The 69,219-nt window shown below is 41.9% G+C and overlaps 2 protein-coding genes across 2 annotated transcripts; both read right to left on the minus strand.

Moving 5' to 3' along the window:
* Positions 1–2,560: 2,560 nt before the first annotated feature.
* On the minus strand, positions 2,561–25,117 carry LOC8031260 (cytochrome P450 4V2). Its single transcript, XM_029994691.4, has 11 exons — positions 24,988–25,117; positions 22,891–23,003; positions 22,652–22,737; positions 18,706–18,893; positions 16,678–16,747; positions 16,463–16,589; positions 11,943–12,095; positions 7,586–7,759; positions 3,497–3,563; positions 3,151–3,327; positions 2,561–2,739 (listed from the first exon to the last, which is right to left on the minus strand). Exons 1-11 carry the CDS (start codon positions 25,100–25,102, stop codon positions 2,561–2,563), a joined length of 1,449 nt encoding a protein of 482 aa, XP_029850551.4. The 5' UTR covers positions 25,103–25,117.
* A 776-nt stretch (positions 25,118–25,893) lies between these two features.
* LOC8031261 (cytochrome P450 4V2) lies at positions 25,894–37,220 on the minus strand. The gene is made up of 12 exons (XM_002404828.5): positions 36,870–37,220; positions 35,712–35,824; positions 35,057–35,142; positions 34,745–34,932; positions 34,123–34,192; positions 33,904–34,030; positions 33,417–33,569; positions 32,175–32,348; positions 28,526–28,592; positions 27,946–28,119; positions 26,504–26,681; positions 25,894–26,056 (listed from the first exon to the last, which is right to left on the minus strand). Exons 1-11 carry the CDS (start codon positions 37,111–37,113, stop codon positions 26,512–26,514), a joined length of 1,566 nt encoding a protein of 521 aa, XP_002404872.4. The 5' UTR covers positions 37,114–37,220; the 3' UTR covers positions 25,894–26,056; positions 26,504–26,511.
* Positions 37,221–69,219: the final 31,999 nt, after the last annotated feature.

Consider the following 69,219-nt stretch of genomic DNA (forward strand, 5'->3'; position numbering starts at 1 on the left):
TTTTGATAATTCAACTAACCTTTTTGATGGACCATCAGAGTTCATTGGTGGTGTCTGATCTTCAAGCATTTTCTGCTGGTGTCTCATGGACCATTAAAAGCTTCTGTTTGTAGCTCACGACCGTCGAAACGCTTTTCGTGGTGTTTAACGGACCATTGAAACGTTTTGATGTTGACCGTGTGAGACCAGCAGGATGTCTCGATAGACCATCAGAACGTCAAAAAAGGCTGATGGTGCTTCTCATGTCATCTTTCGATGGTGGAGAGATCCTGAATATCTTCGGGAGGTTCCAGCAGTGGCCGAGAGGAGGCGCAAAGGATTTCACGTCGTCGCGCTTGCGTGAATTACAATCGGTGTAGAAAGCTGACAATCCGCAATAATCCGCCTTCACAATTGTTCTAGGATACTCCAAAGTTCACAGACACCTCCTTATAGACTCAGGTATGTTTTCGCCAGCCTAGTTTTTTTCTTTTAAATCGTGTTATAGTCCATTGGTGAAACAATTTGTTGATCCGCTGTGTATGTTAAGTTGATCATGCTTACGATCTAAGCGGAAGATAATGTGTCGAGAAACGCAGTTTGCTTGCTAGGCGGACGTGCACTGTGAACTAATTTTTTTGCAAGAAAATGTTCACAAATCGGCCAATTTGGTATTACTAAGCTTACTGAATTCGAGCCGATCAGGTTTGCATATTACACGCTGTCGCACAACGACGTCATGCCCAGCATGGACGATGTGGAAAGTGGTTAGAAAGCCACGCAGCGGACACCGATGAAGTTGCACGTTTTGGAGTCTCAAAAGCAGCGAGGATATTTAGAACTTTTTCCGTTTTGGTTTTGGACTTTAGTAATTTAACGTTCAATCATTTCTAAATAAAAATAATTCATGCGTTATCCAAAATACAAACTTTTGCTTTCAGGTTTTCAAGGAAGTTTGTGAAATACCCTAACGCTACTGGTGTTCCTTATTTAAAATAGTAATAAGCGCAAAATAAAGTTTACATTTGTCTGTAATGCAATCCTTGTCTCCTCCCAGTGCATATCTCTGATTAGAAATTTATACCAACCATTAGACCAGCAGACCGTCAAACCATTACGCCGCCAGATGTTCCAAATTACGACAGATCATCAGACCATCAAACCATCAAACCATTACTGTCCCGAAATACGACAGGCCATCAGGCCATCGAACTATCACACCATCAAGCCAGCATTTCATTTAATTTCATTTATTTTTGCTCAAAGACATTCTTTCGGACGTATTACACGAGCGAGGATTTGAAGCAAAAAATCATACAAAAGCACAATGCATACAAAACTTTGGGTTAAAAAACGATCATACAAGAAATAACAAGATCAGAGGGGCCCTTGATTGACTCAAGTCATTTATACAATGCCAAGCACATTCAAACCGATAACAAATTATCATCTTGAAAACTAATTCATCAATAAATCGTCACATTTCTTTGTAAACAACAACTCGCCACGTTCAGTTGCCAAAGAGTCTGGGAGCCCGTTCCAATCTGAAATACACAAAACTAACGGAGATGAGAAGAATAGATTGGGGAACAATCACACCATCAAACCATCACGCCATCGAAACATCAGACCATCACTGTCCCAAAATACGACTCCGTCAGACCATCATTCCCTCATCCTAATGGCAGTCGTGGCGAGGCCGAAACAATAGCAGGTTGCCTCTAAACAAAATGGAAAAAAGCGAATTGGAAAGAAGTGGAAAAAAAAGTTTTAAGTTTTTAGTTGCTGTGCAATAGTCACGTACCAGTCCAATCTCCTTAATACACTACAAAATATATCTTAAAAATGTTGAATTTTCTTAAAAAAAATTAAATCCTATAATGTGAATGGATAAATCGATTTAAAATCGAAAGGTAGCGAGCTGAAAATGTTTGCCCCCTTCTCGGACAAACTTGATTCACATTACCCGATGGTCCTACCCATAAAACTGTATGTACTAAAAAAAAAAGAAAAACAATAGCGGAATACAATAAATGTAAGTATATTTTTTGAAGTAAACATTTGACAGAGATCTGTCCGGTTGGGAGTAATTAATATTAAAAAATTCGAACACCAACCAAGCCCTTCTGTAGGGACCCAACCAAGCCCTTCTGTAGGGATATTTTTTATTTTCTTTTATTTTTAATATTAAGTATATTTTTGTTTTATGTGTCCGTCAAAAGTTGCCTCTTAGGAGTGCAGTATTTAGAAATTTTAATTTTCAACGACCTTATACCGCTTGTTGAAAAACCCTGGTGGGATAACAACTTTAAAAATTCTCAGAGTAGGAAGAAAGCATTTGAACAGACTAAAAAGGAACTCCACATTATTCCTAATGAGTACGAGTTCCATGATTCACTAATATTTTACATAGAAGCCAAACACTACACAAGATCATAACGCGATGCGATATTGTTAGAGTACATTTTAATATTCCCTTTTTTTATTTAGTAAAAATATTCCCTCTTTTCTAAGCGATATTGTACGTTCTGTTAGAGTTCCGGTGAAGCGCCGAAGTATGTAGCGCTTATCGACAACTCGTTTAACGGGACGCAGAAGGCCGTCTTCTGGGCGTGAGGGCGATTTCCAAGCCCTGCGTCGCTCGGAGAACCACCTCGATGGAGAGCTGAAGTTCTGTCATGGGGACCTTGGACTTGATCTCAAAACGCCGCATTATGTGGATTAAGAGAATCTTGTCCTCAAGGTTGGCGAACCTTTGCCCTGAATGTAAGAACATGTGATGAACAGTTTTCCTTCAAAATTACTATTAGTTGTCTGGCTCTTGGGAGGGATCGTGAAATCTTTTATTGTATTTACCCGGATTCTATTTAGGTGCTAGATCAATTATTTTTACGTGATTTAGGTATTTTGGGGCAGTGCCTTGCCATTTAAATACATATAGAGTGCGTTTACGGTCTCACTTTGATTAAGAACTTGATATTATCCCTAGGAAGGTTTGGTTTTGTATAGACTTAAATTTAAAAAAAAGAAAGCATGTACTGTTCGTTACAATTTGGGCATGCGGATAAAAAGGTACTCCTAAAACACTCCAATCAAAGCAACTACAAAAAAAACTAAAAACCTTACACACTCAGGTTATATTAGAATATACGGAGATTAGCAAGTATTTACCTAAACAGTTTCTCGCTCCTCCCGAGAACGGAACGTAAGCAAAAGGGTTCGTTCTTTCTTTAGAAGCCGAGAATCGCTCTGGAATAAAGCTGTGCGGGTCAGGGAAGAATCTCGGATGACGCTGCATGAAGTAGATGGCTGCGATTGCCACCGTTCCTTTGGGTATGGTGTATTCACCTTGAAATAGACAGAACAGTGCACATGATTGATCCACAGTCTTGTAAATAAATTTGCGTAGTAAGAAGTAACCCATCTCGTCTTTTTGAAAACGTTCGCTGGTCCCAATTCGTTTGTTGCATCTGATAACTTTCTAAGGTATATATTAAAGTGGTGCTTGGGTTCTTACCAACTTTGACATCTTCGTCAATGTTCCGAGCGATTAGAGGAACCGGAGGATAGAGTCGCATCGACTCCTGGAACAACAAAACAATAAAGACATGCATTGGCAGGTCAAAGTATATTGCATAAACTCTCATGCAAAAGTCGAAGGAGATTGAAGGTCTTGGTTTTTGTGTAACTTGGAAGCCCAGTCAACGAGGGACAAACTTCGCAAACAAATGAACTAGATAAGGTGTTTGTATTGTTCACACTTCATTTCCCTAAGGTCGAATCCCGCATGAGAACTGACAGAATGGAACTATAAAAAATATGCTTTCAAGAATAAAATAGGTCACGCAGTTATAGTGCTCCAATGACTTCGAGTGGTTTTTCATTTACTGTTTGTTTCTGTAATGAATATGAATTATTGCATGATTATTCTTCAGTGCATGATATATCTTATTGACAACGTCAAATATCACAATAAAAATGTACTGTCGGGAGTAAAATTGAGGAGAACACTGGAGCGACGACCGAATTGCATCAGCGCGCTCTCTGACGGCTCGCCGCCTGCTGCCTAGACCCGCGCAGTGCGCCCGCGTGTCCGTTCTTATCTGCTGCTTTATAGTCCTTTGCTCACTTCAACTCGACGCCCTGTGGTCTGATTGAAACGGTGATAGTCGCTGCTTCAGCAGCCATGATTCATTCCACAATTTTCGCCCATCGCTCTGGATAGTGGCTCGCGGCGCGGGCAGTTAACGCGACTCTCGCGCACGACTATCTGTAACAGAACTATCTGACTTCCACAACCAGTTTAGTTATGCCACCACTGTCTATGGATCGTGGGACCTGTTGTCTTCTTGCACGTGGGCCGCCCGTCCCGTGCTCTCCTCTAGCAGACTTGCAGCGGGGCGCTCGCGTGTACCGAATGCACGCCGGCGGTGGCCGGATAACGAAAACTGGCTGCTGAGATCGTCTATTACGGATGGGAAGCTTTGAAAATAACGCGACAAAGGAAACAATTGTTTTTAATGCGTTGCCTTGTCGCGCGAGAGTGTCGCTTCAACTGACTGTCCCGTACGGCACGCGAGTTCGGTCACTCAGGCCACTGTCCAGAACGATGAGTGAACATTGTGGAATCACGGCTGCCAGAGCGGCGTCTATCGCCGTTGCAATACGACCTAAGCGAGTCGCGTTGATGGGAGCAAACGTTTGCACTGCGTTGGTCTCAACAGCAGGCTGCGCGCCGTCAGGGAGCCCCGCGATGCAGTTCGGTCCGCACTCCGGTGTTGCCCAAACGTTTTGCTCCCTTCAGTACAGTATTCACTATCCTGTGAAAATTCCGTCTTCTTTGTGCACGATCAGCTGCATAAATAAATACAAAAATTGTAATTATAGCGTAAAAAAAGATGAAAGCCGTTTACAATTCCCTGTAACTCCGAATTAGAGCGCAGCTCTTGATGAGGAGGAGGAGGGAAGGGTACTGAGGGGGGTCATGTGACCTCGGGGCGTCACGTGACCTAGGGGGTCACGTGACCTCGTGGGCGTCGCCGGGTTGCATGCAACCCGGCGACTCCGGCGGGATGCATGCAATGCGGGCTGCATGCAACGTGGACTAAATGCAGTTTTGGTTGCATGCAACGCGTGGTTACACCGGCGCTTGCGGGTTGCATGCAACTTGTGTTGCATGCAACGCACGGTTACGCCGACGGCGACGGCAACGTTGCTCAAGCGGCAAATGGGCGCCTAAGAGCTGCGCTCTAAAAACAAAACAAGAAAACTTTGCCTCGTTTCAGGGATAAAAAAAATAAAGAGAAGTATCTAGCTTTTGTTATTCACTGATGCCAAAAAATCAACGTCTTGTGATTTTCGGGGATGTCAGGTTTTTGTTTTTAAAAAGCTGAGAGGGTGCCTATCAATATACTGTGTTATATGATGAGAATACACTTTATACTTCGTTTCAGCTTGGTCCGAGGGCGGCCAATGTTATGAGACGAAGGGCCAATCAAACAGCGAGAGGCACAACGTCACGGCGTGCTTTCTGCAGTTGATAGGACCAGCTGGTATTCGCCGTCTCTCTGTGTGTGCTCCTCCGCCGGCTAGTCCAATCAAGCGCAGAGAGCACGCGATGACGCTGCGCTTTTGTGCGGTTTGATTGGCCCTTTGGCTCATAACATCGGTCGCGCTCGGACCGGAGCTGAAACAAAGTATAGCAGCTGAAACGTAATTTAAGGAACTGGAGACGTATGGTGCAAAATATTGGGAACAAGTACGAAACTGTGAAACCAAGAAAATATGCACTGCGGCACTTAATAGGCAAAGCCGAAGGAAATAAATATGCCTGATTAGCGACTAATTATGTTTTCCTGTAATGATATTCATGAGCCACGTCCTTTGCCGGTAGAGTGCCACAATAATATAAAAATAAAAAAGCACCGCAAAAAAAAAATAGAGACGGTCGCGTAGAAAAACATAAATATCAGGAAGTCTCAAACTTCTGAGCGTCTTATTTAAACCTTTCCAGGAAAAGCGAAATATCTAGTCGTGTTAACGCTGGACTTCATGGACTTCATAAAGTGAATTGTGCAGCGAAGACCGACGAACTTTGCCCGTTGCCACGTGCAACTAGAGCGCGGCGCAACAGCCGCAGTCCTCACTCCGTGCACAGAGCGAACGCGGTCAAGCGAAAGCCAACACTTCTTCGCAGCATATTCCCTTTATGGAGTCCAGAATTTATTCATCCAAGCGCCCATGTAAGTGATAACGTAAAATAAGCGACAGAATCGTCATCCTGCTTTCAGCATCTGTTATACAAGGTGAGGCCGTAGGCAACAACACATTTGGCACGTCGTGCAAAATTTAAAAAAAAGCTAATCGTACATCTCTCAAACTAGGCACGCGAAGGCCGTTTCGCAAAATGTTTTATGTCAATTTTTATTTCTCAACTCAAGGTTGCGAACCAATAAAGATAGTGCAAAAACGGCGGCAGTGAATTTTCTTCGTCCTGTACCGCATGTTTGTCGTCTGCACACCTTTTTGGACGCTTGCTCCCAGGTGGTCATCGTTTATATATTTCGGAAACAATATTACTTATCGCGATCATCGTGCTCGTCACCAGCCTCTAATATGGCGTGCTCGGCGCTTTTGCACTGCTCAAGCCACCCTGGAGCGGGCTCGCAAACCAGTGAGCAGACGAGAAACAAGATGGCCTAGCAAATACAAACTGTACGGCCACCGTTCTCTCTTTTTGTGGAGCTCCGGACTTAAAGCGAAGATAAAGGTTTTCTCTCTCTCTCTCTTTGTTTTTTAATATTTCGCTACCTCTGAGTAGGGTACGTTGTAAGACATTTGACATGAAACATATTGCAAAACGACGGTCGCGTTCCGAGTTTCAAGTACACACGTTTAGCATACGAATTTGGCAACGCGTGCCAAATGTGCTGAGAATTACGGCTGTACCCTGAGCTACACCACGCCTTAGAACCAAGTTCGCAAGCATGCATACATCTCTAAGAATTGTGTAATAAAAATATGATTTTAAAGATATCAAACAAACTGTGTAAAGGTAAACTTTTTTTTTTTTTTTTACGATTGCATACGTTTGGGATGTTTTGTCGGTGGATGGGAGTGACCTTGACCATTGTGTAGAGGGCGTGGTCCTTCGTTTACGGTGGACCCTTTCACCATATTTTGTAGTCGTGTGTAAATTGCAGCCAACCATTGGGCCGTGACCAAGTGGAGGGCGGAGTGGAGAGGACGGGTATAAAAGGAGTGTCCTGAAGAAAAATTTAGTAGCTGTGTTTGAGATGCCGTGTTTGTCCCCTTCTTGTCGTCTCGGCCTTGGGTTTTAGAAATGTTCCAGAAAAAAAAAGAGTTCAAGAATTGCAGCGAGTGGAATGTTTCTAGCATCTCATTACCGCTCCGCGGCCAATGAGATTGCTGGATTGGTTGATTGGAACTCCACGACAAACCACGAATTGAACACGGGAACAAAACGAGCCATTCACGACATCTCGTAGGCTGTCAGTGCATATCAAAATGTTATTGTCATGATCACATTATATTAAAGTTAAAAATCCTCTGCAAGTGAACGTAGGTTTAATTCAGAACACCATACCTTAGCGACACAGTCCAGATACTTGAGGTGCTTCAAATCATCAACCGTAACCGGCCTTTCCCAGTCGTCACCGAAGATAAAATCAAGTTCTTCATGAAGCTTTGCTTGCACTTCGGGATGATGCCCCAGGAGATAAAGAGTGTAGGAAATAGATGTTGCGGTTGTATCGAATCCCTGTTTGGTTAGAAGAAACACCATTAGATAGAGGTTCATATAGATTGTTAAAGAAAAGACAAAAGGGTCAGCTACTGTAAAGGCCTGTTCACACATACAGCGGAGCGCTAAGTTAGCGCTACGTGAGCGCTCCAAGGAGCGCTCATGTGCCGCTTCCTGGCGCGCGACTTAGTTCTAACACAGCGCGCGATTAGCGCTTCTGTAGCACTTTGTTAGCGCTCCAGTAGCGCCTTGTTAGCGCTCCAGTAGCGCCTTGTTAGCGCTTCAGTAGCGCCCTGTTAGCGCGTCACTGGCGCTTCTTGTACCGCGGTGCTGCGGATTAGCGCGTGCACTGCGGTTCCGGTTCCTGTGCTTGGGTGTGAATCAGCAGCACCATGGCGGACATGTGAAATGCTGAAATAGAAATGCGACCAATGCTCTTACAAACGCGATTAGTGCATGTGTGTGTGGACGGCTTAACGCCCAGAAGAGCCTTCTGGGTGCGCGACATCTTTCGCCACCGAGATACCGACAGGTATACCTAGTGAACCTTGTTCCTAGGCTGAGGGACCGAGACACAGAGCTTTTTCGAAGGCGATTATTTTTACCTGCATGTCTTTGAAACCAGGGTCACGCATATCGAATAGAAAGCGATGAGGTCGTACCCAATCAATTAGTCGCTCAAAGTCCATGACTCTGGGTCGCCTGCCCGACCCTTTGCTTGGAGAGCGGCTGTTTTACTTCCTCTTCTTTCAATGCCAAAGGAAAAACAACAACAAAGGAATCGCCGTGCACGCGCTGTTCCGCAGCAGCAAGCACGGCACAAGGAGCGTGCAGAGCGCTTACAGAGCGCCTCTGTAGCGCTAACAGAGCGCTAACAAAGCCCTTCTGTAGCGCTAACAGAGCGCTAACAAAGCGCTTCTGAAGCGCTAACCGAGCGCTACATCACGCCCTAGGAAGCGCCACATGAGCGCTCCTTGGAGCGCTCACGTAGCGCTAACTAAGCGCTCCGCTGCATGTGTGAACCGGCCTTAATTGTTTTGTAGTTTTCAGATGGTGGTGTAACTCAAATCATTGGAAATGTCGGCTGCTTTAAAAGTACGCAATTTATATGTACACAACGAGTCGTTTTATCTTGGAGCTGTCCTTACGTAAGCAAAGTCGCCCATGTTTTCACCATCGTGGTAAAGACAGGGGTAAAACAGAGTTTGATGCAGTGGCGAGCGGGATTCGATCGCAGCGCCGCCGTTTCTGCCACAGGAACGGAGATGATGGATGAGTCGCGCCTTGCTGCGGCTTCATGGTGAAGGTACCGCATCAGAGAAGTACCAGTGAAGAGCATCAATGAAGTACCAATAAAGAATGGAAGCACCAATAAAGTAAAAAAGAAAAGAGCGCGCGCGCTTGGTAGGGCAGTTGAAAACGCGGAGCTCGTTCGGTGTAGCATCGGCTAGGAGCCGAACGACTCTTTATGTCTGGTTACTTAGGACCCGCGAGATTAACTCGGGTAAACTCCAGCAAGATTTAGACAGTAGCCAATGTAACGTAAAAAAATGGCGGTGGGTGGAAATGCATTTTAAGTGGTAGTGCAAAGATTTTAACGTTTAATGAACTTCCCGGTTGTATTTTTATACTCTTTTATTTTGAATCAAGTGAGAAAAAAATGTACCACATTCTCTTTAAATATTGCGATTCCGCTGCGAAATCGCAAAATAAAAAATAAATTATTTGCCAATATCAAGTCACATGAGGCGGCTATAAATGCATCGTCTACGCTGGTTAAAAAAAATTACAATCCATCCCAGAAATTATAATTTCTTCTGGAGGTGTTCAGTCTACGTATCATCGCTCACCTATCACGTACGTAAGGTCAGAATTCCACAGTGTCGCAAAAATACCTACTTTAAATTATTTATACCTTGAACGTCTACTAACTAAAATCATCTTCGTATACCCATGGGTATATTTCTTATTTATCTTTTTTTTTAGAAATACTGTAACACGATTACAAGGACTGCTTGCATGAATTCCTTGTTTTGCTTTCCATTTTGTTTGTAATTCCACCCACCTCTATAATGACTGTGGGTCCAAGGGAGGGCTCAAAATGAACAAAACATTTTATGAAAATCAACACCATGTTTTTTTTTCTTAAACAAGAAACGGGAAAAAATGCAAAAACAAATAAAACCGAGGCTAAATTTATACTAATTATTATCAATCTTATCCAGAACATTTCTACGAAATACGGAAACATTCGCATACATGTCACTACGTTATAACGAAAAAATAATCATATCGCACGGCATTTTACCGACATTGCAGATGGATGATTAAACATACTATACCGCATTAGATTCGTTAGTCAATAAAAAGAAGAAAAAAAAACGGTGCGGTGACGGAGCAAGAGAGAAAATGGAAGAAACACTGGCGCTTGTTGTTGTCTGCTGCCTCTATTTGTCGTCAGACTATTTACACTGCCCTAAAAGTATACACCAAATGAGCATCGTTCTGCATTTCCGTATGAATTGTGTAGCAGTATGGATATAAATGTTAAAATATATCAAATTAAGTTTTGAAACTTTAAAACAGAGAACAGATAACTTTGTGCTCTCTCAGAATTTGTCTACTGTGCGCTTGCAAGTGAAGAAGTCAATTTGTTGTTATCTGTCACATATTTCCTGGGTAATACATTGTCACGTCCTTAGTCACCGAAAACCATGAGACTTGTTTAACACTCAAATGAGCCCCCGCCAATGCCCCACCATATGTAACTATTTTTGTGAAATATAACATCATAATTGATTAACGGCGGCTGCAAGTTCACCGTTACTGTAATTCCAAGTCAGTAGTATAATGGAGAGTGTACTGCAATTCCCGGATGCGCAGTCGAAAATCTGCTGAATTGAGAAACCTCTCGTGAACATTGACGAATAATGCAAGGGAACAGTACCCGCAACAACTGGCGAAAAACTCTTGGGGTTGTTGATCTATGTCTGTATATATTTCAAAATATCGCGAGCTTACTCTTGCTAAAACAAATTTTCAAATTATACCAATCTTTTGGGTAAAAAACTTTATTATTTTCATGGTTTTCTTTCTGTCCTTCAAAATTTTCGAACATTTTGCTACCTAGTCCTGAAGGCAAACAATAATAAATAAAATAAGTATGAACTGTAGTGCTGAGTCATTGGGAGTTCACGGAAGTCAAGATAACTATTTCTCCTCCACTGTTACGATCGTCGACAGTCGCGTGACGAGCCGCCTTTTATCTTCATCGTTCGCCACGACCTTGGGCAATGCTAATCCTTAGAAAGTCGACCATCACTTGGGACCCTCAAAGACGGAAATCACAAAGAAACCAGGTGGTACGCCCAATGACGCAACTCGAAAGGCGGTGTAAAAGTCGAGTGGTACTCCGACGTTCCATCTGTGTAATTTTTTTATCTTCAATTTAAAACTAACCCGCGCAAGAAAAAATGTTTTATGTGGTAACTTCTATAGGTGACACAAATTAATTTTCGCATTTAATTGGTCAAAGTCGAAAACTTGTTTCACCACCCACTCAACAAAAATCAGTGTCTTTTGTATAGGGCTCCTCCCGGATGCTGCGCAGGACTCGGATATGGTAACAGTTGTACGGTAGCGTTGGATGAGACTCGCGTATAATCAATGAGCCCGCGAACGCTACACCAACATTCGGCTGGACACTAGTTTTCGTCCAGTAAAGGCAGGAATTCTCGCCGGACGCTGAAGAAGACTTTTTATGGCGGTCTTGCGTTAAAGGAGTATGAAACCGAAAGCGGTTAGGTGCCAGCCATAGAACGCATTCTGAGCTAAAACGTATATGTACAGTACATATCTAGCAAATTCCTTTTAACAGTAGATGATAAACCGGCATACTCTGTCCCAGAGTTTCAGGGGTGGAGATGTTGCAGCCGATCGTAAAAGAATGTGGCAGCGCGCGGCGCACTTCTTCGTCTTAAAGGCCGACGTAAACTTTGAGCTTTCCACTTTTTTTGCCCCCTCCTTTTCTACATCCTCTCCCCTTTTTACTTCTCCCCAACTTTGCTCCCGTCGCAGCTAACGAGGGGAGTTCACTAAAAGAATTATTTTCCCTGCAGAAAACCAAGGATCTAGTACGTCGGCCTTTATGGAAGATATAGCGATCAGTGTCCCTAATGAACGGACTTGAATGTATACTCACCCCAATGAAAATGGAGGTGACTTCGTCTCGCACTTGGTCCTCAGTCAGGCTGCCTTCTTCCATATGCATCCGGAGAAGAATGTCCAGGAAAGATTTCTTGGATTCCGATTCTGCCAACCCCATCTTGTACTCGGACTTTCGGGTCTTGACAATCTGCAGAATTCCGAGGAACGCAAGCCCAGAATAGAACAAACAAACAAACGAACTGATAGCTTTAGTGCCTTGTTCTTTCCTTTTTGTCTGTATGGATAAAAACACGAAAAAACGGAACTTTCCCATTCGTTAGGTTGGGTTCTTGCCAGTGCTAGCGCTAATGCGTTACAAGTAACGCCGTTGCCGGTAACGCGTTTTTTGTTCGTAACAAAGTAACGTTCGTTTTACGTTTTTTTTCAGTTACTTACTTACGTTATTTACTTACGTTACTTATTTCTAGTTACGCGTAATTTAGTTACGTTGCTCGTTACTTCTTTCCAAAACCTCAAACAAGTATACTTACATCTTTTTCGTAGCCGACGCCATACAGCTGATAGGAGCAAATCAGACAGCGTCAAAAGGGCACCATCATGGTGTTCCTGATGTTTCTGTACGTGTTCTATCATCGCTAAACCAATCATAAACAAAACAATTCCAGTGACTTGTCCTTCTGAAGCTGCTTCATTGGTCCCATAAGTTCGACTACGTCTGGACTTCAGTTAAAACGATGTAGAGGGGCTTAGTCATTAATTAAAGCACCCATTCCACACACTTTAAAATATTCGGCTGTCGTTTCCCCAAGCAAAATGTCACCCCTCTGAAAAAACCCAAAGCGCTCGCACTATATGCAAATGTGAAAAAAACGATGTCGTAGAAAAAGAACACAGAAAACAGTGTTAGTGCTATTTTATAAATAAAATACAGCGCAGATGTAACGTGCGTTACTTTTTATTGGTACCGATAAGCGTAAAATGTTGAATTTATTTTGAGGTAACGAAAGTCGGTAACGTGTTCCTTTATTTTGCAGGTAACGACTAACGTATTTCTTTACTTTTTTTTCGGTAACGGCGATAACCCTGGTGCATGCCAACACTTAAAAAATGTAGTCACTGACAGCCTCAAAATAGCAGGACGTGGCATTCTATGTTCACAGCTCTCGTTTCGGGATTCGTCCTTCGGCGCTCCTATATGTTAAAGCTGCAATCTGGTTGGCTGCGCTGACATGACATACTCGGGAGTCGCCATGTATGGATGGATGGATGGATGTTACTGGCTATATATACCCTTTGTAACGGGCGGTAGCTTGCGCCACCTAGCATAAGCCTGAAACGACAAACATATGATGCCTCCCGCCCTTCCAGGCCAATTTTCTCCCCCTAACTATCACCAGACAGTGTGGGATATCACCAGGATGACCTTGGTTGATCGGGCAAAAAAACTAAAACGCATCACCCCGCCTCTTCCTCCCAGCGAGGGAGTCGCCAATTTACCTCTGGTCAAACCTTGTCGGTGTCGCCCCAGCACCGGACCCACTGGTGGACAGGGTTGAGACTTGCCTTTCTTGCCTTTCTTAAAGCGTCAGTGGCTATAGCAACTGTATCCATAACTTTGTTCAGCCTTGCCGGAAAAAATAGAGTTAATGCAACTTAAAAAAAAAAAAAAATGTACGCGGGCCCAGAGCATTTTTTATTTTTTATTTTTTTTCTAGGTAGAAAAAGACATACTTTCGCTCCGGCACCTTTCGGATATATTAGCGGCTAAGAGCAGTGCGAACATACCGACAAATCAAATTTAAAATTATTAATTTTTTTTCTTTCCGATTCGGGTGGTATCGCAGGCTGCATAAACAGGCCCGGGACAGGATGGATAATTCGACGAGTTGGTAGGTATGTATCTTGAAACAACGCGCCAAAACACGGACGTAGAGAGATAGTGAGAGAGAGAGACTGAACGACACGAACATGCTTGCGTCGGCCAATCTTTCTATCTTCGTCCGTGTATATACTTCGTTTGATCCTAAGTCCAGACTCAGCCAACGCTACGAGCTGCTGGTGCTCGTCGTTTTCCTCTACGTGTTCTAAACAAGACAACAAAAATAAACAAGGAAGTCCTAATCACTTGCGCTTTTGATGCTGCTTCATTGGTATTATTACATCGTAGAGTCGGCTGCCTCTGGAGGTAAGATGAAACGTAGTACAGTCGCGCTGTTCAAAATCAATACAAAATACAGGCTAATAACAGTCAACAATAATGTATTTGAGGTAAAAAATTCAATACCAAAGCCTCGTTGTATTGTGAGAAAAATTGCAAGTCACTACACTCTAAAAAATGCCCGTGCGTCTGCTTTCCCGCACAACACTCGGAGAGCCAATCAGCGCAACTTATGGAGGCAGCTCAGCGAATGACGATGCCGAAGCATATGTTTAGACCAAAAAATGCAGTCGGAGTTGTGACGTTAATCAATGCAAAACGTCACGCTTGCATTGCTTAATGTCGCAACTCAGACTGCGTTTTTTCGTCTAAACATATTTCGGCATCGTCATTCACTGAGCTGCCTCCGTAAGTTGCGCTGATCGGCTCTCCGAGTGTTGTGCGGGAAAGCAGACGCACGGGCATTTTTTAGAGTGTAGTTGTGTTGTTTTCGGAGAATCTATAGTAGTTCCTCAAAGTTAATGTTCTTTAAAAAATAAACGACGCTTGGCTTTCGCAAGGTTCGTCGGGGGGATCGTACCAACGATTGAGTTGTCGACTTGCTTCATGCAAAATGTGCCGGAAAACAAAGCATATAGATAAAGCTTTCACCGCTTTCGAAATCAAAGCGAGTACCCAAAGTGCTATAAAAATACTCACTGTGAAAAGCCAATTCTCCGTATGCAAACTGTATGAAAAAAATAAACTGTAACTCAAAGTAATTCTTACACGAGTCCATGTTTTCAATCGTCCTTGCTGACAGGCGTAGGTAAGGGAAGGAAAACGTTGAAGGACGTTTACAACTCCCTGTAACGCCGAATTAGAGCGCAGCTCCTGATGAGGAGGAGGGGAAGGTACGAAGAGGAGGCTATGCCCCTCCTCCTGCCCCCCCCATTAAGGGAAAAAATTCCGCGGTAAATGTAGCGGGAAATTTTTCCCGCTAAAAGTGGGGAATTGTTTCCGCTAAATTTTGTGGGAAATTTTTTTCGCTAAATTTGGCGGGGAAATATGTCCCCTTTATGAAGCGGAAAATTTTTTGAGCTAAATTTAGCGGAGAACATTTTTTGCAAAACTTAGCGGGGAATTGTTTCTGCTAAATTTAAAAAGGGAAAATTTTCCGCTAAATTTAGCGGGGAAATTTACCCATAATGCACCGCGCGGTTACGCCGACGTCGACGGCGACGGGGATGGCGACGCCGCTCAAGCCGGAAACGGGCGCCTAAGAGCTGCGCTCTAAAAACTTCGGGTATTGGATTTACCGCAGTAGTTTTTACTCATGTGGCCTACATCAGCATGACAATGTATTTACCCCTACATACCTTCCCCCCTAACCGCCTCATATCGGGTGGTAATAAGAAGAAAACTTTGTGCAATTAATTGTAGCTTGCGCCGCACCTTGTATATCACTCATAGAAACATATGCTCGTTAGGTACCAGTTTTAATGAAAAGGTGTCCCTGCGTATTTACGCCAAATGACTTTGGTGTAAGGGCTCATATAGGGGATAGTCAGGTGTCTCTTTCTGTCAGTATAATGAAATCGACTGCCGATATAAGAAAAATTAATTAAAGGGTCATTAGACGTGATGTCCACCTAATTTCTGAACGCGCAATTAGAAGCACAAGGTAATTACACTTATGGTATATTAATTCGCTTTTACCTTTTGCGTGAAAGAAGTGCGTTAGATCAAGGGTTTCTAGGAATGTCCAGCTATTGTTATGCAATAAGTTGTTCCAATGCATAGAAATATTTAATATATTTAGACACCATCGTCTGCCCAAGTCATGAATGCAATAGTATTCTCGAGCAAGCACACGTTGCAAATAATCCTTAAAGGACAAGCGACTGGTAGCTGTGAAAAAACGTAAAACTGAAAATGGCGAAAGGTTAACGATCATGGCCTGCGCCATTCTGCGCAACATGTTTATTATTAACTGAGCTACAGTGTTATTTTCGATGCAGGACTACATTGTAAATTGTCGGGTAAAAGGACACGAATCGTACTATAGCCCCCCCCCCCCCCCCCCCCCCCTGAGAGCTTGTCGCTGATTTGCTAAACGTTGAACTCACGTTTACGTGATGAATCCAACCTTCTGTGAACTAAGGAATATGTGGCTTCACGCAGCGAATGGGGATTTCGCAAGTCGGTAGACCAACCAACGAAACGATACTCGGACGAAAGACATCTACTTTGCAGCAACGTTTGCGCTTTAGATAACGAAGAACAACACTAGGTAATTAAGTAGCAGCAGAAAACATTCCTTGATACAGCTTTAGGGGAAAAGAGGCAAGGGAATGAGTCAATGGCGTTCAAGTGTGGCCTCGCATAATGTAATACAAAATTTTCTCTGAACATACCCTATCGTTGTACGCCTGGATGAACTCTACATTCCTCTTGAACTCTTGTGCATTTTTTGTCCTGTAATATATGACATCCGGCCAGTGGAAGATGTTCACCATCCGGGCAATCACGCTGGCGGCAATTCTTTGGAAGGAAAACATAGCCCGGTCACGTTCTGTTTGTTTATCTGCTGTTCATACCAAGGAAGAAAATGCGCGACGTCTGTACTTACTCGTCATTGACTTTGAGAAGCCCTTTGCGGTTCACTTCCTCCTCGTCGATTTTTACACCTAAAGCTGTTTCTGAAAAACAAATTGCGCGACGGTTACTGACGGCATCAAAAGATATTCACTGTGCGGTTTGCCCAACCAGAATTACCGTGGTAATAAAAAGGAAGCCTTAAAACGACGTTGTGGGGCTAAAAGAAGAAATACGCACGAGATAGCTTTCCAATTAAATGCATGTGGGAGTTTTGTAACCTTTCATGTGTCAAAGCTTGTTGCCTCCCTGCACATTTCTTGTTTTTCCAACTCCTCTGAATTCCTGGTGCGGTTATTCGCCGATTCGTGCGACGATAACTTCGTGGACAAACGTCTTTGATTACAGCTTTAAGGTACTTGTACGTTTTCGGGTTCTGTAGTCTAACTGGCAGTGTCCAGCTGCACGGCATTCTTCAGGTTGCAAGACTGATATTTCCAGCTGCACGGCATTCTTCAGATTGCAAGACTGATATTTCATAGCTTGTTGTCCATGGATTTAAAAATGAAAGCCGTTTACAACTCCCTGTATACCGAATTAAAGCGCAGCTCTTGAGAAGGAGGAGGGAAGGGTACTGAGGGTCAAGTGTCCTCGGGGCGGTCACGTGACCGGGGGGGGGGGGGGGGCACGTAACCCCCCGAGGTCACGTCACCCCCCAAGGTCACGTCACCCCCTCCCCGAGGTCACGTCACCTTGGGGGGAGGGGGGGGGGGGTCACGTGACCTGGGGGTATCACGTGACCCCCCGGAGAAATTTTCCCGCTAGATTAAGCGGGGAAACTTCTCCGCTAGATTTAGCGGGGAAGGTTTTCCGCTAAATATAGCGGGGAAATTTTTGTGCTAGATTCAGCGGGGAAATTTTTCCGCTAAATCTAGTGGCGAAATTTTTCCGCTAGATTTAGCGGAGAAATTTTTCCGCTAGAGATAGCGGGGAAATTTTCCGCCAGATTTAGTGACGAAATTCTTACGCTAGATTAAGCGGGGAAGTTTTTCAGCTAGATTCCGCGGGGAAATGTTTCCGCTAGATATAGCGGGAAAATTTTTGCGCTAGATTCAGCGGGGAAATTTTTCTGCTAAATGTAGTGGCGAAAATTTTCCGCCAGATTTAGCGGAGAAATTTTTCCGCTAGATATAGCGGGGAAATTTTCCGCTAGATTTAGTGACGAAATTCTTACGCTAGATTAAGCGGGCAAGTTTTTCAGCTAGATGCAGCGGGGGAATGTTTCCGCTACACTTAGCGGGGAAATTTTTCTGCTAGATTTAGCGGGGTAAACTTTTGCGCTAGATTTAGCGGGAAAATTTTTCCGCAAGATTTAGCGGGGAAACCTTTCCGCTAGATTTAGTGGGGAATTTTTCCGCTGGATTTAGCGGGAGAATTTTATGCTAGATTTAGCGGGGAAATTTAGCCAGAATGCACCGCGCGGTTACGCCGACGGCGACGGCGACCCGCTCAAGCCGGAAAGGGGGTTTAAGAGCTGCGCTCTAAGAGAAATATTGTGAGCTATGTTAGATTTAAAAATATCGATAACTGCCATTCATTATTGTGATCATAATATTAGAAGCTTAAAAGACCGGTATCATAAAGTGTATAAAATGTGACAACTTTCGACTAGGAAACTTTAAGGAGTTCTATGAAAATTATGTACGACATTATATGATTACCTTTGTTATGCTCTGGTTTTGTTAAAAAAGTATAAACATTTGTTCGCCATATAACATGTTCATTTCAAATGTTTGTTTAGTTTACAGGTGTGTATCTTTGGACGATGCAAACGTGTTTTTAAAAACCAAAACTCATACACAAAACATATTTTAAGGTGAAAGTTTATTTTATATACTTCTTTTACGCAAAATTGTAAATGTTTTACTTGTTTAGGCTGATGGTTACTAAAAAAAGCATCACGTAAGCAAATATAACCCGTTATTACTTTATAATCTTGCCCGTTCTCACAATAAATAAAAAATTGCAGTTTCAAACATGGGGACGCACCCTAGTTACTCACCAAAAAGAATTCCGAACGCTGCAAGTCTCACGATTGGGAGCACGTCGAAATATCCCTCCTTGACAAGGCAAAGCTTGTGGACCATCTGTTCAGCTCTTCGGTTCATAATGGGTGCATAATCATCCAGAATTCGGAAGTGGAAAGCCGGTGTCAAAATTTTTCTTCGCATTCGCCAACCGGTCTTCTCTCTAGTATTCGGAAAATCTCAAGTTAACACATCCAGGAATATCTGCAAGCAGTATTGACGTATACCATTTGTTTTTAGTGACTCAGAAATTTTATCAAAGGAAGTGGTAGAGTGACCTGTCACCGATTATGATCTTTGTTAGGACTAATAAAAAAAAATATTGCTACCTTCGGGAAAAAAATAATATGGTTTGATATAGAGTAAGTAACCTCAGAAAGGGTAGTCTGTCTAAAAAAAAAAACAAAAAACAACTGGAAGCGATGAAATAATTAATATATTGTATATTTTTCTTCCCAAAATTATAATTAATAGTTTAACTACGTTTGTGAAATTTGCTATAATCCAGATTAATCGTAAAATGAAATAAAAATATTAAGGTCTTCCATAATAAGAAACATGCTGAATATATATAACATGGATATTTTGCAATAACATTGTATGATGCTAAGATTTTGTGTTTTGTTAATTATTACTTTATCTAAATTCGTGCGCTTTTGACGATCATTATTTCCGATATCTAGTTTCACAGCCACAAAAAATAACGGGAATTTCTCTTGTGTCTTCACGTCATGTCGCTCTATGAGTCCTGAATTTTTTCTTAGAATAATGAATCTACAAATTAAATATTTTAGGGTATCATTACCAAGTTTCATTGATGTCGGAAAGTACGTGTTATATGTCAGTATATTACCGTTGGCAATTGCACCGCACCAAATTGCTGTAATTATAAGATGAACGTTGAAAATTCGTAGTGCAATGCATTTAAAACGAACTATTACCTGAAAAAAGGAAACTGCATCGTTCTTATTAATCATTAACTTAAATTACGTTATGCAAAAACCCAGAGTCGTTATATGTTGAGTTATAAAGGTATTCACGAGACTTTGAATCGTTTGTGACTGTTCGCCGCGCATGCTCAGAGCTAGAGCCCTTTATCTTCTGCAAAAAAGCGAATACCTCCATTGGGAGCAATCCCCGAGAATGCACATTCAACGGGCATTCCTCCCAGAACGGATGGTGGTTTTTGGCCGACTTGAAATAGGAGCTAGCTCTCGGCGTTCGCGGGAAACTACGACAAACATTATGACGTTCTGTGAATACTCCCTATTAAATCGCATTCACCAGACGCCTTAATTCAAGTTCAATGTAACACGTGTGTAATCTAAACCAATGAACTAGCTATTCCTGTCAACATTTCGTGAACGGTGGATATATTAACACAAAGAGGCATGACTTCAGCAATTCGCATTGGGAAGCATATCTTGTTTTATACCCAGGTAGCACAGAGCTATGAGCCTAATGATGGCTTTTGTCCAAAAATTCGGGGCCTTGAGAAGCCTGAAGAAACCAATGTAGTGCCAAACCTGACCTTCTTTGGCAAGAGTCTGGGTATCTATACCCTAATTCGTCTAACAAGTTCCAGAATTAGCCGAATTTCGTGGTAGTTCGGCTGTCATCTGGCATCTTAGGGCTCAAATCGCCACAAGTGACAGAGGTAGGCCCACCCAGGTAACACAACGGAGAAACGCCTAACTTGGCATAATTTTCGCAATCCTAGGGTTTTAACTTGGCCCTAATACGGGTTTCAATAAGGTGTTAGTGCCAGAGTATTTTTCTATGGCATTTTTATGGCTCTTCTCTCGCTCGCCAAATAATTGCCAAAGTGCCAGATTTGAGCCAAAGATTCCAAATAACAGCCAAACTGCCAGCAGTGAAGCCAAGATATCACACTTCTACGACAATTTAGGCGCAAAGTTGTTCCAGGAAAACCAAACAACCGAAAGTGAAGCCTAAATTTGGCAGTTGTTTGGCGGTTTAAGCCCAGACATGCTCAATTACAGCCAAACTATGCGCAGCGAAGGCAATCTTTTGCACTTGTTTGGTGAATTAGAGCAAAACTACTCAGACTGGTCAAGGAAGGTCAAGCTTGGGCTTACTTTGACTTCATCAGGCTTTTTAAGGCCCCCAATTTCCAGGGAAAAAGCAGATTGTGGCACAAAGAACTGTGCTACCTACCAGGATACTGCCTGGTAGTTCTGCTGTTATCTGGCAACTTTGACCTCAAATTGCTAAATATGTGCCAATGTTAGGCTTCACGTCCTAAGTGTTTGGCTGTCATTGGAACCTTGTGATCCAAATCTACACACAAGCGGCAGAATTAGGCTTGCATGCCTGGTAGAGCTTGACTGTCATTTGGTACCTTTGAGACCAACTCGCCTTAACAAGTGCCAAAGTTAGGCTTCGCTTTCGTTAGTTAGGCTGTCATCTGGCACCTCTGAGCCTAAATCGCCTAACATAGGCCAGAGTTAGTCTTCCTGTCCGGAACTTCGGTGGTCATCTGGCGTCTTTGGTCCCAAATCGCCAAACAATTAAGTCTCAGAGTTAGGCTTTATTGTCTGGTAGTCTGGTTAGCACCAAGCATCCTTGAGTCTCAATTCGCGAGCAAATGTCAGAGTTAGGCAATGAAGGCGTGACCCGTTGGCCCCTGTTCATTTATGTTTGCGGATAGAAAATTGACAAGAGTATTTGTATAGGGCGCGGGTGGTTTGCGGCATAATTAAATAGAAATATCATTTATTTCTTTCAGTAACTTCTTTATTTTATTTCATGTGTCTCGGGATTTCACCCTCCCTTTGGGGGGCGAAACATTTTGTCGCGGCTCGACTAGACAACGATGATTTTGCAAATGTATAGAGCGCCGGAGTGTCCTCCTGACGCGTAGGTTCACACATCAATGACCGGTTGGATCATTCAAAGGGGCGGTGCAGCAATATATAGTAAAAATATTGTTCTCTTTACGCCAGGTTACTGACACTGGTGGGGCCCAAGTATAATCGCACACAACGCCGATGTGCAAGCAATCTTTTTGTTGCGGCGTAATAGATCCAATTCAGAAGTTAATCGAGCAACATTGGCGGCCGCTATTGCTTGGACACGAAGCGCGTGATTTGACCCGAGTCCTCGCCGAACGCTGAAAAAGCACTTGCTTTCAATACAAGCTTGGCCGAGTTCACCCCGAAAGCTGACGCACCCCTCGCGTCCACTACATGCTCAGGATATGTGAACAAGCAATGGCGAAAGGCGTAGGAGCGGCCTTTTAAAAATAAACTGTTAAAAAAACGATATTTCTTTTAAATGTTCTTTGAAGATTTTGATGACATAGTGTGGAGGTTACGGTGTTTTGGCTTTTGGGCTTGGCGATTGAATTAGCGTGTGACAATAAAGAAAACAAAATTGAATAGTGTGATTGTGTGTGTTTTATGCGTGTGTCATCTTTGTTGTAATTCCTTGTCTATGCTAAAATGTATAATACGTGTGCAAATGTGATATAACCGTTTTGCATATGGGAGTGTGATGAGTGTGAAAAAGATCTCAACCAGCGATAACATATTTTTTTACCAAATTTGAATTTTCCGTTGACTACCACCACCTAGGTGTGTAAAGGCGCAATTTAGTAATGAGGTAAGGGCGCAACATTTAGTCCCAATGGTCTAAATGCAAGGGTGCAAAGTTAGTCCTGGGGGTTCAACTTTGAGGGACTAGCAGTAGGGGAGCAAAGGTTTCCCCCCTTACGGTTTCTCCTTTAGGGAAGCAATGGTTGTGTCAGTGTATTTTGTCTCTTGAGGGAGCAAGTCACGCTCCCTTTTTTCTTAGAGTGTAGAAATGTCCTCGTGCCGCTAAGCAATGGCACGCACACTATATCTATTCGTGAAATCCTGCAGAATTACGACAGAGAGTAAAAAGCGGAGAAATACTCACATCATCAAAATACCATTTCCAATCCATGGTTTCATCATGTTGTAAAGAAACGCCTTGTTTAAATTCTGTGTGTTGTTGAGAATTGGCTGAAGCAAAAAAGCAACAAAGTTAGAACAATACTAATGAAAATTTAGTTTACGTATTGCGCTTAGGGCCTAAAAAATTAAACAGAATTAGACCAGCTTCTACCATGGCCTGTTTAATTGTATTGTCTTTGATTGTTAGAAGCTTAGACTCACCTCAATTGCTGTTGGCGTCGTGGCGATGAAAAAAGGTTGGGGACCATAGTAGGCCACTGTCACTTCGTTGTCTTCGATTGTCTTAAACATCCCTTCGAAGTAGTTGAATATTTCTAAAACAATTGGAATTCAAGTTAGGTTTTCGTGTTAACGGTCATAAACCTGATTTTCCTCAACATTTGTTAATGTATAAACTCTCCCTTTTTAAATGAGATATGATTGACAAGGCCACCAAACCGTGAGATTGCATGCGTCCATCCTCATTTGGTGTAAAAATAGAAACCAATTAAATCTCACCGTTGAATTTAGTGGGAAGCATTGTCCCACTAAAGAGAGCAGAAACCCCCAATCTAGTGTTCAAATATACACACATTCAGCTTAGCAACAAGCAACACATTGTATTGGTTCCAAATATGCATAATAAAGGGCATATATTATTACAGTCATGTCTCGTTAATATGGACACCGTTATTATGCATACCCCGCTATATGGACAGCATTTTCAAGGACAAACTGGAAAAATACATGCATTTTTGCCTCGTTATCATGGATGATTTCTTGGGGGATTGGAGGCGTCGATATTAACGAGACGTCACTCTATCTCGGTTGCAATTTATACTTTTATGGCCCCGGGTACCGCTCTAGAATGGTATGCCAAACAAGTTTGTGTTTTATACGTTTGATTAGTTAAACCCCTTCCGGATGTCATCTGCACAAACTAGCACTAATTTAAGGTTTCTAGACTTGTAACCTGTCGGACTAACTGACTAATGTTAGGGAGCAAGTATGAGCACAATGTGCAATTAAAATAACCCATGGCTTAATTTGGTTGCAATTGTGTGCGCTTAAAAATACTTCGCTAATAGCATTTGATTGTTTCTGGTAGGATGTAGCAAATGGAACATTGTAATTAGCCGGAAAACCGATCATTTGTATTTTGCATTTTTAATGTGTTGTTAAAAAAAAGACGGTTAAAGATTTAAATTGGAGGGCATGTATATACGAGATCATCGTTGATAATAAACGGCGTTCAACTTATCTGGGTACGTAAGATATAAAGAAATGCTGATTAAAAGACTTATTTGGCTCTAGCTGTGCCGCCTTGACCTTATATCTCCCTCCTCGCTATTTATTGAATAGGAGAGTCGGAACTCTTCGAGAAATAATTATAGTTAATATTAATATTTGCCTCTCTTGTCGATCACCATCAAACAATGTATGGGCAACATGATTGTAAACGTGAGACTGGGGCTGAAAGAGAACGCAACAGAAGGTAGTAAAAGAGGAGGCAACATCTCAAACCCAGCTGCAAAGTTTATTTCGAGCATGCTTTATATACCCCATCTCCAACGCCGTCCCTACAAAAAAAAAAAAAAACACACACACACACATCACAAGAGGACAATGACACTTCGGTAAACCTTCTCTTTCTGCCCCAGTCTCAGGTTTACAATCATGTTCAACTTACACCAGCTCGCCTGCACTCTGACTATTTTTTCGTTAATGTATGGGCATAAGTCATTTTAAGAATAAGCCAGCGTGATTAGCCTTGTTCTAAAATAGACAAGCTTAGTGTTATGTTCTTGACATGGTTCGAAGTTTGTAATGGCCTTAAAACGACGACTGCTTTTCCCGTAGCTCGTTTTCTACTGTGCGTGTAATTTTAAACTTGTGATAATGTGATTACGCATTTAAAAGTTGTAAGGGACAGCACCACTTGCAGACACTCGTAGTAGATTAAACAAGAAGTATAGCTGTTATTATGTTAGCTATAGCCTTAATCGAGTGGTAACACAAAATGCATGACCAAAAAGAAATGAATGTCTGCATGATGACATACATGGGTTCCCACGTTCTTATGCCTTCCCCTTTATGTCATTGTAAGGTGTAGTACAGATGTAGTAACCAAAATAAAAGTTAACACAGATCGTTATAATTTATTTCTTTATTAGAAAGCGCGCATAAACGAAGCTGGATGCTTTCGGCGCAAGAACGTTCTTAGAGCTTGGGAAAGTTATGATGAGCCATATCGCAAATAATGCCAACATTCTTTCATGAATACAAACTTCTAAAACAATAAGTATGACGTGTACTTACTTGCCGTTACCTCGAGTTCGGGATCCATTTCAGAGAGCGCTTTCCACATATCCAGCGCGAGGGAAAATGGCCACCTCTCTTTCGGATGGGGTATTTTGCGAAGGTGCCAGTGCATGCGTAGCCACTGTGCCAAAATCCGCACAACGCTCACCACGATCGCGATAGTGAAAGTAAATGTGGCGACGAGAACCCCCATATAAAATCTCGAAGAGTTCTCAAGCAACTCGGTTATCCAAAGCCGCTGAGTCATTTTTTTGTGTTGCTAAGTGTATGCCGCGGAATTCGAAGTACTGGCTATCGTGAATAACACGTGAATACGTTTGGTGTTTAACTGCGCAGGTTTCTTTTGTATTGCGGGGACCTCGGCCCACATCTTTGCGTAGTACCCCCTTCCCTCTTCAAACAATAAGTGGGGTAGAGGAAAAGACAATAGCCAAGCAGTTATGGCCGACACTGAGAGTAAAGAATAAAAAAAAAGAAGTCAAACAAGATCGAATGGTAGAGGACGCAATTTGGTCGGTTTTTTCTTCTTCTTTGTTGACTACGACGTTTACTTTTTGAAAACGAAGGTCGTGGAGATATTGATGGCATATCTATTTCTCTTGGGATTGTAGCCACTGAAACGTAAAGTGGACGTTTCCTTTCTTCATAGGTGGTCACGCACCGGCAAGTTCTTTGGCCTCCGACAAGAAAGGACGGTAATTTTTCTTTTTCACACAGTCATATGGGTATAGGTACTGCATTTCAGACAGATTCTTCTTTTAATTCACACACTGAAATAACTCAGGAATGCAAGAAAATATGTGGGGTCAAAGAAACGAATAATGCGACTCGCAAGGCACCGAGTATTTTTTTTTTCTTCTAAAAGAACCGGACTTCAAGAAAAGAGACAATTTGAAGCTCAGGTGATAACACAAGATAACAACATTTATTTTCCAACCTACTTAAGTTATTTTATGAGGGCCATCTTCATCTTCGTTTGAAGCACGGAAGCTCCATTCGAAGAGGGTTTTTGATGTAGTGCAGTCATGATTGATGTATGTAATGAAGTTGGTGACGGGGATGCCATCTGTGAACGAATATAAATCAGTGGTCGGACACGTTGAAATGCCGTTACAACAATATGTGAAGCCCTCATTCTGACAGCTTATGTATCTTTTTAAAACTGTGAGATAAGATTAACAGCAAACCTCCAAGGAAGTTGTTTTTATGGTTCGATGGGTCTGAAAGTGGGGTAATTGTTTTATTTTTTATTAAGTTTTTCTGAAGTGAGTTTGCTCTATAGGATTATAGACATTTTTATAATATTTATAGAGGGTTCCTAATCATTACTTTTTTTATATGTTTAGTTTGCTTTCGTTAAGATCCTCTCTAAACTTGAGGCGATTAATATATATGCTTACACTCAAAGATTAATTAAATTGAATCCAGTTTCTACGCCAACAACAGCCGTATAAATTGAAAGCTGAAGAGCATTCTAAAATTCGGTACGATTACATTGACGTTAACGACTTACCTTTGGTGTTATGCAGACCTTTCTCTCTTTGTTAACTTCAGTTCGATTCCTTCAACAGGCCTTAAGACGATTTCGATCTGCAGCTGGAGTTCCTCAATAGGAACTTTAGATTCCACTTTGAACCGCCTTAGAATCTGCGCTAGCATGATCTTGTCCTCTATTTGTGCAAATCTCTGACCTAGAATAAAAACATAAAATATCAGCATATGCTAACACAAACAGGGGTGATTAAGGTGAATGTAGAAAACAGCTAAAGTTAAAATTTCCTACCAGCTGGCATGCATTAACGATACATATACGCGAAGTATAGCCGTTAGTGAAAATTAGGACTTACAGGTTGCACCAGAAGAAAAAAAAATAATGCTTATAACTCTATCATGTACTTTTCAAGACATGATTGTATTAACTGCTAAGTATTAGGTAATAGTAACTGATCTTCAATGAATATTTTTTATGCAACCGGCGCAAAGTATTATGTGACACCGGACCAAGTCAGGCTTCTTACTGGAAGCTTTTTGTGCGTTGTTCTCGGCACAATTTTGTTCTAAAAGTGGTCAAATTTCAATGTTCAAATAAAACACCACGCACCAGACGGTGTATATGTGTTAGAAATTAAGTGTGGGTAATAATCACAGTAAAAATTAAATGTAGGGTGTAAAAAAGTTAAAATGAAATGAGGCATTATTTGTGAGATGTGTACACCGTTGTAAATAGAAAACTGCACACAACATCAAGAGCGTGTCGTAGTATTTGGGCTCATTATTTGTTCAGCTATAGGTGTGGAACTGGAGCGACCCTAGTGTGTAAAGTGCCGGAGATAGGGCTAGGCATCGATTAACTATTTTAAGCCGATTAATTGCCACCCTTTAATCGATTAAATTATTGATTAGTCGGTTTTGTTTATTCCCTTGCATAATAAATTTTTAAGGGTAAATAATTTTTGTTTGCTAAATATTTGATGAATGACAAAATGTACAATTTCGGATTTCAAATAAACCTTAATGTGTAGTCAGGACAGTGAAAGCACACCCACACTGACACCTTATAACTTCAGCCGCAAAAGCAGAGATAATGATTGATATTCTCCCACAATATCGAACTCCTTTGATTGTTCACAATAGTCTGCTGCTCTATACAGACACTCGCACGGCATTGAAGAGGCTCGGACACGCATAACGTTTCCCACTGGTTTAGAGTTATAAATCTCGCCTCCACAATTTATTTTAGGTACAAATTTTAGCTCAAGTTTGCCTTCGTACAGCTGTACTCGTTCACGTCTGTGTGGTGAATGCGCTGAATTTTTACTTTTTTTTTGTTTATCAAGACTTAACCAATTAAGCGGTTAAAATTTAATCGCGATTAGAGCATTAACCCATTCATCGGTAAGTTAATCGATCAAGTGCCCACCGCTAGCCAAGACTGAAGTAGATTAAAAGTCTCACCAATGCAATTTCGAGAACCTCCTGAGAATGGAACGTAGGCGTACGGGTGCCGTTCTTTTTTCTCGAGGAACCTTTCGGGTATGAAGTCATTGGGGTTTTCATACACTCTGGGATGCCGATGCAAGGCGAAGATCACTGCAAACGCTACGGTGCCTCTCGGTATGGTGAACTCGCCTGGAGAAAAGTGAACATATTTATTTGGGCCGACGCGATTCTACTTTTTTTGGCTAATTAATCCCACTTGATATATACGAATGGCCACAAAATTGATAGAAATTTAGGTGTCAATTTAAACGTACAGAGTGTACACGCATGCTAATCTATTCGAAGTGTGAAAGTATCGATTCCAGCAACCGTAATATTTTACACTTGATTGTATTCACATTAGATTCTTAGAGCTTACAAAATATACCACCACAATAGACTCTGCCTCCGAAGAAGGTACAATTTATTTAAGTGGTGCTAACCGGAAATTATAAAACAAAATTAAAAAGCAAAGAAGTGTTAGTCCTTTGGATATTTACAACACCTCATGCTTCGCTATCAGAAAGAACATAAGATATCAGGTGCAGGAACTCACCAACTTTCATGTCCTCGTCAATGTTCCGAGCAACCACTGGAACTGGAGGGTACAAACGCATAGATTCCTACAAGCAAAAATATTTCACATTGAACAAGGATCCGAGCGGTCAATAGATACACCCATCTTCGTCTTATTAAAATCTAATATTCTCGCTGCACACATGCGACGGTAGTAAGTGATAACTTAAGCAACGCAGTGCTTGGCCTATCAGGATCATGCTTCTTGCATTGTGATTCCATTCCCGGCATTTTTATTTGCTGATGCCGTAATATTATCGGCTGCGTAGCGATAATAAGATTTTCAGGATTCGGGCCATGCCCTCAGTTTCTTAAGCTGTCACTGACCATAAATGCTAAGCGCTACTCTTTTATTGTTAAAAGTACATAGGTTCTTTAACGCGTTTTACATGAAGAAAATTTGAAGCAATAATTAAGCGATATGTTACTATTCGCAAAAAGAAAACGCCTTAAAGATTGCAGTTTTTTGCTTAAACAATTCATTTATATAATGTTAATAAAAACAGAGAATCATGCAATCACGCGTATCAGAAGTGTCCGATAGGTAGAATTCGATAACTATTTAATTAATTGGCCTTAACTGATGGCGCGTAAAAATAACAAAAAAGGTCAATGTTGATTACGTAGTTCGTCATAGTAATCACGCCTTTGTATGTTTAATGCTTCACCGTCACTTTAATAGGCACTGGCAAACCATGATGACTTAAGCTGTGTTATGGCCTAAATGGAGTTAGGGAGGACATGCAAAGGGTCGGAAGAACTCATTATTTCCAGTCATATACTTTGTGGGTTGAATACGTTGTTACAATATCTTGTCAATTGTACAACACGTAAACTAACGCTTTTAAAACGTTTTTAACGGCCCGCAAAAGGCAGCGCTGGTCACTTCGGCTTATGATTGCGGACGATCCTCCAAAAGAACCCGAATCGGCCTGCGTTTCCTCGACGCCATCTGTCGGCAACACTTCTCACTATGCATGCATCGTCTGCAAAGTGGCGGTGTAGATTTCCCAGAATATGATTCTGTTTTCGATTTCTTTTGAAGGATTTGAAGGAGATAAGATAATTCGTGGATTTTTTCTCTGTAAACGTCCTCTACCTGTTTGCACCTCTGTAGTATATTGCATCCGGATGCGTCGAGAGACCGATGGCCTTAAAAGCGTTAGTTTACACGCTGTAGATTGGACTCTAAAAAAGCGGATATAACCAGCGCATTTGGCGCATAAAATATGGTTGGAATATCTAGACATCTGTACTAGATTTTCAGTGTGAACCACTGAGGGTGATTGCCAAGACAGTGATTCAGGTACCTTGCTCTGTAGCTAATATAATGTCTCAAAGTCTCCATCTAACGAGTATTATACTGCGGCATCACTCGTCCAGTAGGGTAGCAATGCTATCCCAAAATAAACAAAATTATAATCAGTTCCAAACAAGCAGTCTGGCACTAGTAAAGTTGAGAATAGTCAGGCTCGTGCCGGCACAAGCATATCTAGAATAATGATATTGCGGTCAGTGGTCTTGGCTCAGCTAAATTGAATCCCAATACTACCAAAATGAAGAAAAGCTCTTTTTTTAAATCACACAGAGCTGACTCAAGCGCCGGAGGAAGCAGAGGAAATATAGTCATGACGAAGGTCAAACATTCTCTTCGCCCGAGAGCATTGCAGTAATCATACAAAAATATAGTGTGGAGAGTCCGTCATACATCAGTTACTTCAACCTTCACAATTTCCGCCGATACACTCGCTTTTTCTCGACCTTGGTTTGTACGCATATTGCTACAATAGTTGGCTATTCTTAACAGATGTCGGCATGTTCCATTGTTCGCCATCCTATTTTTCTATGCATGGTGTTCCGAAGACATAGGATGAAGCGAAGTACCTTCTATGTTATGACGTTTGAAAAACACCGTAGGACCGAGGTTTTTGTCACTTATATGAGTAGTTTTCCTTTTAAATGTATTCTCACTTTAGTCTTAAATAAAGATTATTATCAGGCTCGCTTCAATATCTGAATTTTCCTGCAAACGTAGTACTCCATCTGAACGTTTTGCATGAAGATATTTTTTTTGTTTTCTTGATCACTTTTTTACTTATTTTATGATGTTGCGTTTTTATAGGAATTATCCGGGTTTGCACGCTTCGTTTTACCCTGCGGTGGACAGCTGCGGATTTTACGCGCCCTCCAACCCAATCTAACACTCTTAGCGTAACACGGGATTACAATCCCCGCTTCGCTATGTGCTTCCCCAAGGTCAAGTGAAACTCACCCGACATTGGATTTGCATTCATAGCTCGTTGCGTCAACTAAGATTCATTATAACGTAACACGGGGTATAGTGTGGCATAAACTGACCTTGCTTTCTAATGGATATAATATATACTTTTTGGAATATTTATTTATTTTGTTCATGATGCTATGACTTGATCAATAAGCAATTGATCACGAAGGCGATCTTTCAGGTGACTTTCAGCGTTTCGATTTTAATTTTCATGTCCATGAATTATTGAATATTTTTGGTTAGCGTTTCTCCTAATAGACCTACCGCATGACAGTTTGCTGGGAGAATCACACAGTGAGTTGTCGTTTTATAGACTTGAAGGTTTCTGCCAAATTGTTTTTTCTCGTGATTCATAAAGTGAACCCACTTTATGTCCTTAAGCGTGATCTATTAAATGCGTGACTACACAAAAAAGACGTAAACTGAAGAGAAATTTTAATTTATATTGTTAACTAATTGAAGATCAATGAGCATGGCTCTTGTTCTGCTATTTATGTTTAATAAAACAAAGTAATTGTAAGTCACAAGATTCATATTCTTATATTGCAATACCAATTAAGTGAAACGCTTTAAAATCTGGTTCACGTTCTGTTTTTTACTTTGTGTCACACATCAAGACTAAAAATTGTCACTTTCCTCATCTACAGGCTACTAACAATTGTTGCAAACGCACAAATCTTCTACGCATTTAAAATGAAAAATCTAAGAACAATTGAATAAAACTTCTGAGGCAAAACTTCTACCACAAACATTGGTGATTAGTGTACATAAATTAAAACATATGCGTTATATAAGCGGAGTGGGTAGACCTATTTTTTGTGGTAATTGTGTTACCTTCATGAATAAGCTACACTACTTTGAAATGTGAATGTTAAACCAAGCGCGCAGAGGGATGGCTGCCTAATGTTTTAAAGTTACGCGATATTTTTTTTTTACCTATCAAACTAAATTGACGAAACCTAAAATTCATTGGAATTTGTTGATCACGAGCCCTACACTGGCATACTTTCTTTAAGAACGTTTGCAGAAATGATCTATGTACCTCGCCTCGCTAAATGTAAAAAAAAATCTAAAACTTTACAGTGATAGAAAATGTGTAAATTTAAGCGCAGTTCAAGAGGAAATGGCTAAAACCAAAGTCTAAGGTATTGCTTCTTCTACTGGCAGTTTCTTCATGTCAATCTTAGATAACACAATATGGGCTGAATTTGAATAAAAAATAAAGCGACCTAGTTGCGTATTTTGTCCCATTTCATTATGACAACTTTTGCATTTGTCATTTGTGTACCAATTAGCTTTTCCATTAAAGTATTTAATAAAGGTAATGCATTTGATCGATAGTTACCTTGATGACACATTCAAGATATTTTAGTTTCTTCATGTCTTCCAGCGTCACGGGTCTATCCCAGTCATCGCCGAACACCTCGTCAAGCTCCCGGTGCACTTTGGCTTGAATCTCAGGATAATGCCCCAGCAAGTAGAGCGTGTAGGATGCTGCTGTAGCCGTCGTGTCGAAGCCCTGATAAACAAACAAAACCAGCCCGGATCAATGCAAAAAGTATGTCAATACTTATGCTTATCACGCCTCCGAACCCAAAGCGCCCTATTCTTGTTTAGCTTCGTTAACCTGGTCCGATTTGATAGAAACATAGTCATAGCTAAGATTGTCTGAAAGAAAGAGCTCCGAAAGCTATCGCGCGAGAGGCGTGCCACGCTAATGGGAGTTTCAAAAGTTCCCGCGCCCCACGCTTAGCAGGTTTTGTGCTGCATAGTACTAGCTAAGATACTGTTTCTACCGAGACCGACTTTATTTGTTTAAGACATTCTATGCTTTAAATGCTTTTTTCAAAGTCATAAAGCCAGCTGTATCAATACTAATTTTAGACATTTGAACAAGGGAGAATATAGCCGGGATCAACAGGATTGACATGTCTAGCATTGGTGCACTTTAAATCATCAGAACTACTTGGAACGGGAACTCAGCATAGTAGTATATGACTGAAAACTGTTTTACAAGCACTAGACAGATTTATATTTTTTTGTTTCCTTAAACTTAGGTCCAGGAAATTCGATATTGTTGAAGCACAGTTTTATTACACTTGTTCGTATAGCGCATTTATTTGGTCTAATAACCACATTGATATCTTGAAATAAAAAGTGGATCTCTATTCGTCACATTTATGCTTATACCTATGAGAAAAGCAAAAGGATGAGGATATAAGTCCTAATAAAATTCTGTAAAATACAAAAAACCATAGCCCTTGAGTACCTTTCTTACATTTCAGAATATACCCGTAGCCTTCAAAGGCGTTTGCACACCTAAAGATTCATAATCCACCATGACGTACTGCCCCCAACCTGTTGGTGCTTGCACGTTCAAGAAACACTACAGCGAACGGTGTGAGACAAGAATCGTACATCTAAAAAAGCTGCTGTGTTAATTGGGCTTGCCTAGAATTTTAACCCACTTTTCCTGATAACAAGTACAGAAAGTGTTTATCTTCTGATAACCTTTTAGGCTTATTACTACCTATAGTTTGATCAACACGGTTTTATAGAGAAAAGTAAGTGGAAAAACAATCATTACACCAATGAAAACTGTCGCGACTTCATCTCGGACTTGATCCTCCGTCAGAGTGCCGTCTTCAAGATGCATTCGAAGCAGAATATCCAGGAACGATTTTCTCTTGTTGCTATCTTCGAGTCCAACCTTGTATTCTGCTTTTCTTTTTTTCACAATCTGTCACAAAAGAATAACTTGTGTATTACATATATATATATCTTTAAAATAAAACTGCAATGCAACACTAGCCATATTAATTTTGGCTTAAATATAATATCAAGAGCAATGGGTTTGCAAATTTTTGCACTACCAGTGTAACAATATGACAGTTTTCACAAGTGTTCACGCTCTAAATGAATTATTCATATATATATATATACACTCGGGACTGGCATTATCGGACGCACCTTTTGCTTTGAAGTGCAGAGACAGTGTGCACAACATGAATGCGAGTACGTTGTCAAACTTCTCTGTCTTAATCGTCTATTAGTTTCCAACAACTACCACCTACCTGTTCATTGTAGCTTCTGATGTATTCCACATTGTTGTAGAACCTCTGTCCTTTCTTTGTTAGGTTGAACACGAAGTCTGGCCAATGAAATATGTTAATAATGCGACCAATGACGCTTGCAGCAAGCCTAGGGAGAAACAGAAGTACAAAAAATGTTAAAACTGTTTCAAGAAAAAAGTAGAAAGTTAACCTAAATAGTTAACAATATTTAGTACTCACTCGTCGGTCACTCGAAGTAGACCTCTCCTCTCAACTTCAGCTTCGTCGATTTGGACACCCATTGCTGTTTCTACAAAAAAAAACAACACATTCAGTGTTTAAAAACATTGGATGGCAAATTGTTGAGCAATCATGTTGCATACGTGAAGCGTTCTAGCATCACGTGAAATCAGGTTATGTGACGTCAATTTTCCTGCTAAATATAGCGGGGAAACCTACTTGGTGTGTATTCATGTGGCGTTAATTTTCTCGTTAAATTAAGAGAAGAAACTAAATTGCGGGGAAATTGAGGTCACGTGACATCAGGTCACATGACTTCAATTTTCCCGCTGAAGTTTTCGGGGAAGCTGAAGTGGTGTGTAGGTCACGTCACATTAATTTTCCCGCTAAATTTAGCAGGAAAATTGACGTCACGTGTTTGTACACTAATTCAACTTCCCTTCTAAATCTAGCGGAGAAATGGAATTGGTGTGTGAATCTGTAACGTACCCTATGTCAACACTGCGCGCGACGCCTCTTGGGACATCACAGGCAACGGCTTCACGAAATGCGGCTTAACAAAATCCTAAGTCACTAGCCGATAACGTAAAAAAAACACGTTTGAAAATTGCGTAGTGCTTACCAAATAGCATTCCGAAGGCTGCCATTCTCAAGACGGGCAGCATGTCGAAGAACTCCCCCTCCATTTTCCGAAGCTTCTGAAGCAACTCAGTTGTTCTACGGTTTATGATCGGTGTGTAATCTTCAAGAATTCGAAAGTGGAATGCCGGTGTCAAAATTTTCCGCCTCGTCCTCCAAACGTCCTTGTCGCTGTAAGGTAAACAAGAGCGTTATTTTTTTTTTAGTTCGGTGTGTGTTTCGTCCTTTCAAATTCTCCATTATCTGAGAACTGAGCAACACACAGCACCGGCCTAAAGATTTTGGGGGGAGTTACCTTGTAAGAATTCCATTTCCCATCCAAGGAGTCATCATTCGGTAGATGAAGGACTTGTTTAAATTCGACGTGCTGGACAGAACTGCCTGTAAGATATAATGTACTGTAAACCAAAACTCGCGACATTCGTTGTTTCCTGCATAGTTACTGTCCCGTAGCTAAAAAAGTAAAGTGCATTTTTGGCAACATCACATTCAAGCTTAATCAATTTGAACCTGACCTTAAAACTGTAAACCAAAACTCGCGACATTCGTTGTTTCCTGCATAGTTACTGTCCCGTAGCTAAAAAAGTAAAGTGCATTTTTGGCAACATCACATTCAAGCTTAATCAATTTGAACCTGACCTTAAAACATTCACTAGCGTTTGGTCATTCATACCTAACTTCGTAGCACAGTTTAAATGAAAATTGAAATTCTTTTTACTACAGTGCTTAGTAGACGTTTCACTTCTTCACCTACAAAGAATGTAATGAAACATAACATTAAGTATTTAATTGACGTATTAAATACGACACCCGTTAAAACTGCTGCAGTAAGCACGAATATCTATTGTGAATCACTAATTAACACTTTATATGTCAAAATGGGGGTAGGTGCAATATTTGCTGGTTGTATTCAGCATCATACTTATGGAAAGTACGTAATAAAAGGTTACCTCCATTGCTGTCGGGGTTACTGCAAGCAGAAACGGCTGTGGTCCGTAGAATGCAACAGTCACGTCCTGGTCATGAATACTCGGGATAAGAGTATCGAAGTATTTATGTAACCCTGAAAAGGGGGGGGGGGGGTGAAATATTGCAAGACCTTTTACAACGCAGACATCAAAGTATTCAACAATCCAAGCTCATGTTTATATTGATTTTAAATTGTAATAATTGGTTTTGTTGAAAGATAAGCTCGAAATAATTTAAAATTAAATAAGAAAAGATAGTCCTCGATTACACTGCAAAATATCACAGTTTATACCCTGGAAATGAGTTCTCTATATACTCTATATTTAAATGTAACTACGTCATTATTTGCTAATGTTTTGCTCACTGATGGGAGAGTTTTTTTAAATTATAAAGTGAGCCAAATGGGATATATGTATTTTTTATTATTGTGCACTTGTGTACGTTCGCGAAGTTCGACATGCTAAAATGTTTACTAATTCCCTATGCAAGAAAAAAAATTAATTTAGGTGTTAATGTTAAAACAACGTACGGTCGGTTTGTCCTAGTATGCGACGCAGATGTACACTATTGATGAGAAATGCGTTTAAGGCGCTTTGCCAGCTATAAGTGACGGAAATGACTTGTATTGTTAAACTTCTCTCGTTCTGTGATTCGTTCTTCAGGGTTTTTATCGGCCGAACCCACAAGTTCATTGATTCTGGAACAATATTAATGTGCTAGGAGTTCACCATGCTCGGCGTTTCTTGAGGTCTCCAGGGACTAACAACTAGGAACTTCAACGTGAATCACGGAATAGATGTGAGTGCACGTTGGCACGATCCTCATTAAGATAGCAACGGGCAGGTAAGGGAGCTTAGACCAGGATCCGTTGGGTTTGCAGCGCGTGCTTCCGCACCACCTGATCCGAGCTGCGGTGCCGCTTACAAAATCGATCACTGAACTCCCAATCACACTGCGGAAAATTCCGTTTAACCCCAAATCAGTTTAGAATGTACTAATAATATCTACTTCTTTTTTAGTCCTAGATGCTTTGTGCAATTTAGCTATGAATTTTCTCATTATATTGCGAAAGGTTTTGTTTTCGGTTTCAGTTGTACTAGTAAATAAACATGACACGGTACGCTCAGAAGTGAACTTACTTGCGGTTAGATGCAGCTTGCGATCCATCTTGGAGACTGAATTCCAGAGATCGAAAACCATCGAAAACGGCCAGCGCTCTTGAGGATGGGGAACCTTGCGGAGGTAGTAATACATTCGAATCCATTGAGCGACGCATCGCACGCAAACGTAGGCCGCCGCGATAACAACGGCACACGCAAGGAGCAGCGCACCAGAGGAAGACAACGACTGCCTGAAGAGTTTGTCCAGCACTATGGCCGACATTGTCCTTGCAGTGTCCGATTATGCTTGAACTGTTCGCTGCGAAATCACTGCTAGTAGAAGAAAAATAGAGTTCCGCCACCAGAAACGCAGTGAAGCCAAGCCTTACTGATTTTTAGTGTAAAACTCACATTTACGGGCACGAGCGAAGGAAATGAATGCTTCACCGCTCTGACGGCCACGCCGATTGTATATCGGCAGTTTTGTAAAAAACAAGCCGGAAGCCGGCTGAAGCCTTGGGGGATCCGGGGGAAGCGACGGAAGCGCTAGCGAGAACTATACCTACGCGACCAAGGCCCAGCTTAATACCTTGAGGGGAAAGGGCAGATTCACCTCTCACTCTATGATCGAATGTGCGTGTTTAATTTGGTTTGGTTGACTGGACGGCTGGTTTTCCTGGTTAGTTTCATGCGTCATTTTATCCTTTTCCCCCGATCTACAAAGGGCGTGGGATTGTATTCTTTCTCTTTTTCAGGTTTCGACAGCTGTCTGCGTCTGCGATTCCACTCTCACTTTGTCTGTCGAAGTTTATAAAAGAGAAAGGTTTAGCATGCGCGTGTGTGTCTGTAAGAATGTGTGCGCTCGTGTCTACCTTGGCCGCACGTGCCTGTGTTAGCCTGACCTCTGGGCTAACGTATCCGCGCGCGCCAGCGTACATCACTCTGCGACCTTAAGTACGCTTCGCACGTTCAGCCCGCTCATCTACATACTCACATGCCTGATGGATATCGGTTACCAAACGGTCTACGCTCTTAAAGTTAAACTGTTTTTTCCATCCATGTCGGAACTTTTCTGATCAAAATAAAGAAACTATTACACTCCCGGATTATTGTAAATTGCGAACAGTTGCAGATCAGCGTTACGTTAAAACATCACGATTATATAAATCGCTTACGAAAATTCAATCCTCGCTTCTAATTACAGCCAATGTTCGAACACTACGTCCAGTCCATTTATGATTTTAAACTCGCGCTTATCATTCTAATCATCACAATCTAAACGATTGCGCAAGCATTGTCATTTGAGTGAAACTGAACCACGTAAGGGTTCTTATGCATGCTGAGATATTCTAAATTTGTTGAAGGGTTAGTCATTCGAAGTGGAAGATTTCACCAAAGTTTCGCGCACCCTTGGGCCGTCATGCAGAAGAAAAAAGAATTGAAATTGACGCTATAAAAAGGCCATACATCCAATGTCTCGTCTCTCTCAGAGCAGACGCTCACTCGCATATGCAGAAACTCGCTGCTGGTTGAAAATGTAGTCACTGACGACTTAATGAACGAAGGGTGTGGCTTACTGCTTTCACGTTTCTCGCATAGTGTCAGTATTGGCTGATACCGCAATCTCTTCGGTTGTGGAGCGTTAATGACATGATTGGGACTCGCCATCATCCTGCGTTTTCTATCCTGTCGTTTACAATAGTGACAGTGATGATATGTGCACGTGTGAGTGTTGGGACTGATGTTTTCTGGTACAAGTAAACTGAGGTGAAGCGCCAGTTAGATGTGCGTGTTAACCATGTTGGGTATGTAAATTGCTTTTGAGGCATATAACCTACGAAATTTTCTTTTTTTTTGTTTTGTTATTAAGGTGCACAATCTAACTGGCATTTAATTTAAACAAATTTTACCTTGAAGCCCTACTTAAAACGTGGGTCATGACGTTGCTTGCTTTCAAAACAAACGATTAAGACGGGCATAAAAATGTGGTGAATTACTAATTTGTTCCATTACGCGAGCGATTATTTCTGATATCCACAGTTACTTAGCCATTCATTGGCCGTAGGTTTATCTTTGTGAACTATATTGTAAAGGTTTGGTCTGCTGGGCAAGTTGGTACTGGACTTTCACATTAAATTAGCGCACAAAAGACGGAACAAAACGACGAAGCACACAGGACAAGCGCTAACTGGCAACTAAAATTTATTGAATGCTTCCAACTTTGCTATCGCCGCATAAGCGCCGCATAGGCGCTTATGTGGCGATTGCATAAGCGTCGCACCGGTGTATTTGCAGCCGAAAGAGTACAGCTTCATTCACACTATTTAACATGTAAATATTAACGCGGCGCTTTTCCTTTCCTCGTTCGGATTGTGCGGTGGGGTGATGTAGCTGCTTTGCTGGCTTTTTGAACAGGAGGTGGGCGGGCTGTATCTGCTGATTTGGCGGTACGCCGTGTTTTTGTTGAGACGAGGCTAAGCGCGTGCACGGCGATAGCAAAGTTGGAAGTATTCAATACATTTTAGGTGCCAGTTAGCGCTTGTCCTGTGTGCCTCTTCGTCTTTTTATCCCGTCTCTTTTGTGTTATTTTTAATATGAACTTTGTGAAATAGTTTTTTGGCTAATGATATACTTAAATTTCTTAGTGACGCCCTCCATTTCTTAAGCTCTCAGTGAAAAAAGGGGGTATACGAGAAAAACAAAATTGCGGACAACATTTTATGCTTTAAATCAAAAAAGGTGTCCGAGTTCGACTCATCCCCTAAAAAAATCATCAAGGCGAAAAATACAACTATCCCAGCTAATGACAAAACTCGAATGATTAGAAAAAAGAAATTAAAAAGAAAAACGCAATGTTCGCAGGGAAATCCAGCATCATATTTTGCTCGATCACTATACCTGTGCACATCGCATTGTTTCAGATCTAATCGTATTATGAGCGTCGGCATTTGCTGGGATCCTTCTCTTGTTCGCTGTATAATGCTTCATTTTTTTCTGTTTTGGCGGAAGGCGAATTTACAGACCTTATTATTATTTTATTTTCGGTCTGGACAAAAAAAAACTGTAACCAGGCCGAAACACAGAGCATTGATTGGACATCGAGGGTTGCATCAGCATTCAGTTCGGCGAAGTTCCGTAATCACCATGTCGGCCGAAATTACGCAATCATTGTAAGCAAATCATTCTTCTTTTTTGCTGAGGAAGGAAGCGCATTCTCTATAGACTATAGTCGTTGGAAGCTTATGAGAAACGCAGATCGTGACTTATCATATGAGGCTTCTTGCTCATCGGTTGTTTTTCAGGGTCTTATCGACAGATGAGGCAATCCCATTGGTTACGGAGCGGGTATTAGATACTTGAAACCCCCTACGCCGTACGCGTTTCTTAAATTGTGAGTGATTCTAGCCAATAATCATTCATTCGGGAATCTGAGTTGATTATATCAAAAGCATCTTTATTTGTTTTCCTTTCCTCGCAGACACCTCTGGTAGGGTTTCGAATGCTATTTTATTTCTTCGTGGCTGACCTACGTGGGCCTATGATGATCTATCTAAATGATTGTGGGTTATTTTTGGGGTTTTAGCTGGTGCAGAGGTGACAAACGATCATTATTGATATACCCTGTTGCAGGTTAAGAAAAGCTGGACAAGCTCCTCCCGTGAATCCCTCCGCCCTTTCCTCTTAGCAGATCGAACGTCGGAGAAGAGACGAGACGAGGCGAGGAGGGACTCGCGTCCTCTTCGGTGTTCCTTCTGCTAAGTGGAGAGGGGGAAGGGCTTTGCAGAGGGATCCTGTCCTGCCTTTCTTAGCCTGCAACACGCTATAGTAGCAGATATGTCGGCGGTCGAAGGCGCTTACCAGTTGGTGCTAATATAAACGCCATAAAGAGTTCTACCACGGCGTTCGTAAGTGCTCGAGAATTTAACAGAAAAAACTATGCTTGTCTTTTGTTTTCTGTTTGTAGACTCTTCTAGATAAATCTTTCTCTATAATGAGAATTGGTACGAACCGTTAATTGTTGCCGTGAGATTATTACATTTATCGTGCTAAACCTCAACAGGTGATGCCTTTTACCATTCCGTATTCTCCCTCGCAATTATGCGGAATTTATTGGTAACCCTCTTGTTAAAGTAAAGCTCGGGAGCGCTCAAAGCACATCCGCTTGCCATTTAGAGCATGTGAATTCGCAGCCGAGCATCATAGCCCGAGAAAAAGTGTTTTCGCTGCTTAGAAAGAAGGGCTCTAGCTTTATCTTTCTGTTTCCTCTCAAATTAGAAGGGTCCCTTTCGGTATCGCTTTTATAGCCATTTTAAGTCTTCATTCGTGCTGAATAGATTTCACAAAACAGGTTCTTGAGAGCATTTTATCTACTAAATTACGATGAGGCAATCTTTGTGCTCCACGAGAAAAACTATTAAGGTTCCGCCTGTAAGCTTTAATTGACGGAATAATGTATGCTTATTGCGAGAACTCATATTTCACAAAATGGAATAGACAGACCCCGGTATCACGTCAGGGAAACGCATATTTTATTTATATATTTATTTTATAATACTATCAGTCCCACTGCTGGGACTACGATAGGAGTGAGTACGAAAAAAACAATGGACAATGTAATAGACATGCAGAATATGATGACACAAATGAACGACTATACGACACCTAATACTCGTACTAAATAGCACAAAAGTAAACCAAGAATAAAAATATGTGATATATTGCTTACATGGGTGTCACTTTACCAAAACCTTATCCATTTAAAGTTTAACAACGCTTTCAGGCAGTCTATTCCACTCCCTTATCGTCCGAAAGAAATACGAATTTTCGAATCATTCTTCGTTGAATCTGTAGTCTTCGATTGTCCTAGTATGTTTATTACGTGTGATTCTAGATAGATGGGGTTTGATGCAAATACTAGGGGACTTCCTTGGGCCTAATAAGGATTTTGCACCAAGGCGTCAGTTAGTGCCAGAGTAATTTGTTTTGTGTGTATGGCTTCGCTATGGCTCTCTCACTCTCTATCTCCCTTTCTCTGCACCGAATTCAACTTGTTCGGCAGTATAACGTCAATGTTTCCATATTAAAACCGAAGAACAAGAAGTAAAGCCCAACTCTCTCACTTGATTGGCGACTTAGGCCCAAAGGTGCTAGATGACAGCCAGGCGATCAGCTGTTTAAGCTTAACTTTAGCACTTGTTTGGCGGATGAGGGCCAATTGGTACTCAAACGCTTGCCATGAAAGGTCAAGTTTGGCTAAAACTTGGTTTCTTCTGTCTTTTGGAGTCCCTAAATTTTGAGACAAAGACCAAATTTCGGCCCAAAGAACTGAGCATCCTGATGAATGCTTAACATTCAGTTTCAACAGTTAATCGTAAATTTTATTTAGATTTTTTGTTCAATTTGTTTTGCAGAATGATGAATGCAGAATTTTGCAGAATGACGGATCTCGTCCGAGCCGGACGAGATTCGTCATTGCTGACGCTCTCTTGACTTACCGATATGTCGATTTACAGAAATGGTATTTGAAGGTCCCACACAGATGCCTGCTAATAACTCAAGAACACCCTGACGTCTAGAGAGGCAAATATCTTTCCTGTTATTGTAGGTATGGAGTAAAGCAATTTGAATAGAAGGAAACAGACAGCGAAATTCGCCGAAGGTAGCGCCCATGCACAGCTGTTAAAGACGAGTCCTTAATCTGTTACGTGTATGTGCGACGCCAGCTTAGGTGGTCAGAGAAGGTGTTTAAGGACATTTGCAGCAAGACTTGAAAAACACGTAGAAGTATTGCCTCTACTGTCTGTGCCACGCAGGTGTTGATTATTACAGACAAGCCAGACAGACGTAGCCCTCTGAATGTATTTTTGTTTCTATTAATGGTTCATAGCATATCATCAGCTCTGTTTTTCTAGACGGCCATATCAAAGTGGTTCATAGCATGTAAACGTATATCTCATCCACAATAGACATAAGTTCCGTGCACTGCTACTATTAAATTTAGCTGCGAAGAAAACACTTGAGTTTACTAAAACCGAAGATAAGACATGTGCTGAAAAGTACATGCAAGTAATGCAATAGAAAGCGACTTGTTTTGCTGGATTTACCTGTTAGAACATACCTATACCCGTTTGACCGTTTAATCCATTGTCCTACTTTTAACTGGAATTTATTTGTTAGCTTAGAGTTAAACAAACGTTACACCGGAATGTTGACACTGTACAGAACAAACCTCACATTGCTATCTCCATTTGTTTTGTTTTGTTCTTATAATTATGACAGCTGAAAAATGGTCCAGAGACATTTTGTCGGTATTTTCGAAAAAAAGAAAAGGAGCACAACGTTAATACATACCTTTTTTTTTTTTGCTTATTACCTCGACGATAAATGTCGGGTGTGGCTATTGCGTGTGCTCAAACGCCTTCCACGTCCCAGTAGACAAGGAAGGCAGCAGGCAAAAGGCGATTAATGGAGGGTTCTATCGCTGCAAACGTATTATGTGCCACAATCTAGACGTTATTTACGAATACTTTATTGTGTGTGTCTGTCAGTAGTAGACATATATACGCGTTTTAAGATCCTGAATTTCTTAGATCTAATCATTTGATGATTGCGCTGCCCTAACAAATCTCGTGTCTAGACGCTCTAAAAACACGGGAACAAATTGTGTCGACGATCTTTGCTTAAAGTTTGACGTTCCACCTTAGTCTTCTCCAGAAACGTTAAGCCTTTATCGCATTCCCCTCTCCTAAACTGCGAGGAGAACCAAGCTGGGGAAAGGTAAAAAGGTTGAGAGGATATATTAAAGAAGGAGGCGGCCAAAAGTACAGAGCGCGAAGTTTACGTCGGCCTTTCAACTCGGGTGTTTGCAAAAGTTTCCTTTCCAATTACATTCGTGCAATCGTCATTAACTACAGCTGTATACTTAGCAGCCATATTTGGTGATGATGAGGTAAATATTGCGCCTGGTTCACGATTGTTAGAGTCCTTTAGCATAAATACATTTGAATAGTAGACAAATTTAAAGGATTATTTAGTACACACTTCTCGTATAAAATGGTAACAGCGATTGTTTTGCTTATGCTCAGACAAACGAAACCTCTAAAAATGAAGAACTATTAAGGCCTGTTTGTGTCATCAATTTGTGTCATTAATGTTTGTGTGACAGACAATTTTTATACAACTGCCGCTGTACACGGTGTGATTTATATCATGTTTGGCGTCCTCTCATAATTAGCATCTGTTTTCTCAGCATTTCAGAAATCTCAATTCCGTTCGTGCTACGAGTTTTGGAATAGAACATTCGTGAGCATTGCCGCTGATGCAACAGAATTGAGAATCACGATACAAGCTGGAATATTGATATTTCAGTTTTCAAGAAATCACATCTGAGATCTTAGAACCGGAAAAATGTTCATAAAGCCGCAGCTTTCTTTATTTTCAGCCATTACAAGAAAAATACTGTATTTAAAGCACGAACAGTCTTGGAGGTGGCAGGTTACTGTGCACCCATCGGTACGTCTATCCCGGATGGGTACGCGTGATGTCTACGTTGCCCTTCGTTTTCTACTTTCTTTATCTGTTTTGGTTTATTTCTAGTGGCCGTCTATTTATGGTTCTGTTAGTTTTTGGTTGACTTATTTACTTTTGTTGCCTACTGGCCGTTCGGTTGTTTTGCCTCGACTATGTTCTCAGTTGTACTTTTCTCTATCCCGGTGCAATTTCCCATCTCCTTGTTGCGGAGTCTTGGTATTCGAGATGATGAATACTCCACTTGAAGAAGTGTACCCTGGTTGGGTGCAAGCAACGTTAAACTCGTCATCTGTGTCTTCTTTTGCTCCGTTCAGGTTTTTTGTCTTGGTTGTCCATTTATTTTTTGTGACATAAACCTCAGCTGTGTTAAGACACTCGTGTTGTCTTGTCCTGTTGTCCCACTCTCCAGGGTTAAAAAAATGACGAACAGTCTCAGTGTTGCTGGCGAGGGGCAGAACTTTTACTTGATTTTTAACCTTGTACCGTGCATGACCTGCCGTGCTTGCGTTTTAGATGAGTGGTTCATTATTTTGCGCTACCGTCACAGTTTTTTTCACCTCCGATTTCCGAAATATATATTGGTATTACTCTTGGTAGCCGACCGAAATTTAAAGCATTCCAACGAAGAATGCATTATACCACATTTTTCTAAAGGCAATAAATTAAAGATTCACAACTGGTGTCTTGATGGTTGGAACCGATGAATTTCGGGCTCGAGCCGCTTCAGCCCTCTTCTCTTACTGGCTGTTTGTAACCCCCCCCCCCCTTTCCCATTGGTGACGAGCGTTGAAATTTATAGCGTTTGTTTTGGGAGCGAACGTTTTCTAGGACTAACTTGGTAAAGTGAAATCTGCAGGTGAGTGGGGATGAGGGCATTCTCGGAAGGCAGGGAGCAGTCGATCTGCTTTAATTGCAGCATCCGAATTATATTGATGTTAGGGCGAGAGCAATATATACTCAAACGTATCTGCAAAAAATGGTAGAAATGTATCGTAGGGCTTTGCCTGTAGGTAGTTTGAATTCTCGGAAGTCTTTTATGGTCTCTTGCTGCATCTCAGAAAATCAATAACTGCTTATAAACCGTTACCCGTGCGGAACTCAATGGTCTCCAGACCAAATATCTGTAAGTCCCATAATAGCACTTACGCAAAAGTAAATACGCAGTTTGTTTTTATTTCAATTTATTTTGCTGAGTCACTTAGCGTTGCCACAGTATGTTTTTTTATGCTCTTTCACTTTGTTTTGTCTAACGTTAAATCCACCTGTTCGGTTTTTTAAAATGTTTGTGTCAATACTAACGTGGTTGTATGGAATGTTTTGTGCCATCATGCAATGGAGAAACTGCAGCTGCTACAGCCGTATAGATAGTCGCGGAAATGGGATTTATGTATTGTTCGAAAAATTATCTTCTACTTTTATATGTCTTTGAGCAGATATCCCAAATATAAACCGCATTTTCATCTCGACGTGGCCTAGTCATAATTAGATCGCAGCATAAACCTACTTAAGGGTCCCCAGGTTCTTACAGGGGCCATGTTTTACAAGCGCACATAAATGGCTGGCGAGGAACGCGTCACGATTCGCGTGACCAATCCACGTTAACCTGTACGGTCGAATTCAGCATTTCCACTTGCTTTCCTTATGGGTCAAAACACCATTTCTTCACATCGAATGCATTTCTTCATTTTGTTTCATTACTTTACATCCAGCCACTTCTCGTGACCAGGTCAATTTGTCCTACTCTCCACCATTTCACTTGACTTCACTTTGGTTCACTTCGCTGCACATCAGACGTCAGCAACGGAATCAAAGTTTTCTTTATTGAAATATATACGTCATTACTTCTTTCTTTTTAAACTATCACCAAAAGTTTTAAGGATCTTCTTTCTACACTTAACCGCACATTCTGACCTTCTCCGGTGAAGAAATATTTTAGTTTCCTTGCTTAAACTTTAAAAACACTCATATGCATTGACGTCTTTTCCTGAAATCATTTCATGCATCAAATAAGCTCGAAAATTGCAGAGTCTACAACCTCGCTCAATCATCTGGTGCCATGGCCCGTGTGATCAGCCGTGGGGTAAGTCACGCAATATGGTTCCGATGAAAGACATTGGATCCAGAAGAAAACAATAACTGGCGCGAAAGAGATCCATTCCATCACAGCCTGCTGTACCGTCGTATTCTATAAATATATAAGCACAATAACGTACGCACAATAACGTAATCAAATGTTGTAACTAATCTTCGCAGTGTTTAGGAAGGACCGTGATCGTTAGTGTAAGCACCAATAAAATAATATTTGAGAAGCACTTGTCTAATGTAAATTAGGTGCAAGTTCAACTACTACTCACTATTAAATGCCTTGAAACAAAATGTTTTTATTAGAGTGTGGCATAATTGACCAGCTTAGGGTATTAATTTTTCTGGTCTCTCATAAAACGCATTGTATCATCCTGCAGTTTAGTATATAATACAACAAAAAAAATTAATATCGTCCACTCCATTTGATACGTTTTTATAATATTGGACTGAAGATTGCTCTGGTAAAAATGAAATTGTGATAGAGAAGTTGATTTAATAAAATTTAACCACTGAGGATTTTTCTTTGTGGTAATGTGAGATTTTCAAATTAAAGGCGAATTGAATTTGGCGTTGCGTTTAAAGAATATAGTTTCATTAACTCGGACATTTGCTTGTACAACGAGGTTACACACGAGCATGGAAGTTGAAATCTTATCATTTATTTCTTTTATAATGTTTTGAATAATTATGTTATTTTAACGAATTCGCCGAGCGATTGTTTTGCTTTTCATTTAGGCTATTTTTGTAAAATAAAGCAATGCACATTCAAGTGCTCATTTGTGGGGAAGCACAGATCATGATGCTAGAATCCTATCCACGAGAAGAGACTTGAGTTCTAAACTTTGATCTAACAACAAGCAAACTCAAGAACATTGATCCTTAATGCGCTCCAACTAAAAAAAGACAACAAAGATATGTCCACATTCTTTTTTTGTGCTCCTCATTAGGTTTTTGGGGTTCATATATGGGTAATTCAATGTGAATCAATTTTCATTTCTAAGCGAGCTCAGTAGGATCCTGCTATAGGTACACCATTTTTAATGTAGCCCTTTAAAATGTGTTGTAGTTTTCGAATATTCATGTTTACGTAATAATTCAGTTTTGCAATCCTCAAAAAAGTAATTTGACCCCGAAAGTCAATAAAATTTAATTTAGACAGAATATTAAACACATTTTTTCGCTCTCATAAACACATTTTTTTGTTCTGGAAAAAAGCAGTTGTTATTCCAATCTTAAAGGGGGACCAGCAGAAATATTCTTCCGCCTGGCGGAAAGTCCTCCTCGCCCTCTTTCTTTCTCTTTCTCGCTCGTATTGTAGCACGGCGGGGTGAGGGAAAAGGTCCCCTTTTGCGCCGGCTTTTTTTGACAGGATAAGCCGAGAAAATCCCCATTCTGAGCGACGGGCGATGGGTGTGGCAGCAGCGACCTCGTGACTCGCAGGTATCTTCAGCTCCTATCGCGTAATCTGCCCTATTTTTTTTTTTTTTTTTTGGCGCACGCTAAGTTTAGCTTTTCGGGTGTAGGTTTTCCGGAGCTGCAAGGCGCCGCCCTCGCAGTCACAGAATTTGAGCTGTCGAAGTTGTTTGGTTTAGGCCGTGGCAAAATAAACGCATACTTTGGAGCTGCGATGCATCCCCGCAACCATTGAAGGAACGTTTGATATATATTCTCTGTTGATCAATGAGCTGAAAAGACATGCGCGGGATGTGGTGACTTGAATATGTAAGGGTGACTTACATGTTCACAAAACAACCCATCTTTTAAAAAAACGGCTTATCACGCTCAAACCTGCGTCATATTGGGATTGATGGAAAAGAAAACTATGCACCAAGCGCGGGCATCTTGTAGAAGGTCTCTGTTTTCTAGCAGCGAGCACACAATATTGGAGAACTTTAGCAGACTATGTTTTCAGGCCACGCTATATTTTGCGGGAGCTCGCGCTGCCATTTCGATGCATTCTATGAAGCGCGCGCCTGAAGTGGTAGCGGACCTTTGAAAACAGTTTACTAAAATGCCCTGTTGTGTGCCTAACTCGCAGAATATGATGGCCAGCAAAATGTAGGAAATTCATATTTACACATCCCAACAACCACCTGAGGTGAGAGGGCATCAAGGGTGGACGTCAATATTATAAAGTTTTAGTGGGTCGCGTTTAGCCACTTTGATACCCGTACGGTCCATAGCCCACAACGAATTGTAAACTAGACTCGCTGTGAACATTCCTTATCGAGTGCGGCTATAGGGCGGAAAATACAATATTAAACCCCTTTTTGGCGAGTCTAGAGTGTCGTGCTATGGTTCAACGTTCCTTGTATTGGTAGCACGGGCCGCCACTTCAAAGTATTTGTGGTGGCTCACGGAAACTAAAGCAAAAGCGGACAATTTTTTTAGCGTGACACAGAATTGTTTTTTACATTGTAAAAAAACTTTTAGGTACCCTACGCCACGCAGTTAGCACGAACAAGCAATCGCCGGTGTTTCCCACTTTTTTTTTTCTTGTTAGAAGTGAATGATGTTTAGGAAACTGTTAATGCGAGTATCCAACCTAAGCGGTAGATTTTAGTGCGAGTCAATACATTGCTGGGGAAAATAGCAAAAAACGCCGATGTCGTGTTTGCGCTAACAGTGTCGCGCATGGTACTTATAGCGCTGCACAATCAACGCTAACATAGTAAATCAGTAAATTTAGTGGCCCAAAAAAAGTGGTGTTATTTTTTATAGTTGAAAAGTTTATTTATTTTTACACAAGCGATTCGGTAGAGAGTGCTTCCGTTGGGCACCAACTTACGAGGCATCAATTTGTTCTTATGCACTAAATTCTTCATGGCCCTTGCGTAAAAATGTCAATATTGTGTTCGTGCTAGCTGTGTCACGCACAGTAAGAAGACTAGTTCGTTGCTACAACATTTAAAAAGGCATTTCTTACGCCAAATAAACATTTCGCGAGTACGCTCTATTACTGGTGGTTCATAAAATAACCTACGTTGTTTATTTGGAGGAAAGAAAGTGGTGGTGAGGGGAGGGGGAACTGAATACAAAAGACGACTCAGGGAACCTCGAACTTCGTAAATATTTTGCTCAACCTAAAATCCTGAGTTAATTAAATCACTTTTGCTTTGTCTGTTTCGGAACTTGTTAACAGTCGCGCTAAAGGCCAAGATGAGCGATAAGTCAGATGCACCTATTTGTTTGAGCAAGAAGCGTACGCGAGATGGAACTGAAAAAGCATACGTGTGTAACCGCAGCAATCTCCGCCGAAGCCTTCACCTCACTTTTTCTGAAACCACGAAGATGAGTGCTTTTGAAGACTTGATAAAGCAAGCCAAGTGTGACTCGTTGTCAGTTAAGTGTGACTCGTTGTCAGTTGTGATAATCAAGGCGCGGTGACGATTTCTTCAAACCTTTTATCTATTAAAACAAACTGTGTAATAAATGTATTGCTACATTATGCTTGCGCTGATCTTGTATCGGTACGCGTACATTACGTGGCACTGCTAGCCCGAACGCGACATCGGCGCTTATTACTATTTCTGCCCAGCTACATGTGTTGTCTAGCACTGAATTCTACCGCCCACTTCGGTTGGATATTTGCATGAACAGTTGTTTAAACATCCTTCTTTTCTAACAAAACATAACTAGAAAGACCGGCGATAGTTCGTCCGTGCTAACTTTGTGGCAGTATACCTAAAACGTGTTTGCAAGGACAAATTAGAAATCCGTTTCATGTTTAAAACACATCGGCTACATTTTATTTTTTTTTTATTTGTAATGCTTCAAAAATATTTTAAAGTGGCAGCACGTGCTATAGCACCGATTTAAGCAACGTTGAACTATAACACGACACGCTTCGATAGCCGCACTCGATAAAGAATGCTCACAGAAACGTTATAGCTCATATATTCTTGTAGGGTACGGTTATCAAAGAGCTAAAAACGATCCACTAAAACTTTTTAGTATCGACACACACCATTGCTGCCTTCTCACCTCATGTGGTTGTTTGGACGTGTAAATATAAATTTCGTCTACATTCGTTGGCTATCATTACTGTGATTTACGCACAAAATAAATAATTTGTGCTCGGTGCTAAAAGACAGAGACCTTCTACAAGATGCCCGCGCCTGGTACATAGTTTTATTTTCCATCAGTCCAAATTTGAGGCAGGTTCGAGCGTGATAAGCCGTCTTTTTCGAAGATGGAATGTTTTGTGAACATGTAAGTCATTCCTACATATTCAAGTCACCACATCTCGCGCATGTCTTTTGAGCTCCTTGATCAACTGAGAATATCTATGAAACGTTCCTTCAGTGGGTGCGGGGATGCATCGCAGCTCCCAAGTATACGTTTATTTTGCCACGGGCTAAACCAAAGAACTTCGACAGCTCAAATTCGGTGACTGCGAGGGCGCAGCCTTGCAGCTCCGTAAAACCTACACCCGAGGGGCTAGGCTTGGCGAGCGCCAAAAAAATTGGGCAGATTACGTGATAGGAGCTGAAGATACCTGTAAGTCACGAGCAGGGTTGTAAAAGTTACTTCAAAAATGTACCTAAGATACAGTTACAGTTACTCATACGAAAATGTACCTAGGTGCGTATCTAGCTACTCGCTTAAAAATGTACCTAGGTACAGGTACAGTTACTTCAAAGGTACTTTTTATTTTCACGTCAAGTATTTTTCTCAAATTTGTCACATTATTATTAAAAGTAAATCCTTTGTATACTGGGATGTACACAAAAACAAGTTCGATAAACATGCTTTATTGGAGTCAATGGGCCCGCCCTGTTCCCGCCCTGTTCCCGTGCCTAGCTACCAGCGAAGTCAAAGCTAGCGCGAGCCCAATGCTCTGTGCTTTCCTGAGTCCTGACTCGCGCGTGGGCTCGTGCAGAGTGGGCACCGTTACGGGTTCCATGCGCGCGCTTGTAGCTTCGGCTGCGCTCGCACCGAAGCAGAAACGAACTATAGGAGGTATTCACTGGACGCCATACTTGAGGGCGATGTTTAGAGCGCATGTTCAGAACGAGCTCACATTAGTAGCCTGCCAAGACCGGCAACCATGATGGTGCTAAATGCACGCTCCAAAAGGACTGCGGAAGCTCGCCGTCAAGCACGCGCTCAGCAGCAGCGCACACGGATATGGCCGCCAGTGAATACTCCCTATAGTTGAGTTGCACCAAACTCTGGATGTAGTGCCGGTAAAGCCTCACCGTTCTTTTCGGAGCACAAAGCACTGCGCGACTCGCGCGACTACGGTGTCTGCTCCGCGGCTGTCGCTTCTCTGCAGCGCGTCGGTGCAGGCCAAGGAGCGCACTCAACGGTTTAACTCGCCGTGATCCGATCGTGACTTCGCCAGCACATAGAAAATGAATCGGAATTTTTGAAGCGAATATCAAATACCGCAATATTGGAAGCTGCTGCCCAAAAAACAACTCTAATCTGAACTAAAACATTCCACAACAGTGAGAGTCGTTAGATGCTGCTGCAGATACCTTAAAAGAAGTGCAGGCTGATAAAACTAAATATCCTGTACGATCAGAACTCAGTGTGACATATTTAATTGTCTTTTTTATCTGACGAGCAAATAAACTTTATTTTAAAAAAATGTTTTTTTGTGTTTACTTTGTTGAATTTTATATATCATGTCTTAAAAAGGCGACAGACGCTGCGTTCCAATAATAGAGATGGACTGTATATAGCAATGCAGCATTATTTCATTATCAAGTAATATGCCAACATATGCCGGACCCTGCTCCAAAAGGGCCACTACCTGCTCCAAAACAACACTTTGCCTGCTACAAGGCCTGCTCCAAAAGGTCAAATGGCACTTCCATCACTGTGTAAGGTTTGTTATGCTCCCTACTATGTGCGCTTACGTCCGTCAGTCGGCCAAGAGATTGACGTTGCGTCGCACGTCAGGGTAGCAACTTTTCGTGCGTACAGTACGCCTGCTACCGATTTCTCGTTGTTCTAAACTGCGGATGTTCGGTAACTGGGACTTAGAACTTTGCAGGACCCCTCGAAACCGTTGTTTAAAGCCTGTCCCTGCGTCAACTCACTCTTCCTTTTCGACGTGTTAAGACCCATTCGCCACTCTGACATCACCTATATAGTAAATATGACGAAATAGAGGTCCTTCGGTAGAACAACGGAAGCTTTTTTTTCGACGTTTCAACCGGAGTCCGGTCTTCGTCAGAAATGGGTAACAAAAAAAGGTTTGGTCATACTTATACAAAATTACGGTGCAAGTCCACTTTTCAGGGCGTCTGGAGCGACGGTAAGAAGTCGTTACCAAGATGTCCGGGTGCGCTAGGTAAACTAGGCTTCCGAGAATATGAACCGACCCACAACAATTATCTGTAAGCTGCTTTGTCACTGGTCATTTAGATATCGTCTTCATTTTAGTTTTACTGGAAGCAACCACTTTTTTCCCTTTTTAATGCCCGCAGGTCCGGAATTTTCCGCCGCTGTTGACCATCTTTGGCGTCTGGCAGAAATATCGTTTTCGCCTCAAGTGCTAATGCTGAAACCTAGTTGGACTAGTGTCCTGCGCCGCTGAGCTGTTCTGATACGGTGCTATAAGTATTAACTAGTCATGCTTTGCTTTTTCAAGAGGTCTCACAAGGAAGCACTAAAGAGTGTCGACAAGAACAAGACTAATGTCGACGGGGTAAAACGGAAAGCCGCGGCACCCAAGGAAAGACCCAAATGTAGCACAGGGCCTCCACAACATAGAATAGCAGCAGCCCAGCCACCAGTGGCAGACTACATCAGGAGCTCGAAGTCCCCGTCCGGTCAGAGTACGAGTACTTAGATTATCTGCCCTTGATGTTTGTGTCCTTCTACTGCTGCATTAAGTTTTGACAACGAAGCCTGCCAGTTTTGTCGTGCTTAATTATGTGAAATGAACATTTACATATCTAAGGTCTCCCAATACTATTTTCCGCACGTAATTATAACTGTAACTCTGGAACTAGTATTTGTAGGGGGTGTTTTAGAAACCAGAAGGGAGTTTCTTCAGGAGTAGCATTTTTAGTTTTGTAAAGTGCAAAATTTTAGCTCGATTTATTGCGTGGAAACACTACGTGATGTTAAATTGCTTTGCGACTGTAATTATAATTTATTTTCAGTTATATGTTATATTGTATTTTCTACGATTTTGACGAAGTGAATAGAAAAGTACCTGTAAAAAGTAACTTCACTTAGTTACAAGTTACTGGAAAATGTACCTAAGATACAGGTACAGATACTGAGAAATGAAAGTACCTAGGTTTGTACCTCAGGTACAACAAAAGTACCTAGTTACCGATTTACAGTTACTTGTACCTAGGTACTTTACAACCCTGGTCACGAGGTCGCTGCTGCCACACCCATCGCCCGTCGCTCAGAATGGGGATTTTCTCGGCTTATCCTCTCAAAAAACGCCGGCGCAAAAGGGGGCCTTTCCCCTCGCTCCGCCGTGCTACAATACGAGAGAGAAAGGGAAAGAAAGGGGGCGAGGAGGACTTTCCGCCTAGCGGAAGAATATTTCTGCTGGTCCCGTTTAAAAGGCGGTGACGCATCTATAGTTGCGAATTACCGTCCAGTTTCCCTGCTTTCTGGTTTTTTCAAGATTTTGGAGAATGTTGTGCATAGCAGGATGACTTTTTATTGCCGTCAAAAATTAACGCCCTTGCAGCACGGTTTTTTAAAAGGTAGGTCTGTGAAAAAAATTTGTGTACCTTTTTATATTACTGTGTGCCGTTTGTTTTAAATAGAAAACAAGTAGATGCAATATATTTTGATTTGTCAAAAGCCTTCGATAAAGTGAGTCACGTGTTGCTTTTGTCCAAGTTACATCTGTATGGTGTCTGTCCAGAATTGTGTAACTGGTTTAAGAGTTATTTGTATTTTCGATCAAATAGTGTTCGGGTCGCTGACAGTTATTCCAAAGAGTTTTTTTCAATATCAGGCGTACCCCAGGGATCAAATTTGGGTCCTCTACTGTTTTAAATTTCTATAAATGATATAGCGTCATGCGTAAAGAACGTTGAACTGCTTTTATTTGCCGACGACATCAAGTTGTTCAAGAGTGTTCACTGTCCTTAAGATTGTAATCTGATACAACATGATGTGTCTAATATAGCACAGTGGTGTAAACAAATCAGTTATTTCTTAATCCTTTAAAAACATAAGTGATATCTTTGTGCAGACGCCGTGCGATCATAAATAACGCTTATCATCTTGAGGGAAATTCGATTGAACGAGTGTCAATTGTAAGGGATCCTGGTGTGTTCATTGACTGCGGATTAACTTCTAAAATCATGTCTCTTTTGTTGTCAGCTCTGCAATGAAAGTTCTAGGAGTTATATCGCGTTTGACCAATCATTTTAAAAAGCCCCATTGTTCAATACATCTTTTTCATTCCTTAGTGGTTTCAAGGCTTGAGTTTGCTTCTGTAATTTGGGATTCAATATCTGTAACACAGGCTTTGATCATAGAAAGTGTGCAAAAAATATTTGTTCGAATTGTTTATGATAGATGGATTGGACGACACGTGTATTATGACTATGAATGCTTACTGAATAAATTTTCGCTGAAGCTTTTATCACAAAGAACAGTCTTGACTTGGTATTCCTGCATAAGATAATTAATGGTGCCATTGATTCATCATGGCTTATTAGTAGGATCAATTTCCATGTTCCTTTCCGCGCGACGAGACAGCTCACCTGTTTTGATATTTGCTCACCATGCCGTGTGTCACCTCTTTCTCGTTGAGAGACATTATATAACAGCATTGTGCCACCTCAAGTTGACATCACCACACCCCTGTCTACATTTCGCTGTCAGTTGGACGAACTTTTAGTCACTTCATAGCCCGTCAGTGTATATGCATATCTATTTCTTTTTTAATGAGTAGGATATTTGTTTAAGAGTTTCTATAGTACGAGTTGGTGTACCTAAGAGAAGGCCTCTCGGCCGTTTTAGGGCACCCGAAAAATAAAGATTATTATTATTATTATTCTTTCCTCCTATGGAGTATGTGGCTCAGTACATGACTGGTTAAAAAGCTACTTGTCAGAGAGAGAGGCATATGTCCGGGTTAACAACATGAACTCTTCGTTGTACAGGACTCGCTCTGGCGTTCCTCAGGGATCCGTTTTAGGACCCCTTCTGTTCACAATTTTCGTAAATGACGTCTCTTTTGCTGTTTTAAATTCTTCATTCCTGCAATACGCTGACGATATAAAAATTTATCGAGAAATAGTTACTGAACGTGATTGTGCTAAGCTCCAGGAAGATGCATGTTCTTTCTACCGATGGTGCTCTGAAAATGACCTTTTCTTGAACCCGTCCAAAACCAAGGTCATGACGCTCTCTCGGAAAACTCACAATATTTCTTTTGCATATAATATTCAAGGAGAGACTGTCTCGAGTAAGTGTAATGAAAGATCTCGGAGTCATTGTTGATTCTGGGTTGCGTTTCTCTGATCACGTTGGTAGGCTGGTTAACTCGTCTTTGCGAATGTTGGGTGTTGCCTCTCGCTTAACCAGGGAGTTCAAAAACCCGACGGCTTTTATCACGTTATACTGCTCGCTATCCAGGTCACAGTTAGAATATGCCTCAGTTGTTTGGAATGGAATTTCTAAAACTCACTCCTTGGAGATCGAGCGTGTGCAAAAAAAGTTTGTTTCTATCTTTAAACATCGCTACATAAAGGAGGATGTTCACTGTTTAACATATGAGTCTGCGTTAGAGCGTGTTGGTTTGCTTAGCTTGCACCGGCGTCGGGAGAACGCGGACTTACTATTTTTGTTTAAAACGCTGCATGGACTCATCAATTCTCCGAGCCTGTTATCTGAACTGTGCCTTAGGGTCCCACGTGTGCCTACTCGTCTTCTGTCATCTTTTTATGTTTCTAGAACGTTTAGTCCGGTAAACCCAATTGTGAGAATGGCTCAGCGTTTGAATCATTACTCTGAAAAACTTGATATTTTCAACCCTTGCTTAAGGACGTTTGTCCTTTCTATTAAAACTTGCTCGTGCAGGATGAGCATTGCTGAATTGCTTTGTTATGTCTGAATGTCGTCATCTCTATGTCGTGTCTTCTGGTGGTGCACTTGTTGTCCTTCGGTCTTGTGTTCCGTCTCTACTCTTACTGCCTCGTTTTTATTTCATTGTACTAATTACTCGTGCACTGCCTAGTATTATGCTAAAAATGTATCTTATTTTCTGCAAAGATGTGTATAGTGTGTTTTTTTTTTGTTTTTTTTATCCACCAGTCTACCAGCACCAAGACCTCAGGGTTGTTCCTGGGCACTGTATAATAATGATTGATTGATTGAATGATTGATTGATTGATTGATTATTATTGCTTCTCTCTCTCAAGAGTAGCGTGGATTCGCTCGCCCAGCTTCCGGCAAAAGTCGATGAGCTGCTCACCGTTAAATCTGCGGTTGATGCCATGGAACAATCTGTCAATGAGGTGCTTAAGTCAGTAGCCTTCTGTTCAGCTCAGTATGACACTCTGCTCAAGCAAGTGGCTGAGCAGGATACTACTGTTTCAGAGTTACAGACCGAGGTGAATTCTTTAAAGTCCTCCATGTCAATCCAATCAGAGGAGATCCAACGACTCAGGTCTGAGCTCAACAACTCCGAGCAATTTAGTCGTCGATCTAACCTTGAGATCCATGGCCTTCCCTGCAGACCCAATGAAGATCTTTCGGTTGAGCTTGATGATATAGCACAAAAACTCGGCATTTCCGACTTCCATCCTTCAGAGGTTGAGGCCGTTCATTGCCTGCCCTCTTCGCGTGATACCATTCCCATTACGTTGGTCAGGTTTCGCTCTGCGCGTGCTAGGGACCGCTGGTTGAGGTTGCGTAGCTCACTGGGTTCTCTCGCCCGCGAACGAAAACTCCCGAAACTCTGTTTTAACGAGAACTTGACACAGACGAACAAGGAGCTCTTTTGGAAAGCCCGGGCGAAAGGCAAAGTAAAACAATATCGATATGTCTGGGTTAAAAACGCAAAGATCTACGCAAAAAAGCAGAGGGAGCCCCACTCATTCACATTACTTGTGTCAATGACTTAGACCTCATTGCCTAGCAACCATGACCTTCACATTTTTTTACTGCGATGATTTCAATTCAATCTTGTGTAATTTTGACTCCTCAACTAGCGGGTTCACCATTTTTCACAATAATATTCGTAGTGCTAGGAAGTATTGGGAGCAATTTGGTCTTATAGCCAGTTCCCTGTACGATCTTGTCGACTAGTGGGTCTTAACGGAGATAAATGTACCAGCTGCTTCTGTTGATCAATTCTCAATACCTGGTTATCAGCAATTCTTCCACACTCGCTCTGACAGGACAGGTGGAGGCATTGGTATTTTTGTCAAAGATTCCTGGGGTACAGAACAGTTAAAAAATACTTTCGTTCATGCAGAGTCTGTCACTTTCAAAATTTTCAACTCAGTATACTCTATCGCATTAGTCGCCTGCTATCGCCCTCCATCAGAAAGCGCTTCGTCTTTTTTAGTTGAATTGAGAGCTTGCTTGACTGACCTTCAGGCCGAGGAACAACTTTGCGTAGTCGGCGACATGAACCTTGACACTTTGAAACCCACAAAGTCAACCGTATGTGACTACTTGAATCTTCTCTCAGAATTTGGTCTGAACTGTACAATTCAAGCACGTACCAGAGAGGAAACTTTGAATGAACACCTTGTTTCTGCTTGTCTAGACCACATGAATATACGCACTCACGGCCTTTCAGTTAAGTCTGCTGTCATTTCGCAGAAACTCGCAGATCACTACTTTACCGCAGTTCAACTGGTTTCCGATACGCCTCTAAGACACGCCTGTCCGGAAACAAGACTTATAGAGGTTGTCGATCGGAAATTATTCGACAAATTAATCACTTCTTATGATTGGGGACGTTTACTAACATATTCAAATCAAGAACTCTACACGAGGTTTATTAATCTTTGGCAGACTTTTACAAGATGCAGTAAAAAATAATTACTATCAGAAAGAGGCGTGCGGAACATATATGGTTGAATAACGACATTATTGCCGCGATTAAGTATAAAGATATTGTGGACGCGTTGTCGTCGCTCTCCCGATAACATAGACCAGCGGAATGATTTCCGAAGTGAGCGCAACAGAGTCACTGCATTAATTCGCTCCGCTAAACGTAACTATATTAAACAGAAGTTAATAGATTCCCGTTATGATTCCCGTGTAACTTGGTCTGTTGTAAACGATTTACGAGGAGGCCACAGCGCGAAACATTCTGTCGACGAGACGATCACCAGATATTTCCCTTGTAACAAACAGTCCGCGGCAAATGCGTTTAATGTACATTTTGGGAAAACTTCAAATGTTTCACGCGATAGTGAAGTTTGTCTCTCAAAAGCAGCTCCGGTGAATGTAGCGTCTGCCTTCCTTCCTGAAATTACAGAGCAAGGTCTACATAGTATGTTGCTTAGTTTCAAACCGGGTTTGTCTCCTGGAATTGATAACGTCCGGATGGCTGATTTGCGGAGAAGTTATGCAGCATTGAGGCATGTGATACTTAATATGGTTAACGGCTTCATAACGTCAGGTAATATTCCAGAAGATTTCAAAACGGCCATTGTCAGGCCTTTATACAAAAATGGGGATCATAGTAGCATCGAAAGCTACCGTCCTATATCTATCTTGCCTTCACTGGCGAAACTTTTAGAAAAACACATTTTCCAGACAATGTCAGCGTTCTTAGAAGAATTTAACCTTATGTCACCCCAACAGTACGGTTTCGTTATCGGTAAAGGCACCCAACCCTTACTTGAAGACTTTTCCGATGTTCTTCATAATGCATTTGAACATAATCTTTTCACGTGTGCACTCTTTCTAGATATTTCCAAAGCTTTTGACTCGGTCTCACATACGCTACTTTTAAATAAGCTCTTCAGCCTCGGCTTCAGAGGGCCTTTTTACAGACTGCTAGAAAACTTTCTGTCAAGTCGTACACAACTCGTTTCAATATGCGGAGCTCGGAGTTTGAAAATGTCCCTAAAGGCTGGTGTTCCGCAGGGCTCGATACTATCGCCTCTTCTTTTAGAGCGCAGCTCTTAGGGGCCCGTTTCCGGCTTGAGCGGCGTCGGCGTCGCCGTCGCCGTCGGCGTCGCCGTCGGCGTAACCGCGCGGTGCATCATGGGAAATGTCCCATAATGCACCGCGCGAGCCCCCCACCGGGGTCACGTGACCTCGTGGGGGTCACATGACCCCCCGAAGTCACGTGACTCCCCTGAGGTCACGTGACCCCCTCCTCAAGGTCACGTGACCCCCCGAGGTCACGTGACCCCCGCCGATGTCGCGTGACCCCCCGATGACGTCATCGTCACTGATGACGTCACCGGCATCCACATCGTCATCGTCATCATCACTGATGACGTCACCGGCATCCACATCGTCATCGTCATCATCACTGATGACGTCAGCGGCATCCACATCGTCATCGTCATCATCACTGATGACGTCACCGGCATCCGCATCGTCATCGTCATCATCACTGATGACGTCACCGGCATCCACATCGTCATCGTCATCATCACTGATGACGTCACCGGCATCCACATCGTCATCGTCATCATCACTGATGACGTCACCGGCATTCACATCTTCATCGTCATCATCACTGATGACGTCACCGGCATCCACATCGTCATCGTCATCATCACTGATGACGTCACCGGCATCCACATCGTCATCGTCATCATCACTGATGACGTCACCGGCATCCATATTATCATCGTCATCATCACTGATGACGTCACCGGCATCCACATCGTCATCATCACTGATGACGTCACCGGCATCCACATCGTCATCGTCATCATCACAGATGACGTCACCGGCATCCACATCGTCATCGTCATCATCACTGATGACGTCACCGGCATCCACATCGTCATCGTCACTGATGACGTCACCGGCATCCGCATCGTCATCGTCATCATCACTGATGACGTTACCGACATCCGCATCGTCATCGTCATCATCACTGATGACGTCATCAGTGACGTCACTGATGTCGTCACCGGCATCCGCATCGTCATCATCACTGATGACGTCATCAGCGACGTCACTGATGACGTCACCGACAATCGCATCGTCATCGTCATCATCACTGGTGAAGTCATCAGTGACGTCACTAATGACGTCATCGGTACCCGCATCGTCATCGTCACTGATGACGTCATCAGTGACTTCAGTGATGACATCATCGGCATTGGGGGTCACGTGACCCCCAAAGTCACGTGACCCCCCTCCCCTGGTTAGTTTAACCCCCCCCCCAGTGCCCTTCTCTCCTCCTCCTCAAGAGCTGCGCTCCAATTCGGCGTTACAGGGAGTTGTAAGCGGCTTTCATTTTTTAGAGCGCAGCTCTTAGGGGCCCGTTCCCGGCTTGAGCGGCGTCGCCGTCGCCGTCGGCGTCGGCGTCGGCGTCGGCGTAACCAAGGTCATCCCAAGGTCACGTGACCCCCAAGGTCACGTGACCCCTCCCAAGGTCATCTCAAGGTCACGGGACCCCGCGTGACCCCCTGAAGGTCACGTGACCCCTAAGGTCACGTGACCTTGGGCGTCACGTGGGTCATCTTGGGATCACGTGACCCCCAAGGTCACGTGACCCCTCGAGGTCACGTGACCCCTTCCAAGGTCATCTCAAGGTCACGTGACCCCAAGATGACCCCACGTGACCCTTTGGTCACGTGACCCCTCTGAGGTCACGTGACCCCCGAGGTCACGTGGTCTCCCCAAGGTCACGTGACCCCTTCCAAGGTCATCTCAAGGTCACGTGACCCCAAGGTGACCCCCACGTGACCCCCCAGGTCATTGACCCCTCTGAGGTCACGTGACCCCTCTGAGGTCACGTGACCCCTCTGAGGTCACGTGACCCCCCGAGGTCACGTGACCCCCCGAGGTCACGTGGGGGTCACCTTGGGGGTCACGTGACCTTGAGGTGACCCCCAGGTCACGCCTCCCCGAGGTCACGTGACCCCCTCCCCGAAGTCACGTGACACCCCCCCCCCCCGAGGTCACGTGACCCCCCCCCCCGGAGCATACTAAAGAATGAGGGGAGGAGGAGGAGAAGGGGGAGGGGTCTACCCTTAGTACCCTTCACTCCTCCTCCTCAAGAGCTGCGCTCCAATTCGGCGTTACAGGGATTTGTAAACGGCTTTCACTTTTTTAACATCTATGTCAATGATCTTCCGAAGGCGGTCAACTTCTGCACAGTATTCCAATACGCAGACGATACTGTCCTGTTGTCGAGTCATGTACGATACCATGAGGCTGTTGAGCTACTCCAATCAGATGTATTACGGCTCATGAACTGGTTTTCAGCAAATGTCATTAGAGTAAACGCGAAGAAAACACAACTAGTGTGCTTTCGTAGTCCACTAAAACAGGTCCTTTTAGACAAACCAATTTTAGAGCGCAGCTCTTAGGGGCCCGTTCCCGGCTTGAGCGGCGTCGGCGTCGCCGTCGGCGTCGGCGTCGGCGTCGGCGTAACCGCAACCCTCGTAACCCTCGTGAGGGTTACGAGGGTCACGAGGTTTAATCTCATGAGGGTTACCCTCACGAGGATCACGAGGGCCACGAGGGTTACTTACCCTCGTAACCCTCACGAGGGTTACGAGGGTCAGTTACCCTCAAAAGGGTTGCCTTCACGAGAGTTACCCTCACGAGGGTTACTTACCCTCGTAACCCTCACGAGGGTTACGAGGGTTAGTAACCCTGGGTAACCTTCACGAGGGTTACCCTCACGAGGGTCACGAGGGTTATGAGAGTTACCCTCACGAGGGTCACGAGAGTTACCCTCACGAGGGTCACGAGAGTTGCCCTCACAAGGGTTACTAGGGTTACCCTCACGAGGGTCACGATAGTTACCCAGGTCACGTGACCGCCCCTGGGGTCACGTGACCTGGGGATACCCCCGAGGTCACGTGACCCCCGTTGACGTCATAGCCACTGATGACGTCATCAATGTCGTCACTGATTACGTCACCGGCATCCGCATCGTCATCGTCATCATCACTGATGACGTCATCAGTGACGTCACTGTTGACGTCACCGGCATCCGCATCGTCATCATCATCACTGATGACGTCCCTGATGACGTCATCGGCATCGTCACGTGGCCCCAGGTCACGTGACCCCCCGACGTCGCGTGACGTCCCAAGGTCACGTGACTCCCACAAGGTCACGTGACTCCCACGAGGTCACGTGACCCCCCGCCACCCGAGGTCACTTGACCCACCCCCTCAGTACCCTTCCCTCCTCCTCCTCAAGAGCTGCGCTCTAATTCGGTGTTACAGGGAGTTGTAAACGGCTTTCAATTTTTCTTCACACGTCAGACTGTGTTTCTTGCGAATGTGCGCCAATTGTTTATGTGAACTGTACAAAATATCTGTGACTTTATTTTGATTGCGACCTGTCATGGAACTCTCACTTCTTCTATATTTTCAAAAAAATACGAGCCGCTTCGTGCACCTTATATAATCTTCGCATACATCTTCCCATCACAACAAAAAGACTTCTGACGCATGCCCTTGTTTATAGTATTCTCCGTTACGGAATAACTTTATTCGGACAGTGTACAGCTCTACTAGAGTCTAAAGTGAACTCCTTACTAAATGGCATCCTGCGTAGTGTAGCTTACGGTTCTAGTCTCCAAAGATCTGATAACCTCTTTAATGACCTCTCGCTACCGACTTTTAAATCACTATTTCTGGAAACAGTAGTGCTGAGGCACTACTGGGATAACACCTTTAAGACCCCCAACACTGTCTGTCATGCCCTTCGAGACGTGAGACCATATCAAACGCCGCGCATCAAAACACATTTTGGAAAATGCGTTCGCCTCTATTATGTATCCCATATTTTTAACAACCTTCCTTCTGTGCTACTCGACGTAAGTTCTCGAGGAGCTTTGAAACCTAGATTGAAGACTCTTTGCCTAGACATCATTTTTTAAAGTGCCGATTAATTTTTTGTTTTCATTTTGTTTTCTACTTGATGTGATTTCTGTGCGCGGTGCACTACTCTCCTGTTTGTATATATTTCTCTCTTTCACGCGTTCTAGATCTCTGAAAGGTTTATACTAACTTGCTTTGAATGTGCCTTAAGTAATTTGTAAGGAACTAGTCCTACAAGCCTTTAGGGCTTTGACGGTTCCGTTATGTGTATATAGTTGTATTTGAAGCACCTGCATTAAATATTATTATTATTATTATTATTATTATTATTATTATTATTATTATTATTATTATTATTATTATTATTATTATTTATTATTAACGCCCTCCCGGACTCTGTTTACCAAGTGACATCACTGAAGACGCTGAAACGAGAACTCAAGTGCTTAAACTTGGACACTAGTTAACTGACTTTTCAGGATGTGTGTATTGACTGTTTGTGAGATGCTAGTTGTGTGCTAGTTTAAAAAAACTTTTGTTTGTGAATTTTACTTTATTTTGTACCTAGGCAGACACTATCTCCTTTTTTTAGGGTGTCATCACACAAGCCTTTATTGGCTTTGATGTACCCGTATTCACATCCTGCTTCTCTCGACTGAATGGGTCAATAAATGTATTATTATTATTATTATTATTATTGCTGTTTTTGCGGAAATGCTGTTCAAATCTTCCTCTTGCAGGAAAAGGGCTGATCAGTTAGAGCGTTGATGTAGTATTTGCTTTTTGCTCTCACACCTGGTGATGTCTCTGTTTTGTGCTTTTGATTTCCCTTGTTGATGTGAGTGTCTTTCATACTTGTTAATATCTTTATTCGCAGACTGGAGAACTATGTTCTCCTTCTGCACTCGTGTGTATGCGTGTTTGTATGTGTGTGTTTTTGTTCATTTTTTTAGTGTGCCAGCATTAAGACCGATTGGTTGTTCCTGGACACTTTAATAAACATTGATTGATTGATTAATATTATTATTACATCATCGGGAATTTCCAGGGATTCCGGAGTGACATTCATCACTCCTAGTCATGTTGACAAAGTATCTCCATCTGCTTTTTTGCCCCCAATAGATGAGCACACATTGCGATCAATTGTATTCGGTATAAAGCGGAAAAAGTCTCCAGGTATCGATGGCATACGAATTGGAGACCTCTGCCGAAATTTTGAAACTATCAAAAACGTCATTCTTATCATGATAAATGGTATCCTGTCGTCTTGCAAGATTCCTGCTGATGTAAAAACCGCACTCGTAAAACCACTCTTCAAGGGGGGAACACCAAGTCGAATGGACTGCTATCGACCCATCTCAATCTTATCGTGCATTGGCGAGATATTGGAAAAACACATGTCCAATATAATGACTAGTTTTCTTGACACCTCTGAAATTTTATCAGAGAACCAATACGGTTTCGTAGCTGGACGAGGCACTCAGTTCTTACTTGAGGATTTCACCGATCTCATACACACTGCATTTGATAATAACCTATTTACGTGTGCCCTTTTCCTAGATGTTGCTAAAGCATTCAATACGGTCAGCCGTAAGTTGCTTCTTCAGAAACTCTATAACTTTGGCTTCCGCGGTCTATTTTTCGCATTAATAGAAAACTTCTTTTCTGATCGATCGCAAATTGTAAGTGTTGGAAATTTTTAAAGTTCGCGCGTAATGATAAAAGCGGGAGTTCCTCAGGGATACGTTCTGTCACCCTTACTTTTTAATTTGTATGTGAACGACATCTCAACCACAGTATCCAACTGCAGAATATTTCAGTATGCAGACGATACAGTACTCATATCTCGTCATCTGAATTATGACGAAGCAATACATCTATTGACAGAGGACGCGACGCAGCTAATGGACTGGTTTGACGAAAATTTAATTAGAATTAACATGTCCAAGACACAATTTGTCTGCTTTAAAAATCCACTAAAGAAATTGAATCTGCGCTCATCGGTGGTCTTACACAAATCAAACTGTCGCAACTGCAAATGTCTGCCTTTAGAATGCGTTAATAATGTGAAGTATTTGGGCATACATTTCGACTCGGATATGTCCTGGAACACGCATCTCTCACAAATATGTAACAAACTTCGGAGTGTTAGTTGTTTACTCTTTAATCAAAAAGCGTTTATGCCATTTACTATTAGAAAGTCAATAGCGCATGCTCTAGGCTACAGTATACTCAGGTACGGCATCACTCTGTTCGCTAATTGCTCAGAACTATGGCATGACAAGATCAATCGTATTCTAAAAGGCTTGTTGAAAAGCGTTGGATACCAAATGAATTTCACATCTGACATGGAACTCTTTGAAACTCTGCAATTACCAACTTTTTATTCTCTATTTCTTCAAAGCGTTGTGCTTCGCCACTTCTGGAGCGATGACTTTAAGCGTCCCTTCATCTCTGAAATGAATTTTCGCCACGTAACTCGCTTTGAAACCCCGCGATGCTTCACGCGTTACGGTAAGAGAGTTCGCTCATATTACGTTCCTTTCATTTTCAGTAAGCTTCCAGAGCGTATTCTCAAGGCTACGACGAGAAGAAATTTGAAGAAAATGTTAACTAATTTCAACATTGCATAATTTAGTATACTTCTCATTGTAATCAACATTTTTTTTTTTTTGCATATCATTTTACGAAAATGTGATTGCTCCCGCTCAAAAAGAGTTATATACTCTACGACATTTCTTCCGGTCTACTTCAGCCCATTTGTGCCTGTGCGTGTGTGTGTGTTTGTGTCTGTGTGGGCGTCTCCCGGCCTGTCTTCAAACTGCAACCACTCCCGAAGCAACGACCTGGCACTGCTTCACTGTGGTTTAGCGGTGCAACAACAATGACATTTGTGCGTGTATATGTGTGTGCAGATACGTATGAGGAAGCAATAATATATTGCAAGCAAATGATAATCTAAACATTTTAATAGACAACTTAGCATACTGGGTCTGGGCCCATAAGCCCATGCAGGCTTTGTCCAGTCCCGCTAATTGAACTTCTTTAATCTTCTCCCCATCGCCAATAAAATTATTATTATTATTATTATTATTATTATTATTAATTTGTAGTGTGTAAGTTTCGGTGTGCCAGCACCAAGACCGCAATCACCTGTCGGTGATTGTGATGTTATTACATATTATTTTAAGAAGGTATATTCGTTGTTGTGGTAGTCTTCCTACTCTGCGTTCGGACCCTGTGTTCCGTTCTTTCCTTGTTGTGTATATCGTATCTTTGTGTCAGCATGCGTTATATGTATCATATCTTTTACCCAATGTTTTGTGTTTTTTATGTTTTTTTCCTACTTTTTTGTAGTGTGTAAGTTTCGGTGTGCCAGCACCAAGACCGCATGGTCGTTCCTGGACACCTAATAAAAAAAATTATTCTTCATTCTTGATTCTTGATTATAATGATTCGCAAATTCAATTTAAGATATTTTCTGAGTGCCCTTCTTTTTAACCCAAGCAAATACCTTGTTAACAATGCTTCAGAAATGTTAAGGCATCAATGTATAATTTGCACTCAGAAAGCATTTATGTTAAATGCATAACGCACGTACATTACACAAAACAATATATTGGGACTGAGGAAATCTGGGGTGAATGTATTTTTTTTTTCCTGGACAATGTCTTTTTTTCGCGTTAACATGGAAGTAGGGCCACGCATATTCAGGACAAATTTCAGGCACGAACGGCGGGAACGTGTTCAGCAAAGCTATACAGAATTTCACTGCCTTGTATACGTGCCATTAGGAAGTGGGAATAAGGATCCAAGTGTCCTTGGTTTTAAGACTCATGAACGCTTGCATCGATCTTGGTTTACGTTTTGGAATATTTTCTAGGGCTTTTCTTTGAATTATTTTGTAGGTGTTAGATTTATCAATGTGTTTCAAAAAATTACCTTGTTTAAAAGAAGTCCCGATAATTGTGCTTTTCGTCCTCAAATTGAGCTTGACACCTTTGTACCTTTTCCAAGAGAACTCATAATTTATTATCCGACGCTTCATCCATAAAAGTAAACCCTAACGGAAAAACCGCACCATCACGCTGTTTTCGTGAAATATACCTATATACTTTATTGTTACGACTCTAAGGAAGCATCAGTAACAAATCATAAATAGTCACATTAGATGCTAAGGGACATTTACTCTAATGCATGCAATTACGGCTGAAAGCACGCTTAGAAACCGCCACTTTATCCTCAAATGATATTTTCTTAGACAAAGCAACAAAATATAATTAAGTGATTTTCCTACAGGCACGCAATAGTTCCTGAAGATGTGAAAGGTTTGTGACGCACATCAATATAAGCACTGGAAATATTGTATATATTTTTATATATTTATTCTAGAAGTTTCCTGGGTTCGTCCTCGCTGATATTCGCTGCTGGTAGGAGTTAGAGTTGGATATATTTCACCTATCGGTGGCCCGCAACGACCAGACGGGAGATTGACGTTGGTGGGCCTAACTCGGCCTTGTACGGTTTTACTTCAAGGCGTTATTTTCTTACTTTAAATCGAGCGTGTCGCAAGGTACAATTTAAACACGAAACAATAAACAAATAGGACCTACTACAGAAAACGACCCTTTTCAGAGATGCCGTGCTCTGTGCTTCGTCTTATTTGTTTGCTATTTCATGTAGAAATTAAATCCAAGACGTTAGTTTGTGCCGTAATACTTTTCTTTGGCGTATTTGGGCTTTTCTGTGGATCGCCACATAATGGTGAAAGTGCCAGACTTGAGCCGGATTTCTCACGTATTAACCAAAGAACCGCAACTGAGGTCTAACTGTGGCATCTGTTAAGCAATTTAGGCCCAAAGCTGACACCTAAGAACCGAAAAATCCAAAGGGAAGAATAACTCTGACAATCGTTTGGATATTTGGGCCCAAAGATGCCAGATGACTGACTGCCAAACTACCAGCAGTGAAGCCAAACCTTGGCACTTATCTGGCGAGTTAGGGCCAAGACACCCATGACTCTGGCCAAGGAAGGTAAAGTTTGGATCCAGCTTCGTTTTTCGGGCGTTTTAAGGCCCTAAATTCTCAACAACAAAAAAAAGAAAACTAATTTTAAAGAAAAAACCAAAAAAAAAAAAATAACTCGGCTACCTGGGAAACTTCTTTTCGCCGGACTGATCACAAATATTTGAGCGAAAGGGACCGAATAGTCCCCGTTTGAAAATATTATTCTTCGTTCCTCGACGACTCTTGGTTGCCTGATCTGAAGTCATTTAGGGAGACAGCGCTCTCGTCGGGAAGATGCAGTAACCAATCGTTATGATACTTCTATACCTAGTTTCAGCCTACCTTAGTAAATGGAGCAATTCACGGCCTCCATTAACCAATAAATGCTAAGGTGTGACCCCCACATCTTTTTGCAGGAATAGCACTCGCCTACAGCATGTTGTCACTACCCCGCTTAGCTCTTTCTGGAACACAAGAAAAGTATTAACTTTCAAAGTATCCGCGCACACGATTTTATTTTCCTAACCAACATGCGTATGGAGCAAAATGACACATCAAAGTGCGGCCAATTACTTGTTTTTTTTTTTCTTTAAGAAATAGAGATTGGTTAATGTCGAAAAAAGATTTTAATTTTTTGAAAATGCAATGTACGAGTGGAAGGCGTGTAAACGCCGAAACTTCTAGAGTTCTGTCAAATTAAACCACATATAAAAAATATAAATATATATAAATTGTGTCTACATCCACGGCTATTGCTTCTGAAAGTTACTGTACTCTAACTAACGGTTTTATTTTTGGTTCTTTGGAGAGTTGGTCTTTGTCAACGAAGGATT

The sequence above is a fragment of the Ixodes scapularis genome, unplaced genomic scaffold (genome assembly GCF_016920785.2).
Source record: "Ixodes scapularis isolate PalLabHiFi unplaced genomic scaffold, ASM1692078v2 PGA_scaffold3__209_contigs__length_174095766, whole genome shotgun sequence".
NCBI lineage: Eukaryota > Metazoa > Arthropoda > Arachnida > Ixodida > Ixodidae > Ixodes > Ixodes scapularis.

Bases quoted from the DNA above. Each gene is read 5' to 3' on its own strand.
- LOC8031260 (XM_029994691.4), bottom strand. From the start codon at position 25,102: ATGCACTGGCACCTTCGCAAAATACCCCATCCGAAAGAGAGGTGGCCA. The intron at 16,590-16,677 runs GTAAGTACAGAC...TTCCTTCCAAAG, and splicing joins CTTCTCAAAGTCAATGACGA to AATTGCCGCCAGCGTGATTG. The intron at 3,328-3,496 runs GTAAGAACCCAA...GTCTATTTCAAG, and splicing joins TGACGAAGATGTCAAAGTTG to GTGAATACACCATACCCAAA.
- LOC8031261 (XM_002404828.5), bottom strand. From the start codon at position 37,113: ATGTCGGCCATAGTGCTGGACAAACTCTTCAGGCAGTCGTTGTCTTCC. The intron at 33,570-33,903 runs GTAGGTGGTAGT...CTTTTGTGACAG, and splicing joins TCAGAAGCTACAATGAACAG to ATTGTGAAAAAAAGAAAAGC. The intron at 26,682-27,945 runs GTGAGACTTTTA...TTTTTATTCTAG, and splicing joins AGGTTCTCGAAATTGCATTG to GTCAGAGATTTGCACAAATA.